At 47.2% G+C, this 72,089-nt stretch overlaps 1 pseudogene; it reads left to right on the forward strand.

The window, feature by feature from the left end:
* Window positions 1–44,126: 44,126 nt before the first annotated feature.
* LOC134937351 (5S ribosomal RNA) lies at window positions 44,127–44,245 on the forward strand (annotated as a pseudogene).
* Window positions 44,246–72,089: the final 27,844 nt, after the last annotated feature.

The following is a 72,089-nucleotide window of genomic DNA, read 5'->3' on the forward strand; positions in this document are numbered from 1 at the left end:
CCTGAAATTTTTCGGGTTTTGTGTTTTGGTTTTGGGTTCGGTTCCGCGGCCGTGTTTTGGGTTCGAACGCGTTTTGGCAAAACCTCACCGAATTATTTTTGTCGGATTCGGGTGTGTTTTGGATTCGGGTGTTTTTTTCCAAAAACACTAAAAAACAGCTTAAATCATAGAATTTGGGGGTCATTTTGATCCCAAAGTATTATTAACCTCAAAAACCATAATTTACACTCATTTTCAGTCTATTCTGAATACCTCACACCTCACAATATTATTTTTAGTCCTAAAATTTGCACCGAGGTCGCTGTGTGAGTAAGATAAGCGACCCTAGTGGCCGACACAAACACCGGGCCCATCTAGGAGTGGCACTGCAGTGTCACGCAGGATGTCCCTTCCAAAAAACCCTCCCCAAACAGCACATGACGCAAAGAAAAAAAGAGGCGCAATGAGGTAGCTGTGTGAGTAAGATTAGCGACCCTAGTGGCCGACACAAACACCGGGCCCATCTAGGAGTGGCATTTTTGTTCTCCATATTTTAATAGGCACAACTAAAAGGCACCTCAGGTAAACAATGGAGATGGATGGATTGGATACTAGTATACAATTATGGACGGGCTGCCGAGTGCCGACACAGAGGTAGCCACAGCCGTGAACTACCGCACTGTACTGTGTCTGCTGCTAATATATAGACTGGTTGATAAAGAAATAGTATACTCGTAACTAGTATGTATGTATAAAGAAAGAAAAAAAAACCACGGTTAGGTGGTATATACAATTATGGACGGGCTGCCGAGTGCCGACACAGAGGTAGCCACAGCCGTGAACTACCGCACTGTACTGTGTCTGCTGCTAATATATAGACTGGTTGATAAAGAGATAGTATACTCGTAACTAGTATGTATGTATAAAGAAAGAAAAAAAAACCACGGTTAGGTCACTGGTATATACAATTATGGACGGGCTGCCGAGTGCCGACACAGAGGTAGCCACAGCCGTGAACTACCGCACTGTACTGTGTCTGCTGCTAATATATAGACTGGTTGATAAAGAGATAGTATACTCGTAACTAGTATGTATGTATAAAGAAAGAAAAAAAAAACACGGTTAGGTCACTGGTATATACAATTATGGACGGGCTGCCGAGTGCCGACACAGAGGTAGCCACAGCCGTGAACTACCGCACTGTACTGTGTCTGCTGCTAATATATAGACTGGTTGATAAAGAGATAGTATACTCGTAACTAGTATGTATGTATAAAGAAAGAAAAAAAAACCACGGTTAGGTCACTGGTATATACAATTATGGACGGGCTGCCGAGTGCCGACACAGAGGTAGCCACAGCCGTGAACTACCGCACTGTACTGTGTCTGCTGCTAATATATAGACTGGTTGATAAAGAGATAGTATACTCGTAACTAGTATGTATGTATAAAGAAAGAAAAAAAAACCACGGTTAGGTCACTGGTATATACAATTATGGACGGGCTGCCGAGTGCCGACACAGAGGTAGCCACAGCCGTGAACTACCGCACTGTACTGTGTCTGCTGCTAATATATAGACTGGTTGATAAAGAGATAGTATACTCGTAACTAGTATGTATGTATAAAGAAAGAAAAAAAAACCACGGTTAGGTCACTGGTATATACAATTATGGACGGGCTGCGGAGTGCCGACACAGAGGTAGCCACAGCCGTGAACTACCGCACTGTACTGTGTCTGCTGCTAATATATAGACTGGTTGATAAAGAGATAGTATACTCGTAACTAGTATGTATGTATAAAGAAAGAAAAAAAAACCACGGTTAGGTGGTATATACAATTATGGACGGGCTGCCGAGTGCCGACACAGAGGTAGCCACAGCCGTGAACTACCGCACTGTACACTGGTTGATAAAGAGATAGTAGTATACTCGTAACAACTAGTATGACGACGGTATAAAGAATGAAAAAAAAACCACGGTTAGGTGGTATATAATACAATTATGGTTGGACGGACTGCCTGCCGAGTGCCGACACAGAGGTAGCCACAGCCGTGAACTACCGCACTGTACACTGGTTGATAAAGAGATAGTAGTATACTCGTAACAACTAGTATGACGACGGTATAAAGAATGAAAAAAAAACCACGGTTAGGTGGTATATAATACAATTATGGTTGGACGGACTGCCTGCCGAGTGCCGACACAGAGGTAGCCACAGCCGTGAACTACCGCACTGTACACTGGTTGATAAAGAGATAGTAGTATACTCGTAACAACTAGTATGACGACGGTATAAAGAACGAAAAAAAAACCACGGTTAGGTGGTATATATTATAATACAATTATGGATGGACGGACTGCCTGCCGAGTTCCGACACAGAGGTAGCCACAGCCGTGAACTACCGCACTGTACACTGGTTGATAAAGAGATAGTAGTATACTCGTAACAACTAGTATGACGACGGTATAAAGAACGAAAAAAAAACCACGGTTAGGTGGTATATATTATAATACAATTATGGATGGACGGACTGCCTGCCGAGTGCCGACACAGAGGTAGCCACAGCCGTGAACTACCGCACTGTACTGTGTCTGCTGCTAATATAGACTGGTTGATAAAGAGATAGTATACAATACTACTAATATACTGGTGGTCAGGCACTGGTCACCACTAGTCACACTGGCAGTGGCACTCCTGCAGCAAAAGTGTGCACTGTTTAATTTTAATATAATATTATTTATCATGTACTCCTGGCTCCTGCTATAACAACCTGCAGTGCTCCCCAGTCTCCCCCACAATTATAAGCTTTATATACAATACATTGATGTGCAGCACACTGGGCTGAGCAGTGCACACAGACTGAGTCACTGTGTGACTGTGTATCGTTTTTTTCAGGCAGAGAACGGATATATTAAATAAAACAAACAACTGCACTGTCTCTGGTGGTCACTGGTCACTGTGGTCGTCAGTCACTAAACTCTGTCTGCACTCTGCACTCTCTTCTAATCTACAGTATCACAGCAATCTCTCTCTCTCTCTCTCTTCTAAATCTAATCTAAATGGAGAGGACGCCAGCCACGTCCTCTCCCTATCAATCTCAATGCACGTGTGAAAATGGCGGCGACGCGCGGCTCCTTATATAGAATCCGAGTCTCGCGAGAATCCGACAGCGTCATGATGACGTTCGGGCGCGCTCGGGTTAACCGAGCAAGGCGGGAAGATCCGAGTCGCTCGGACCCGTGAAAAAAAAAGTGAAGTTCGTGCGGGTTCGGATTCAAAGAAACCGAACCCGCTCATCTCTACAGCTCGCTGCCCTATTTGGCAAGATGGCTGACATCACTGCCAGCCACTTAACAATCCACGTGGACTACGATTGGAACGGTAATTTGTGCCGAGTGAAGCGAGGCACCTTGCCCGAAGCATGGCAAGCGAAGCAAGCCATGCGAGTGGACACGGTGCATTAATTATGGTTTACCGTCACTTTACGGAGAAAACGACACTAAAAATAGTCAAAAACCTCATATCGACCTTTTGACCTGTTGACGTAGTACATGTCGACCTAATGCATGTCGACCTTCCATGGTCGACCTAATGACTGTCATCCTAAGTTGTGTCTATCCAACGACCCATACCCGTCTGAATACACCCCACCCAAATCTAACTGTCTCTGCACATGTTATATCTGCCCCACCTGCAGTGCACATGGTTTTGCCCAACTGCTAACAAATTTGCTGCTGCGATCAACTCTGAATTAGGCCCAGTATCAAGCACTCTCAGACATACTGTATGTATGAAAATTAATAAATAGTTTAATGCTTGAGTTTGTCACTTTATATATTTAGTTAGGATTTCAACCTGAACATGGTGTGGAATGCAATTTGCATAAATTGTGCTTCTATATGTAATATAACAAATTTTTCTGGTGATTACGTAAGACAAATGGTGCCAGCGCTATATTCCAGTGAAATGAGTGGAATGATTTTGTGGATAGCAGCTGGTTGGACAGGAGGTAAGTAACTGGAATTGCCGCCAGGTGTGCCCCCATGGATCTGTGTGCGCTATAGGTTTACCACTGGTGTCATTCTTTCACGGCATAGCCACATTTCTCTACTGTCCAGACTTAGACAGACTGGGCGGGATGTACAAATGTACATCTCCACCCAGCTCCCCGATGCTGATCGCATATGTACTTACCTTAGTGATGTGCACCGGACATTTTTCGGGTTTTGTGTTTTGGTTTTGGATTCGGTTCCGCGGCCGTGTTTTGGATTCGGACGCGTTTTGGCAAAACCTCCTTGAAAATTTTTTGTCGGATTCGGGTGTGTTTTGGATTCGGGTGTTTTTTACAAAAAACCCCCTCAAAAACAGCTTAAATCATAGAATTTGGGGGTCATTTTGATCCCATAGTATTATTAACCTCAATAACCATAATTTCCACTCATTTCCAGTCTATTCTGAACACCTCACACCTCACAATATTATTTTTAGTCCCAAAATTTGCACCGAGGTCGTTGGATGACTAAGCTAAGCGACCCAAGTGGCCGACACAAACACCTGGCCCATCTAGGAGTGGCACTGCAGTGTCAGACAGGATGGTCGATTTAAAAAATAGTCCCCAAACAGCACATGATGCAAAGAAAAAAAGAGGTGCACTGTGGTCGCTGGATGGCTAAGCTAAGCGACACAAGTGGCCGACACAAACACCTGGCCCATCTAGGAGTGGCACTGCAGTGTCAGGCAGGATGACACTTAAAAAAAATAGTCCCCAAACAGCACATGATGCAAAGAAAAATGAAAGAAAAAAGAGGTGCAAGATGGAATTGTCCTTGGGCCCTCCCACCCACCCTTATGTTGTATAAACAGGACATGCACACTTTAACAGAACCCATCATTTCAGCGACAGGGTCTGCCACACAACTGTGACTGAAATGACTGGTTGGTTTGGGCCCCCACCAAAAAAGAAGCAATCAATCTCTCCTTGCACAAACTGGCTCTACAGAGGCAAGATGTCCACCTCCTCCTCATCGTCCGATTCCTCACCCCTTTCACTGTGTACATCCCCCTCCTCACAGATTATTAATTCGTCCCCACTGGAATCCACCATCTCTGGTCCCTGTGTACTTTCTGAAGGCAATTGCTGCTGGTGAATGTCTCCACGGAGGAATTGATTATAATTAATTTTGATGAACATCATCTTCTCCACATTTTCTGGAAGTAACCTCGTACGCCGATTGCTGACAAGGTGAGCGGCTGCACTAAACACTCTTTCGGAGTACACACTGGAGGGGGGGCAACTTAGGTAAAATAAAGCCAGTTTCTGCAAGGGCCTCCAAATTGCCTCTTTTTCCTGCCAGTATACGTACGGACTGTCTGACGTGCCTACTTGGATGCGGTCACTCATATAATCCTCCACCATTCTTTCAATGGTGAGAGAATCATATGCAGTGACAGTTGACGACATGTCAGTAATCGTTGGCAGGTCCTTCAGTCCGGACCAGATGTCAGCACTCGCTCCAGACTGCCCTGCATCACCGCCAGCGGGTGGGCTCGGAATTCCTAGCCTTTTCCTCGCACCCCCAGTTGCGGGAGAATGTGAAGTGTCACGTTCCGCTTGACTTGACAATTTTCTCACCAGCAGGTCTTTGAACCTCTGCAGACTTGTGTCTGCCGGAAAGAGAGATACAACGTAGGTTTTAAATCTAGGATCGAGCACGGTGGTCAAAATGTAGTGCTCTGATTTCAACAGATTGACCACCCGTGAATCCTGGTTAAGCGAATTAAGGGCTCCATCCACAAGTCCCACATGCCTAGCGGAATCGATCTGTTTTAGCTCCTCCTTCGATGTCTCCAGCTTCTTCTGCAAAAGCCTGATGAGGGGAATGACCTGACTCTGGCTGGCAGTGTCTGAACTGACTTCACGTGTGGCAAGTTCAAAGGGTTGCAGAACCTTGCACAACGTTGAAATCATTCTCCACTGCGCTTGAGTCAGGTGCATTCCCCCTCCTTTGCCTATATCGTAGGCAGATGTATAGGCTTGAATGGCCTTTTGCTGCTCCTCCATCCTCTGAAGCATATAGAGGGTTGAATTCCACCTCGTTACCACCTCTTGCTTCAGATGATGACAGGGCAGGTTCAGGACTGTTTGCTGGTGCTCCAGTCTTCGGCACGCAGTGGCTGAATGCCGAAAGTGGCCAGCAATTCTTCGGGCCACCGACAGCATCTCTTCCACGCCCCTGTCGTTTTTTAAATAATTCTGCACCACCAAATTCAATGTATGTGCAAAACATGGGACGTGCTGGAATTTGCCCAGATGTAATGCACGCACAATATTGCTGGCGTTGTCCGATGTCACAAATCCCCAGGAGAGTCCATTTGGGGTAAGCCATTCTGCGATGATGTTCCTCAGTTTCTGTAAGAGGTTGTCAGCTGTGTGCCTCTTCTGGAAAGTGGTGATACAAAGCGTAGCCTGCCTAGGAACGAGTTGGCGTTTGCGAGATGCTGCTACTGGTGCCGCCGCTGCTGTTCTTGCTGCGGGAGGCAATACATCTACCCAGTGGGCTGTCACAGTCATATAGTCCTGAGTCTGCCCTGCTCCACTTGTCCACATGTCCGTGGTTAAGTGGACATTGGGTACAACTGCATTTTTTAGGACACTGGTGACTCTTTTTCTGAGGTCTGTGTACATTTTCGGTATCGCCTGCCTAGAGAAATGGAACCTAGATGGTATTTGGTACCGGGGACACAGTACCTCAATCAAGTCTGTAGTTGCCTGTGAATTAACGGTGGATAACGGAAACACGTTTCTCACCGCTCAGGCTGCCAAGGCCTGAGTTATCCGCTTTGCAGCAGGATGACTGCTGTGATATTTCATCTTCCTCGCAAAGGACTGTTGGACAATCAATTGCTTACTGGAAGTAGTACAAGTGGTCTTCCGACTTCCCCTCTGGGATGACGATCGACTCCCAGCAGCAACAACAGCAGCGCCAGCAGCAGTAGGCGTTATACTCAAGGATGCATCGGAGGAATCCCAGGCAGGAGAGGACTCGTCAGACTTGCCAGTGACATGGCCTGCAGGACTATTGGATTTCCTGTGTAAGGAGGAAATTGACACTAAGGGAGTTGGTGGTGTGGTTTGCAGGACCTTGGTTACAAGAGGAAGGGATTTAGTGGTCAGTGGACTGCTTCCGCTGTCATCCAAAGTTTTTGAACTTGTCACTGACTTATGATGAAGCGCTGCAGGTGACGTATAAGGGAGGATGTTCCGAGGTGGTTAACGTCCTTACCCCTACTTATTACAGCTTGACAAAGGCAACACACGGCTTGACACCTGTTGTCCGCATTTGTGTTTCAAATAATTCCACACCGAAGAGGTGATTTTTTTTGTAATTTGACCAGGCATGTCAATGGCCATATTCGTCCCATGGACAACAGATGTCTCCCCGGGTGCCTGGGTGCCTGACTTAAACAAATTACCTCACCATCAGAATCCTCCTTGTCAATTTCCTCCTCAGCGCCAGCAACACCCATATCCTCATCCTGGTGTACTTCAACAGTGACATCTTCAATTTGACTATCAGGAACTGGACTGCGGGTGCTCCTTCCAGCACTTGCAGGGGGCGTGCAAATGGTGGAAGGCGCCACCTCTTTCCGTCCAGTGTTGGGAAGGTCGGGCATCGCAGCCGACACAATTGGACTCTCCTTGGGGATTTGTGATTTAGAAGAACGCACAGTTTTTTGCTGTGCTTTTGCCAGCTTAAGTCTTTTCATTTTTCTAGCGAGAGGTTGAGTGCTTCCATCCTCATGTGAAGCTGAACCACTAGCCATGAACATAGGCCAGGGCCTCAGCCGTTCCTTGCCACTCCGTGTCGTAAATGGCATATTGGCAAGTTTACGCTTCTCCTCAGACGCTTTTAATTTAGATTTTTGGGTCATTTTACTGAACTTTTGTTTTTTGGATTTTACATGCTCTCTACTATGACATTGGGCATCGGCCTTGGCAGACGACGTTGATGGCATTTCATCGTCTCGGCCATGACTACTGGCAGCAGCTTCAGCACGAGGTGGAAGTGGATCTTGATCTTTCCCTATTTTACCCTCCACATTTTTGTTCTCCATTTTTTAATGTGTGGAATTATATGCCAGTATCAATAGCAATGGCCTACTACTATATATACTGCGCACAACTGAAATGCACCACAGGTATGGATGGATAGTATACTTGACGACACAGAGGTAGGTAGAGCAGTGGCCTACTGTACCGTACTGCTATATATTACATACTGGTGGTCAGCAAACTGTGCAAAACTGAAATGCACCATAGGTATGGATGGATAGTATACTTGACGACACAGAGGTAGGTAGAGCAGTGGCCTACTGTACCGTACTGCTATATATTATATACTGGTGGTCAGCAAACTGTGCAAAACTGAAATGCTAGAAACAGGTATGGATGGATAGTATACTTGACGACACAGAGGTAGGTAGAGCAGTGGCCTACTGTACCATACTGCTATATATTATATACTGGTGGTCAGCAAACTGTGCAAAACTGAAATGCACCACAGGTATGGATGGATAGTATACTTAACGACACAGAGGTAGGTAGAGCAGTGGCCTACTGTACCGTACTGCTATATATTATATACTGGTGGTCAGCAAACTGTGCAAAACTGAAATGCACCACAGGTATGGATGGATAGTATACTTGACGACACAGAGGTAGGTAGAGCAGTGGCCTTCTGTACCGTACTCCTATATATTATATACTGGTGGTCAGCAAAATTATGCACTGTACTCCTACTATATACTACAATGCAGCACAGATATGGAGCGTTTTTCAGGCAGAGAACGTATAATACTGGTGGTCATTGGTCAGCAAAACTCTGCACTGTACTCCTCCTATATAATACTGCTGGTCCCCAGTCCCCACAATAAAGCAGTGTGAGCACAGATATATGCAGCACACTGAGCACAGATATGGAGCGTTTTTCAGGCAGAGAACGTATAATACTGGTGGTCACTGGTCAGCAAAACTCTGCACTGTACTCCTCCTATATAATACTGCTGGTCCCCAGTCCCCACAATAAAGAAGTGTGAGCACAGTTATATGCAGCACACTGAGCACAGATATGGAGCGTTTTTCAGGCAGAGAACGTATAATACTGGTGGTCACTGGTCAGCAAAACTCTGCACTGTACTCCTCCTATATAATACTGCTGGTCCCTAGTCCCCACAATAAAGCAGTGTGAGCACAGATATATGCAGCACACTGAGCACAGATATGGAGCGTTTTTCAGGCAGAGAACGTATAATACTGGTGGTCACTGGTCAGCAAAACTCTGCACTGTACTCCTCCTATATAATACTGCTGGTCCCCAGTCCCCACAATAAAGCAGTGTGAGCACAGATATATGCAGCACACTGAGCACAGATATGGAGCGTTTTTCAGGCAGAGAACGTATAATACTGGTGGTCACTGGTCAGCAAAACTCTGCACTGTACTCCTCCTATAATACTGCTGGTCCCCAGAATAAAGATATTTGCAGCCCCCTGAAACAAAGTGAGAGGACGCCAGCTACGTCCTCTCACTATCATTTCCAATGCACGAGTGAAAAATGGCGGCGACACGCGGCTCCTTATATAGAATCCGAATCTCGCGAGAATCCGACAGCGGGATGATGAAGTTCGGGCGCGCTCGGGTTAACCGAGCCATGCGGGAGAATCCGAGTCTGCCTCGGTGTAAAATGGGTGAAGTTCGGGGGGGTTCGGATTCTGAGGAACCGAACCCGCTCATCACTAACTTACATATGCGATCAGCATTGCGGAGGACAGCTCTTCCAATAGGAGCTGTCCTCTGCGATACGCAGCGGCAGCCTGACTTACGGGATTCGGCCCCGGGTGTCAGTCTGCGCATAAGCAGGGTGACGGGGCCAGCCGCGGGGCATGCTGGGAGGGATCCGATAGGTTCCCTCACACAGCGCTGCGGAGACAAGCCCATAGGCTTCTAAAAAGCTGGCGAACCCCTCCGCAGCACTGTCCTGCTGGCCAGGGGATAGTACATTAGAAAAATGCGGAAATCAGGGGTTTTACCGCATTTTATGTTTAGTACATCCCACCCACTGTCTGTTATGACTGGGCCAGAAGCTGGAAGGTACATTTTGATCACTGTTGCTGCCATGTTGTCTGAAGCATTCTAATGATCTTTTAAGTAATTGGAATGAAATGGGGGATTATCCAGCACCAGGGCCGAATTAAAAGCCACATGGTCCTGAGGCTGAAAATGATTATGTGCCTACTGTAAGAAGCGGAGAAGGTGTGGTCAGTGCTGTGTGGGTGTGGCCGGTGCCTGGTTGCCAGCTGGACAATTGGTCATCAACATGATGATGGGCCTATTGTTATGTGGAGGCCTGGATCTGTAGTCTCATCTGCCCAGAGCCGGCCCTAGCCAATATGATGCCCTAGGCAAGATTTTGGCTGGTGCCCCCTAGCACCACCGCTGGTTCCGCCTCTGACCTTGCACCTCTTTCCTAGCACCGTCACCCCTCACCCATAGCAGTCATTATTTTGGTGTTTGTACCCCCTATATTTTAAATAGGAACAGTTCGCACATTTGGCGCACAGCCAAAAAAGGGGTGTGTTTTTGCTGGCAAGGGGCATGGCCACACAATAGTAACCCACTTCCAATTATGCCACACATTACTGCAACTTTATTCACATTTGATCATGCGATAGTGTTCATAATTCATATTACATCCCACAGTAGTATCACTTTTCCTTATAAACGTTACTCCTCACAGTAGAGCCCTTTATTCACATTACATCACACTGAATTGCTCCTTATTCACATTACACCACACCCTATTGCTCTTTATTCACACTAGCCGACACAGTAGTGCCCTTTCTATATGCAACGCCACATAGTAGAGCACCTTATATACATAATGCCACACATTAGTAATGCATGTATACACAATTGCACACAGTAATGCCCCTTACACTTATGAGACACATTATTAATATCCTTATAAGCATAATGCACCTTACACATTATGACAACCTTTATTAATGCCCTTTTACACATAATGTCCCTTACACATATGCCACACATTATTAATGCCCTTATACACATAATGACACACATAGTGACCCCTACATATTTGCTGCACATTATTAGTGCTCCTATACACATAATGACACACATACAGTAGTACCCTGTTACACATATGCCGCACATTATTAATGCCCTTATACACATAATGACACACATAGGGGTAAATTTACTAAGAATCGTATTTTCCCGTTTGAGGTCAAAGTTCAATCACGAATGACATCGAAAGTGTAAATATGCAACTTTTTGAATTGATTACGACTAATTTACTAAGCTGCCGTATTCTGCATTTTCGGTTTTTCCGATGTCGATGTCATTCGTTTTTTTAGGCAGTGTTTTACGTGAGTGACTTGTAAAACACTGCCGACTTTAATACAATGAATCTCGGCCGGATCTGAGAGATCCGTGCTGGGCTTCATTGTGCACCTTGTAAAAAAAAAAAAAATGTTTAAACTTAAAAAAGAAATTGCGTGGGGTCCCCCCTCCTAAGCCAAACCAGCCTTGGGCTCTTTGAGCCGGCCCTGGTTGCAAAAATATGGGAAAAAAATTGACAGGGGTTCCCCCATATTTAAACAACCAGCACCGGGCTCTGCACCTGGTCCTGGTTCCAAAAATACGGGGGACAAAAAGCGTAGGGGTCCCCCGTATTTTTGAAACCAGCACCGGGCTCCACTAGCTGGACAGATAATGCCACAGCCGGGGGTCACTTTTATACAGCGCCCTGCGGCCGTGGCATTAAATACCCAACTAGTCACCCCTGGCCGGGGTACCCTGGAGGAGTGGGAACCCCTTCAATCAAGGGGTCCCCCCCTCCAGCCACCCAAGGGCCAGGGGTGAAGCCCGAGGCTGTCCCCCCCATCCAATTGGCTGCGGATGGGAGGCTGATAGCCTTTGTTGACAGTTATGAATATTGTTTTTAGTAGCAGTACTACAAGTCCCAGCAAGCCTCCCCCGCAAGCTGGTACTTGGAGAACCACAAGTACCAGCATGCGGCGGAAAACCGGGCCCGCTGGTACCTGTAGTACTACTACTAAAAAAATACCCCAATAAAGACATTACACACACACCTTGAAAGTATAACTTTAATGCATACATACACACCACCATATACACATACTTACCTTATGTTCACACGAGGGTCGGTCCTCTTCTCCATGTAGAATCCATGGGGTACCTGTTTGGTGGGAACTTTGTGGTCAGCGGTTGACCGAAAGTGACCTCACCGCTGACCACAAAGTTCCCACCATTGGTTACAATGGAGCGCATAGGCGGGAGGGGGGGGGACCCCTTGATTGACCCCCGGCTGTGGCATTATCTGTCCAGCTAGTGGAGCCCGGTGCTGGTTTCAAAAATACGGGGGACCCCTACGCTTTTTGTCCCCCGTATTTTTGGAACCAGGACCAGGCGCAGAGCCCGGTGCTGGTTGCTTAAATATGGGGGAACCCCTGTCAATTTTTTCCCCATATTTTTGCAACCAGGACCGGCTCAAAGAGCTCGAGGCTGGTTTGGCTTAGGAGGGGGGACCCCACGCAATTTTTTTTCAAAAAATTAACACTTTCCCATCCCCTTCCCACTGATAAACATGCACGGATCTCATGGATCCCTGCATGCCTATCCAAACACGGGATAAAAAAGCAGGTCTGTTTTTTTTTAGCACTTTTTTACGATTTGTATTTCTGCACGGCAGTGTTTGGCTATTGTCGGCAGTGTTTGTGATTTGCACTTTTTAGTAAATTCACGATTTCTACCAAATTGCAGGCGTATTTGACCGATGGTGTATTGATTCGTGATTTTTTTCCTAGGACTTCTAAAATATTACGAATGCCCTCATCACTACCGTGATTTTTGCTTAGTAAATTACCGAGATGACACTTTGAAGAAAAAAATGCATCTCGGTCAAAATCGGGACCTTAGTAAATATACCCCATAGTGGCCCTTTACACATATGTTGCACATTATTAATGCATTTTTACATGATACACATAATGCTCCTTACACATATTCCGAACACTACTGCACAACCAACCCACTTACATGCACACAGCACTCACACTGCCACTAACACTGTAACCTCTGCCAATGTTGAATACAGATGTGTCCTCATAAATCTTGCCTCAATGCCAACGTCAGGCACCTTTTTTTATGAAAATGCATCTTATTTGCATTGCTATGTGGCTAGGATACACAAGCAGCTTCTGCTGATTAAACTGATATGCAGCATGCCTATATACTGTGTGAGACTGTGGCTGTATCTGCATATGAAATGCTACACACAGAATATAGGCATGCCGCATATAATTTTAATCAGCAGAAGCTGCTGATGCCCCTAGGCATATCAAATGCCCTAGGCAATTGCCTAGTTTGCCTATGCCTATGGCCGGCTCTGCATCTGCCCCATTGTTAATCTAGTCCTGTCCAGCACATGACCACTTCTCCTTCCCATGTGCTTGCAATTGTATGATTACTATTCTGCAGAAGTTGCGAGGTAAACAAGTCTCATACGCAGTTACTTCAGTTATTATTAAGCAATATTCAGCCTAGCGCTCTCAGACAGTCTACAGCAGCGGTGGCCAACCAGTGGCTCTCGAGCCGCATGAGGCTCTTTCTTTATTTAAATGTGGCTCCCAACACTCTAAATCATGTGACCACAAAAGATACAGAAACTGCTGCACTCCAGCCAGACATGCAGCAGCACTACAGGGACTGAAAATTGAAGGAGCCAGATTCTAGAGGTGAGACACCCACTGGCAAACAGAGGACACATTAGGGGTGGCAACAATGGCACAACTTGGTGGGGGAACTTTAGTGACACATGAGGGTGGGCTAGAGTGACACAAGGCAGAGCTGGCTGGAGTGACACAGAAGGGTCCTGGCAGGAGTGACACATGGAGGAGCTGACTGGAGTGATGAAGGAGGGTGCTGGAAGTAGTGACACATCGGAAAGCTGGCTGGAGTGACATAGGAGGATGGTAGCAGGAGTGACACATGGGAGAGCTGGCTGGAGTGACATAGGGGGTGCTGGCAGGAGTGACATAGGAGGGTGCTAGCAGGAGTGTCACATGGGAGAGCTGGCTGGAGTAACATGGGGGGTGCTGGCAGGAGTGACATAGGAGGGTGCTAGCAGGTGTGTCACATGGGGAGCTGGCTGGAGTGACATAGGAGGGTGCTAGCAGGAGTGTCACATGGGGAGCTGGCTGGAGTGACATAGGAGGGTGGTAGCAGGTGTGTCACATGGGGAGCTGGCTGGAGTGACATAGGAGGGTGCTAGCAGGAGTGTCACATGGGGAGCTGGCTGGAGTGACACAGGTCGATGCTAGCAGGAGTGTCACATGGGGAGCTGGCTGGAGTGACATAGGAGGGTGGTAGCAGGTGTGTCACATGGGGAGCTAGCTGGAGTGGCATAGGAGGGTGCTAGCAGGAGTGTCACATGGGGAGCTGGCTGGAGTGACACAGGTCGGTGCTAGCAGGAGTGTCACATGGGGAGCTGGCTGGAGTGACATAGGAGGGTGGTAGCAGGTGTGTCACATGGGGAGCTGGCTGGAGTGGCATAGGAGGGTGCTAGCAGGAGTGTCACATGGGGATCTGGCTGGAGTGACACATGGGGGAACTTAAGTTTATTATGTGAATCTGGCTTTTTCAATTATTTTATGTGAAAGTGGCTTTTTCAATGGATCTGACTTTAATTTTTTTTATTTTATGTCATTCTGGCCTTTTCAATGTATTTTATACCAGGGGCATGGTCTAGCAGGCACAAGGCCACATTCCATTTTTTGCGCCTTCGGCTCAGTGTCGGCTCTTTGACATACCTAACAAGATTTTTTGTCTCTTTGTCACTGACTGGTTGGCCACCCCTGGTCTACAGGGACCGGAGCCCGCAGTTAATTGCCAGGTTTCAGCCATGTTGTGTGACACTGACAATGGGCGGTAAGTCAGGGTCAGATTCACAAGATTCAGCCGTCTCCAGCATGCAGAATCAGCGTTCACTGGTGGATCCCATCTCGCAGTCCAGCAGCAGTGGTGGGTGCAGCGTTGCTTGCTGGAGCGCAGGCTGAGAAGTACCAGGCAGGAGCCGCCCTGTCCCCTATTGCAGATGTCAGCATGGCTCCTGGGACAGAGCCGATGAACTGCAGCAGCAGAGGTTGCACCGCAGAGATCCATTGGAAGAGCAGTGGTCACACTTGGATTTTGCTGTGAACCACACAGGTGCTGCTGTACATGCAGGTGCCCCTTCAGGGCTGGGAGCCCAGGCGTCTTCATTGCCTCTGTGAGTTCCGTCCATGTATTACACTGTAATTTGACAGAGATCAGTAATATCATTAAAGCACAAGGCAGAAAGTCACACATTCCAAAAAGACTTGGGTACCTGGATTTATTCCCATTGATATTAGGTAACACACGCATTGGCTGTCTTCACTGTCTTCACTAGGTGTGTCTTCACAACAGTATCTGTGTCTTTGTAGCGTGTCTTCATTATGTTAAAAGCACACAAAGTGGTTTATTTTGGAAAGTGTTCCTAGGTGCATATGTGCTGTAAACCATAACAACCAATCAGATTCTGCCACTTATATAAGTGAGTTTAGAAAATGTAAGCAAATGCCTGATTGGCAGGAATGGATCACATCACCAAGCACTATTTGAAATAATCCCATTAGTGGTTTAAGGACAATGCAGATGCCCCAGACCTAATTTTTTTGTAAATTCTGTATTGACATAGCAGTTCAAGTCAAGAGATAACGTGTCAACTTGTCACTAATATTAAACATCAGATTTAGTGGGAGTAATATTGGTTCTGAAAGGCAGATTAATGTTTATTGTCTAAGGGTATTATTGATGCTGGAGGCCAGATTGTTTGGAAACATTAGTTTGTAAGGGCATCATTGATGCTGGGGTTAAAATGCAGAGTTTGGGAGCAGTACTGCTACTGAAGGGCAGATTAATTCTGGTTGCTGCACCCTGCTCAGCCAGCTATGAAATACAAAAAGACAAGTCAGCTACCTTGCATGCTGGACTTGGCTGATGTATGCAACTTTTTCCCCCAGAACTTCCCTCCATATTGTTTTCCTTCACTCTTAAAAGTTTTGTTTTAATTTTGTATTCTTGATTTTCCAACTTTAAGATTTCATTTTGGGACAACACTCTAAGATCTGGGTTCAAATGTTTACCAGCAATGTTATTTTTTGGTTGAAATGATCAGTTTGGACAGCACTGTGGTATAGTGGTTAGCAGTGCTGCCTCCCAACAATGGGGTCATGGGTTCGATTTCAACCAGCACAATCTGTTTAGAGTTTATATGTTCTTCCCATGTTAGCTGGGTTACTCCTATTTCCTCCCACAAACTGACAGAAGAATGTACCCCGAAGATTATTTGTCCATATAGTAGGGAGTATTAATTGTAAGCTCCATTAGGGCAGAGACTGATGTGAGTGGCCAAATAGTCTCCGTCAATACATGACATTACTGGATCTGAGGAATGCAGCATACCAGAAAAAAAATGCAGTCACCCAGAGGCAAGATAGATGGTAGAGCCCCCGCTCCTCCCCCCGTCCCCATGCCCACTCTTCAACTCTGTAAAACAAATTTAAACCTGACATTTACACTATAGAAGATGAATTGTGTCATTTTGATATGGATTCATAATATATGTATATTTATTTTCTCCTATGAAACTTCATAAGCATGTCTATAGTGGGTACAGGGTGTGCGGTTCCGAACACAGACCACAAGAGTTCACACTGCAGAGATGGGCTACAGCACAGCAGGCTCTGGCGCAGTGCCATGGTCTGCAGACATGCGCCAAGGTAGGGGGGGTCTATACAGACTGCACATGGGTCCACGTTTTCTAGAACTGCCACTTTTACAACTGCTTATTCTGCTTTAGCCTTTAGGAAAATGCCACAGAGCATTATTTCTCCAAATTTGGACTATCTAGTCCCTTTGTTTAATGGGGGTAATTCAGAGTTGATCGCAGCAGGAATTTTGTTAGCAGTTGGGCAAAACCATGTGCACTGCAGGGGAGGCAGATATAACATGTGCAGAGAGAGTTAGATTTGGGTGGGGTGTGTTCAATCTGCAATCTAAATTGTGGTGTAAAAATAAAGCAGCCAGTATTTACCCTGCACAGAAACAAAATAACCCACCAAAATCTAACTCTCTCTGCACATGTTATATCTGCCCCCCCCCTGCAGTGCACATGGTTTTGCCCAACTGCTAACAAAGGCCCTCATTCCGAGTTGTTCGCTCGTTGCCGAGTTTCGCTATATTGCGATTAGTCGCTTACTGCGCATGCGCAAGGTTCGCAGAGCGCATGCGCTTAGTTATTTTACTCAAAAGTTAGGTATTTTACTCACGGCATAACGAGGTTTTTTCATCCTTCTGGTGATCGTAGTGTGGTTGACAGGAAGTGGGTGTTTCTGGGCGGAAACTGGCCGTTTTATGGGAGTGTGTGAAAAAACGCTACCGTTTCTGGGAAAAACGCGGGAGTGTCTGAAGAAACGGAGGAGTGTCTGGGCGAGCGCTGGGTGTGTTTGTGACGTCAAACCAGGAGCTAAACTGACTGAACTGATCGCACTGTAGGAGTAAGTCTGGAGCTACTCAGAAACTGCTAAGAAATTTCTATTCGCAATTCTGCTAATCTTTCGTTCGCAATTCTGCTAAGCTAAGATACACTCCCAGAGGGCGGCGGCTTAGCGTGTGCAATGCTGCTAAAAGCAGCTAGCGAGCGAACAACTCGGAATGAGGGCCAAAGTTCCTGCTGCGATCAACTCAGAATTACCCCCATTGGCTCACGTACCGGCATTGAATTAAAGGTAGACACCCGCAGGAGACTGAGGGGCAGGAGAGGCGCAGGCTGCGCTCTTCTCCCCTCACACACAGGATCAAGACAGAAGCAGCAGTGAGCAGCAGGGGAAGGGGGCTTGTGTACCTGGCACTGGGAGCATATCTGGTGGTGTGGGGGCATTTCTGTATCTGGCACTGGGGGCATATCTGGCACTGGGGGCATATCTGGCACTGGGGGCATATCTGGCACTGGGGGGACATGTGTGTCTGGCAATGGGGGCATATCTGACACTGGGGGCTTATCTGGAACTGTGGGAGCATTTCTGTATCTGGCACTGGGGGCATATCTGGCACTGGGGGCATATCTGGTACTGGAGGGACATGTGTATCTGGCACTGGGGGCATATCTGGCACTGGAAGCATATCTGGCACTGTGGGGGCATTTCTGTATCTGGCACTGGGGGCATATCTGGCACTGGGGGGGGACATGTATATCTGGCACTGGGGGCATATCTGGCACTGGGAGCATATCTGGCACTGTGGCGGCATTTCTGTATCTAGCACTGGGGGCATATCTGGCACTGTGGCGGCATTTCTGTACCTGGCACTGGGGGCATATCTGGCACTGGGGAGACATGTGTATCTGGTACTGGGAGCATATCTGGCACTGTGGGGGCATTTCTGTATCTGGCACTGGGGACATATCTGGCAATGTGGGGGCATTTCTGTATCTGGCACTGGGGGCATATCTAGCACTAGGGGGACATGTGTATATGGCACTGGGGGCATATCTGGCACTGGGAGCATATCTGGCACTGTGGGGGCATTTCTGTATCTGGCACTGGGGGCATATCTGGCACTGTGGAGCATATCTGGCACTGTGGGGGCATTTCTGTATCTGGCACTGGGGGCATATCTGGCACTGGGGGGACATGTGTGTCTGGCAATGGGGGCATATCTGGAACTGTTGGGGCATTTCTGTATCTGGCACTGGGGGCATATATGGCACTGGGGGCATATCTGGCACTGCGGGGACATGTGTATCTGGTACTGGGAGCATATCTGGCACTGTGGGGGCATTTCTGTATCTGGCACTGGGGACATATCTGGCAATGTGGGGGCATTTCTGTATCTGGCACTGGGGGCATATCTAGCACTAGGGGGACATGTGTATATGGCACTGGGGGCATATCTGGCACTGGGAGCATATCTGGCACTGTGGGGGCATTTCTGTATCTGGCACTGGGGGCATATCTGGCACTGTGGAGCATATCTGGCACTGTGGGGGCATTTCTGTATCTGGCACCGGGGGCATATCTGGCACTGGGGGGACATGTGTGTCTGGCAATGGGGGCATATCTGGAACTGTTGGGGCATTTCTGTATCTGGCACTGGGGGCATATATGGCACTGGGGGCATATCTGGCACTGGAGGGACATGTGTATCTGGCACCGGGGGCATATCTGGCACTGTGGGGGCATTTCTGTATCTGGCACTGGGGGCATATCTGGCACTGGGGGCATATCTGCACTGGGGGGACATGTGTATCTGGCACTGGGGGGCAATGTATATCTGACACAGTGGGGGCATTTGTGTATCTGGCACTGTGGGGCAATGTGTATCTGGCACTGTGAGGCAATGTATATCTGGCACTCTGGGGGCATTTGTGTATCTGGCACAGTGAGGCAATGTGTATCTGGCAGAGGCAATGTGTATCTGGCACTGTGGGGCAATGTGTATCTGGCACTGTGGGGCAATGTATATCTGGCACTGTGGGGCAATGTATATCTGGCACTGTGGGGCAACGTGTATCTGGCACTATCGGGGTCATATGTGTATCTGCCCCTCCCCCATATGTGTATCACGCCCCCATTTTCATTGGCCACACCCCATGTGGCATTTGGCCACACCCATTTTTGGCACGCGCGCCTAAGGCGCGCACACACAATACCTATAAGACATTTTTTCTACTTGCACCACTGGATACAGGTGTGTCCTCATACATCTTTCCTCAATACACCATACAGCAGGAGATACCTGGCAAAAAAAGGGGAGGTACACACGGAGAGATCAGTGCTTAAATTGTAAGCAATCTGACTAGATCCAGATCTCTCCGTGTGTATGCCCCCCAGCGATAGTGATGCGCGGCCCTGCGCGGCGCTATCACCGGTGCTAGATTGGCCTGCATGCAGGCACAATCTAGCACATCGCTCATTTCATCCGCTGGATGAAATGAGCGGTACCCCCGTCCGCCCCCCTCGCTCAGCACACATCGTGCTGTGCTGAAAGGGGGGAGAGATGTGTGCTGAGCGGTCTGTGATGGATGGGTCAGCATTAGGAGGGATTGCTGACTCCAGAGTGCCATAGGGGAAGGCAGGGTAACCCCAGGTAAGCTGGCTCTCAGATGCTGTAGGAGCCATTACCATGTGGCCTTACACTGGGAATTTAACCCAGACATATTTGTAATTATTTATGGGGTGGGTGTGGGGTGCGGTGGCCCCTGTGTCGGTATGGCTGGGCTGCTTCAGGTCGGCACACCCTAACACTTTATTAACACTTATGATTTTCCCTATCACTTTGTATATATTATTTTAATCACACCACTTACATAGCACTTCTGTGCTTCTTATTAACCCCTATTAATTCTCACCTGTGTGCTGACCTGGGGTGGCCGACCTGTGCCGACATCGTGGGGTCCTGCACCCGGACCCATACCTAGTATTAGGGACCCCCAGTGACGGAGAAGCCTTGTCGATCGGCCTGGGGCTTAACCCTATATCTGCAGATATACGCAACTAAGATCTCCGTATTATCTGACTATTATGTAGTAATATTTTTCACTCGGTGTGCATTAGGGAACACATAGTTTTTTCCTACACAGAATTACCCCTCCCTTTTAGCACCTGAGTGACATTACAATCTGATTGAGCAGCTTTCCATTTTGTGCATTGTATTTAGAGAGGCATGGATGGGTCAGCATTAGGAGGGATTGCTGACTCCAGAGTGCCATAGGGGAAGGCAGGGTAACCCCAGGTAAGCTGGCTCTCAGATGCTGTAGGAGCCATTACCATGTGGCCTTACACTGGGAATTCAACCCAGACATATTTGTAATTATTTATGGGGTGGGTGTGGGGTGCGGTGGCCCCTGTGTCGGTATGGCTGGGTTGCTTCAGGTCGGCACACCCTAACACTTTATTAACACTTATGATTTTCCCTATCACTTTGTATATATTATCTTAATCACACCACTTACATAGCACTTCTGTGCTTCTTATTAACCCCTATTAATTCTCACCTGTGTGCTGACCTGGGGTGGACGACCTGTGCCGACATCGTGGGGTCCTGCACCCCGGACCCATACCTAGTATTAGGGACCCCCAGTGACGGAGAAGCCTTGTCGATCGGCCTGGGGGCTTAACCCTATATCTGCAGATATACACAACTAAGATCTCCGTATTATCTGACTATTATGTAGTAATATTTTTCACTCTGTGTGCATTAGGGAACACATAGTTTTTTTCCTACACGGTCTGTGATCGCTCAGCACACATCTTTGCCAGTGTGTACTGGCCTAAACTCTCTCTGCACATGTTATATCTGCCCCCCTGCAGTGCAACATGGTTTTGCCCATTAGCTAACAAATTTGCTGCTGCGATCAGATCTGAATTACCCCCAATGTTCAGTATGGTAATTGAACCCTAAAACCACTGTTTATAACTGGTGGCATCCAACAGGGGCCAATAGCAAGCCCATCCTGTCACATTATAACTGGTGGCATCAGTGAAGAAAGGGCAATCCCATCTTGTCACGGCATCTTTTTTGGCTGCATTTTTGGCCAAAATTATATATTTTCGGAATGTTTTGTTTTATTACAGTGCTGGTTCCCAGTTATAAAGCACTGCTGAGTATATGGGTGCTATGCAAATACATCTAACTAAATAAATACATTTAAAAAAAATATATATATATAAAAAGGGAATAATATGACAGAGGCATTGACTATATTACTGTGTACTGTGTTAGACCTGTTACTTCATGGGTTATAGTGATCTGTTCCCAGATTCTCTTGTAATTAAAATTATTTTTGGATTAACACAATAATTAATGTTAAAAAAATGTTTCTCATATCAATTAAACAATTAAGATTAAGTTAATTTAATTGAAAGTTTTCAGGAGACAGCTGGGTAATTTTGGCAGGCATCTAACGGCATGGCACTGGTTTATAAAAGTATTTGTGTCAGTGTGTAGCTATGGAGATCATTTAGGAAGCGCATATCAGCCACTGTGCATTCAAAACTAACAGATTCATTTCAGAATGAATTGGTCAAAGTGAATTCCCCTGGATTTGCTACCCCTGAACCATCCCTGATACAGATCATCCAGGAGGCACAGGGGCTGAAGTGAATTCCCCTGGATTTGCTACCCCTGAACCATCCCTGATACAGATCATCCAGGAGGCACAGGGGCTGATTCTGAGATGGAAGCAAAGCAAAAAAGAGAAAGCAACTGTGCACCTGGGAAAAACCATGTTGTACTGCAGGTGGGGCAGATTTAATATGTGTGGAGACGTTTAGATGTGAAAGGGGCATGTCCAAACTTAAATCAACATTGCAGTGTAAAAATAAAGTTGTTCAGCATTTGTGCGTGTGGCACAGAGTCATATTAAGGTGGTGGTGGAGGGGGGGGGGGGGGGTGCACAGCTGACGAGTACCCCCATGCCTCGCTCTTTCAGGATGCCCCCAGACGGAGCTACTCTGCGCCAGATCTGCCACTCTCCCAGCAGCAGCGGCATGTTGGAGGCTGGAAATTAGCAGCATCTGTCTCTGCCTGAGAGGTAGGGACTGATCCAGGGGACGACACACAGCAGCCGCAAGAGGGGGTTGTGAGTGGCATAGCTCATCTTCCTGACACTCTAGGACAGAGATTTTCAACCTTTTACAACTCGCGGCACACTGAACAAGATTTAAATATTGCCAAGGCACACTCAAATATAATGGTGATGCATGGTGCAGTGTCCTAGGATGTCATGTCGCAGCTTCTCCATAGGTAATGCCTGAGCCACAGCTGAGAAAGCCAGAAGAGCCCAACACTGCCCAGGCCCAAAATTAGAACTGGCTCTGCAACCACTAAACCCACCAGTATTGATCGTTCCAGGTCCTCAGTAGCGGCAGCACACTGACGGGCTTGGCTCTGCTTCTATGGCGGCACACCTGGAGACTGCTCAGGGCACACTAGTGTGCCACGGCACAGTGGTTGAAAAACACTGCTCTAGGAGGTGGACCCTACAGTGGTTTTGATCCCTGCATGGGCTCTGGGGTACATGTCTGGCAAGGAGGAGTAGCAGGTGGCAGTTAGGATGCAAAAGGTCAGAATACCAACACCAGCATTTCTACTGTTTTGAAATCCCAACAGAGGTGCAGGAGGCAGCTAACCCTAATCCCCTCCCTCCCCGTAGCCTAAACCTAACCCTTCCTCTCCGCAGCCTTCCCCGGCCCAAAGGCTTAATCCAGCCCTGGAGTGGCAGGACGGAAATCTCCCACATTTGAAGAAAGGGTTATTCTTTTGTGGTACAGGAAAAAATCACATCCTTTCTTCACTTAAGAAGAGTTAAGGCATAGTATATAAACCTGCTTGTGTGGGTCATTCAGGGCGAGTGATAGGAGGGTGTGCACTCATGCCACCCCTCTATATACTGGATGTTCCATACCCTGAATTACCACCAGAGGTATAGCATGTAGCCATAGCACCCGGAGCAAGCTCATGCCAGGCCCCCCCATATATACATAAACACATCCCGATCACTTTCTTCAGCCACAGCCCCCTTCACCTTCCTCAGCACCCAGACCCATTACCATCCTCAGCTCCCAGCTCCTCATCTTCCTCAGCCACAGCCCAATCTTCAGCCTCTATCACCTTCATCAGCCCTTCACCTTCCTCAGCCTCCAGCTCCATAACCTTACTCAGCCCTAGCTCCATCCCTTTCCTCAGCTCCCAGTCCCCTCACCTTCCTCAGCCACGGCCCCCTAACATTCCCCAGCCACAGCCCAATCACCATTCCCAGCCCCATCACCGTGCTCAGCCCTCACCATCCCCAGACCCCATCTTCATCACCTTCCCTGCAGCAGCAACCTGAATTATGCCCTGGTGGAGCCCCTTACACACATTACATCTCAGTAGAGCCCCTTATACACATTAGGCCAGGTAGCCAATTATACACATTACATCAGGTAGCCCTATATACACATTATGGTAAGTAACCCTATATACACATTACACCAGGCAGTCCCATATACACATTACGCCAGGTAGCGCCAAATACACATTACGCCAGGTAGCTCGATATACACGTTACGCCAGGTAACCCTATATACACATAACGCCAGGTAGCCCCATATACACTAGCCAGGAGAGAGCGAGACTGTGTGTGGTTCACCCTCCCTGCAGCTCCAGGACCCGCCACTCCACTAATCACCATCCCTGCAGCTCCTGGACCCACCGGCGCCCTCTCGCGGTTTCTGCGCCTGGAGCTTGCGCTCTGCTGGAACTGCCCTCCCAACGCCTCTGCTTACCTATCACTGACCTGGTTTGGGAGTGTTGTGGACTCGGGGCTTCTTCCGATGACCGGGAAGAGGAACCGCCACTGGGTCGTAGTAGAGATGGCCGGATGTAGGTCTTCCTCATGCAGAACTAAGACGGCAGGCGGGAGGCCCAGAGGAATTCTTGTAGGTCTCCTGTAAGACAAGACTTATAGAAATAATGAAGGCTGGGGTACTGAGATATTGGAGACACTGTGGTATTGGAGGCACTGAGGTACTGGGAGTACAGGGAGTGCTGGGAGACCCTTGGAGGCACGGAGGTGTTTGGAGGCACGGAGGTGCTTGGAGGCACGGAGGTGTTTGGAGACACCGAGGTGTTTGGAGGGACGAGGTGCTTGGAGGCACGAGGTGCTTGGAGACACGGAGGTGCTTGGAGGCACGGAGGTGCTTGGAGGCACGAGGTGCTTGGAGACACGGAGGTAACTGGAGGCACGGAGGTGCTTTGAGGCGCGGAGGTGCTTGGAGGCACGAGGTGCTTGGAGGCACGAGGTGCTTGGAGGCACGGAGGTGCTTGGAGGCACGGAGGTGCTTGGAGGCACGGAGGTGCTTGGAGGCACGAGGTGCTTGGAGACACGGAGGTAACTGGAGGCACGGAGGTGCTTGGAGGCACGAGGTGCTTGGAGGCACGAGGTGCTTGGCGGCACGGAGGTGCTTGGAGGCACGGAGGTGCTTGGAGGCACGGAGGTGCTTGGAGGCACGAGGTGCTTGGAGACACGGAGGTAACTGGAGGCACGGAGGTGCTTGTAGGCACAGGATGCTTGGAAGCACAGGTTGCTTGTAGGCACAGGATGCTTGGAAACACAGGATGCTTGCAGGGGCAGGATGCTTGGAAGCACAGGATGCTTGCAGGGACGAGGGAGCTCTGGATCATAGCTTCCACAGGAGAAACGAAGATACTCAGGCATCGGATCTCTGCCTGGTATCTGATTTTAAATTCCCCGCCCTAGCCTGATTGGCGGAGCAGGCAGGTGACGTCAGACCTGCTCCGCCTCCTTGCCCTCGCTTGTGATGGCGGCGCCCTTGCTTCCGGGAAGCCGCCGGAGAGCAGCGCCGACCCGCCGCTGAAGCCGGAGACTGACAGGGGAAGAGAGGCACCGGGCAGACCAGGCCACCCGCAGGGACAAGCGCGGTCGCCGCTGCCCGAGGTTCGTGACAGTACCCTCTCCTCCAGGAGTGGCCCCTGGACACTTCCCGGGCTTAGTTGGATGTCTGGAGTGGAAGATCCGAATCAGACGAGGAGCCGTTACTTCAGTAGCCCCAATCCAACTTCTCTCCTCAGGTCCATAACCCTTCCAGTCCACCAAGTACTGTAATTTTTTATGAAGATAACGAGAGTCCAGAATAGCTTTGATTTCAAACTCCGCTCCAGCTTCTGCCACTACGGACGTTGGCCTTGGGAGTGCTGAGTGGAATCGATTCAGTATGAGGGGACGGAGTAGAGAAACATGGAAGGCGTTAGGTATGCGAAGATGGGCAGGCAAACCCAGTTTACAGACCACAGGATTTAAGACTTGTAGCACAGGGTAAGGACCGATGAACCTTGGAGCGAATTTCATGGTGGGCACCTTCAACCGGAGATTCCGTGTGGACAGCCATACCCTGTCCCCAACTTTATATTGAGGTGCGGCTTGCCGTTTCTTATCTGCAAAGAACTTGTACCGAACAGAAACCTGCTTAAGATTAGCATGAACCTTTCTCCAAATTTGTCCAAAGTGTCGTAGAGTGGACGCTACAGCAGGAACCTCTATTATCGGAAGGCTTGGAAATTCCGGAACACGGGGATGGAACCCGTAGTTGACGAAAAATGGTGATTCCCCAGTGGAAGAATGAAACAAATGGTTATGGGCAAACTCCGCCCAAGGCAACAACTCCACCCAGTTGTCCTGTGAAGGAGAGAGATACAACCGAAGAAAAGTCTCTAGATCTTGATTGACTCGTTCCGTTTGTCCATTTGTTTGGGGATGATAAGCCGACGAAAACTTAAGTTTAATGTGTAGAGTTGAACAAAGGGCTTTCCAAAACCTGGCGGTGAACTGTACTCCACGGTCAGAAACAATCTCTTGTGGCAACCCATGCAAACGAAAATGTTCTCGGATAAACAATAGAGCCAGTTTCGGTGCTGTCGGAAGACCAGTCAAGGGCACAAAGTGTGCCATCTTCGAAAAACGGTCAACGATAACCCAAACGGTGTTGCAACCCTTGGAACAGGGCAAGTCAGTGATGAAGTCCATGGAAATGTGAGTCCAGGGTCTCACAGGGATAGGCAGAGGACGAAGTAACCCTGCAGGAGGCAGACGAGGAGATTTATGTTGTGTACATTGGGGACACGAATTAACGCAATCTTGTACATCCTTCCTCATGGTGTTCCACCAGTAAGACCTTTGCAGAAACTTGTACATCTTCTGAGCGCCGGGATGACCGGAAAACTTGGAGTTATGGACCCACAGTAGTATTCCTGGGCGGAATCTAGCTGGTACGGACATTCTTCCAGGAGGAGGAGCTGGAGTAGTTAAAGCAGCAGAGACAGAAACTGGATTCAGAATTAAACCCCGCTCCGGAGGTTCATCCTCGTCTGTGGGAACCTGTGAACGGGAAAGCGCATCTGCTTTAATATTGAGAGTCCCGGCACGGTACTTGATAATGAACGAGAATCGGGAAAAGAAAAGTGCCCATCTCGCCTGGCGAGGATTCAAACATTGTGCGGATTTGATGTACAGTAAATTCTTGTGATCCGTGTAGATGGTAAACACATGTTTAGCCCCTTCTAGAAGATATCTCCATTCTTCCAAGGCAGATTTGATTGCCAAGAGTTCCTGGTCTCCAATAGAGTAATTTCGTTCGGCTGGAGAGAATTTACGAGAGTGGAAGCCACACGGATGTAATTTCTTATCAGAGGAATGCTGGGAGAGGACAGCCCCCACCCCGACTGAAGATGCATCAACTTCTAAGAAGAAGGGTTCCTCGAAATTTGGTTGTTGGAGAACTGGAGCCGTCGTGAAAGCTAACTTTAAGCGAGAAAAAGCTACAATGGCTTCCGGAGGCCACAAACTAGGATTAGAACCCTTTCTCGTCAGGGCAGTAATGGGTGCAACAATGGTGGAGAAACCTTTAATGAATTTCCTGTAGTAGTTCGCAAAGCCCAGGAACCTTTGTATTGCTTTCAGGGAAAGAGGCTGAGTCCAATCACGAATGGCCGACAACTTTTCCGGATCCATGCGAAGCTCCGTCCCCGAGATGACATAACCGAGGAACGGAATAGATGTTACTTCAAAGGTACATTTGGAAAGCTTGGCGTAGAGATGATTCTCTTGTAAACGGTGTAGCACCTCTTTGACTTGAGTCCTGTGTTCGACAAGATTCTTGGAAAAAATCAGTATGTCGTCCAGATATACCACAACGCTCTGATACAGCATATCACGAAAGATTTCGTTGACGAATCCCTGGAAAACCGCGGGAGCATTACTAAGACCAAACGGCATCACCAAGTATTCGTAATGCCCATCTCGGGTATTAAAGGCAGTCTTCCATTCATCCCCCTCTCGGATGCGTATAAGATTATAAGCTCCTCTCAAGTCGAGTTTTGAAAAAATGCGGGCACCACGAACCCTATCAAATAACTCTGTGATTAGTGGCAAGGGGTATTTATTCTTAATAGTAATGTCGTTTAGGCCGCGGTAGTCGATGCATGGTCTCAACCCCCCGTCCTTTTTCTTCACGAAAAAGAAGCCTGCACCAGCAGGGGAGGAAGAGGGGCGAATGAATCCCTTGAGCATATTGGACTTAATATACTCCGACATGGCTTGAGTCTCGGGAAGAGACAGAGGATATGTGCGACCACGAGGTGGCGTCTTCCCTGGGACAAGGTCAATAGGGCAGTCCCAAGGCCTGTGAGGTGGTAACAGGTCAGCAGCTTGTTCCGAAAATACGTCCTTGTACCCTTGATATGCCTCCGGAATGTGCTCTTCATCCGTTTTGGAGGTAACACGGAGCGGACAAACAGGAGTAAGACAATTAGTGTGACAAAAGGAACTCCAGGACAGAATTTGTGACGACTTCCAGTCGATGTGGGGGTTATGACTTTTCAGCCAAGGCATTCCAAGAACCAGATCATGGGGCATTTCTGGGATTACCAAGAGTTCCAAATCTTCCTGATGTAGAGCCCCGACCCGCAGCTTAACTGGCCCCGTGCGCCACATTATGAGACCTTTGGAAATTCTAGTCCCGTTGATAGCCGTCAGTGAAATTGGCCGCTCGATAGGCCGTAACTTTAAACCCAAACTTTGGGCACAGAAGGAAGAAACGAAGTTCCCTGCAGCTCCGGAATCCAATAGGGCTTCACAAGACCTGGAGACTGAATTGGAGACTAGAGTTACTGGAAGCAAGCAGTCCGAAGTTGGAGAAGCTTTTGTCGTAACTCCCAGCTTGACTCCTCCGGAACAAGCTAGGTCTGCCCGTTTCCCGGACGGACTTTACAAGATTTAAGAAAATGATCTGCGGCTCCACAGTAAAGGCAGAGTTTACCCTCACGACGACGCTGTCGTTCTTCCGGAGACAGTCGGGAGCGGTTAATTTGCATGGGCTCATCTGAGCTAGGTGAGGCCACCGGCCTAGGAGTAGGATTCCGGAACCTGGAACGATCCGAACGGTTACGTTCTCTTCCACGCTCCTGCATCCGAAGATCCACCTTGACGCAAAGGGAAATCAAATCTTCTAATGGATCCGGCAGATCTCTAGTAACCAGCTCATCTTTCAGCCGGTCGGAAAGACCGTTCCAGAAGGCAGCTCTCAGGGCATCATTATTCCAGCGTAGTTCGGAAGCAATGGTCTGGAAATGAACCACGTACTGGCCCACGGAACGGGCGCCCTGCCGAACACGGAGCAAATCGGAAGAAGCAGTGGTCATTCTGCCGGGCTCGTCGAAAATCCTTCGAAAGGACGAGATGAAGTTGGTGTAGTTGGAAACCATGGGATCAGATCGTTCCCATAATGGAGACACCCAATCCAAAGCAGAACCTTCCAACAGAGAAATAATATATGCTACCTTGGACCGGTCTGTAGGAAAGTTGTGTGCAAGTAGCTCGAAATGTACCTCGCACTGGTTCAAGAAACCACGACAATTTTTGGGATTCCCATTATAGCGGGACGGAGTAGGCAACTGAAGGCGTGGAGTGACACCGGCCGATGGTTGAACATTGCTGGCAACGGCAACTGGTGCGACTGCTGGAACAGGAGCCGGAATTACTGAGGCCAGAGACGCCTGAATCTGATCCAGACGCCCGGACAACTGCTGGAGGTACTGCATCACCTGACCTTGTGCTGCTTCCTGACTTTGCACTCGAGAAGCCAGGTTCTGGATGGCACTAGAGTCCGTGTTCCGATCCCCCGAGTCCATGAGGCCTGAGTATACTATCACTGACCTGGTTTGGGAGTGTTGTGGACTCGGGGCTTCTTCCGATGACCGGGAAGAGGAACCGCCACTGGGTCGTAGTAGAGATGGCCGGATGTAGGTCTTCCTCATGCAGAACTAAGACGGCAGGCGGGAGGCCCAGAGGAATTCTTGTAGGTCTCCTGTAAGACAAGACTTATAGAAATAATGAAGGCTGGGGTACTGAGATATTGGAGACACTGTGGTATTGGAGGCACTGAGGTACTGGGAGTACAGGGAGTGCTGGGAGACCCTTGGAGGCACGGAGGTGTTTGGAGGCACGGAGGTGCTTGGAGGCACGGAGGTGTTTGGAGACACCGAGGTGTTTGGAGGGACGAGGTGCTTGGAGGCACGAGGTGCTTGGAGACACGGAGGTGCTTGGAGGCACGGAGGTGCTTGGAGGCACGAGGTGCTTGGAGACACGGAGGTAACTGGAGGCACGGAGGTGCTTTGAGGCGCGGAGGTGCTTGGAGGCACGAGGTGCTTGGAGGCACGAGGTGCTTGGAGGCACGGAGGTGCTTGGAGGCACGGAGGTGCTTGGAGGCACGAGGTGCTTGGAGACACGGAGGTAACTGGAGGCACGGAGGTGCTTGGAGGCACGAGGTGCTTGGAGGCACGAGGTGCTTGGCGGCACGGAGGTGCTTGGAGGCACGGAGGTGCTTGGAGGCACGGAGGTGCTTGGAGGCACGAGGTGCTTGGAGACACGGAGGTAACTGGAGGCACGGAGGTGCTTGTAGGCACAGGATGCTTGGAAGCACAGGTTGCTTGTAGGCACAGGATGCTTGGAAACACAGGATGCTTGCAGGGGCAGGATGCTTGGAAGCACAGGATGCTTGCAGGGACGAGGGAGCTCTGGATCATAGCTTCCACAGGAGAAACGAAGATACTCAGGCATCGGATCTCTGCCTGGTATCTGATTTTAAATTCCCCGCCCTAGCCTGATTGGCGGAGCAGGCAGGTGACGTCAGACCTGCTCCGCCTCCTTGCCCTCGCTTGTGATGGCGGCGCCCTTGCTTCCGGGAAGCCGCCGGAGAGCAGCGCCGACCCGCCGCTGAAGCCGGAGACTGACAGGGGAAGAGAGGCGCCGGGCAGACCAGGCCACCCGCAGGGACAAGCGCGGTCGCCGCTGCCCGAGGTTCGTGACATTACCACATTGCTGTTCTGCTGTGAAGCTATATTGCTACAGTACGTTCCTGAGTTGCTGTTTGTACTCCTGTGTAAGAAGCTATTAGATTGGCTGTACCTTTTTCTGGATTAAAAGCCTATTTTATTTTAAAGCACTTCAGTCTCCAGTGTACATCTGAACCTACCCACTGCAAAAGAAGGCAGTATTTACCCTGCATGGAAAGAAAAATGAATATATTTGCACCGCTTGCATTGTAGCATGGTTTGTTCCAGATACAAAGTTACTTGCTTTTTTGCTTTGCTTTCACCTCCTAATTAGGGGGGTAATTCAGAGTTGATTGCAGCAGCAAATTTGTTAGCAGTTGGGCAAAACCATGGGGGTAATTCTGTGTTGATCGCAGCAGGAATTTTGTTAGCAGTTGGGCAAAACCATGTGCACTGCCGGTGTGGCAGATATAACATGTGCAGAGAGAGTTAGATTTGGGTGGGTTATATTGTTTCTGTGCAGGGTAAATACTGGCTGCTTTATTTTTACACTGCAATTTAGATTTTAGTTTGAACACACCCCAGCCAAATCTAACTCTCTCTGCACGTTATGTCTACCTTCCCTGCAGTGCACATGGGGGTCATCTCGAGTTGATCACTCGCTAGCTAGTTTTAGCAGCCGTGCAAACACTAATCCGCCGCCCACTGGGGAGTGTATTTTAGGTCAGCAAAAGTGCGAACGCATGTGCAGCCGAGCTCTGCAAAAACAGTTTGTGCAGTTTCTGAGTAGCTCTGGACCTACTCAGCGCTTGCGATCACTTCAGCCTATTCGTGTCCAGATTTGACGTCATACACCCGCCCAGCGAACGCCCAGCCACGGCTGCGTTTTTTCAGACACTCCTGAGTTTTTGCAAACCCTCCCTGAAAACAGTCAGTTGACACCCAGAAACGCCCCCTTTCTGTCAATCTTCTTGCGGCTGTCAGTGTGACTGAAAACTTTGCTAGAACCTGTGAACAACCACAACGGGCTTTGTACCCGTACGTCGCGCGGTTGCATTGCGGGGCATACACATGCACAGAAATGCCATTTTTTAGCCTGATCGCTGCGCTGCGAACATTGGCAGCCATCAATCAACTTGGAATGTCCCCCATGGTTTTGCCCATTAGCTAACAAATTTGCTGCTGCGATCAGATCTGAATTAGGCCTGGTGTTCAGCATATGTGCAAGGAGCATTATGTGTGTAATGTGTATAAATACATTACTAATGTGTGGCATATGTGTAAGGGGCATTATGTGTATAAGGACATTAATAATGTGTGCCATATGCGTAAGGGGCATTACTGTGTGGTATTATGTGTATAAAGGCATTACTAATGTGTGGCATTATGTCAGTGCCGTAACTAGACATGTTGGCGCTGTGTGCAAGAAATGGCATCTGCGCCCCCCTATAAGTAAAATAGGGGCAGTGTGCGCCGCAGGCGCACGTGAAAAATATAGAGACGTGGCTTCATGGAGAAGGGGTGTGGCCACAAAATAATACCAATTCATATTACGGTGCATAGTAGTCTCCATTATTCAAATTACGCCGCACAGTAGCGCCACTACACCAGGTAGAGCCCTTTTTACACATTACGGCAGATAGCGTCCCCTTTTTACACATTACGGCAGACAGCGCCCCCTTTTATAAAGCAATAATTCCTCATAGAACAGTTCTCTCCCCCAAACTCAAAGCGCAGCACCTCTCTCCCCTCACCTCATGGCGCAGCACCTCTCTCCCCTCACCTCATAGCGCAGCACCTCTCTCCCCTCACCTCACAGCACCTCTCTCACCTCACAGCACAGTAGCTCTCTTCCCCGAAGTCACCAATAGATCAAGCAGGATAAAAGTTGATACGCCTTAGTGTTTCACTTATCTGTTCTATATTGGCATAATTAATCACCAATTCATATATTCAGTAAAGTACTTAAACATATATTAATGGCTGTACTCCTTCATAGCAAAACCAAGAGTAATCTTAAATTCTGTGTGTAGGCTTCGGGCAGCATATATCTAAAAAGGCACCCTGTGCTGCCTGGAATGAATCACAGCACTGCCCTCTCCCGCCCGCATCTCAGTTACCCCCCATCCATGTCTGAGAAGCCGGCCACACTTGTCTGTGCAATGTGTATGGCGGCTACAGGCGGCTCTGATAGAATAGGCACAGCGCTCACCTCATAGCCGAGTCCAGCTGCCGAATCCAGGTCGGTGTCCGAGCTCTGCAGGAAAGTCAGGGGGGGAGGAGACTGGGCACAGAGGAAGAGACTGAGCAACATTACAGCCATGGAGACGTCATGGTAGGAGACACTAGAGGGGGCATGGCTCGGGGAGAGACTCAGTTGTGAGCCGTAGACCATGGGACACCTGCATCTGATTGGCTGCGGCAGGCGCCACATTTGAAAGTCCGCTGGCGCTGTTGTCTCCGTGACTACCTGACGCCCTCCTAACTGTGGCGCCTTACTCAGCCAAGTAGTTGGCATATGGGGCGGGCCTGCACAGGGGGAATATGCACTCTAACTAGGTGTGCGCTGTGGGCAATGCCCCTTCTGCACACACCTAGTTACGGCGCTGCATTATGTGTATAAGGTGCTCTACTGTGTGGCGTAACTTATAGAAAGGGCACTACTGTGTGGTCTAATGTGAATAAAGAGCAATTCAGTGTAATGTAATGTGAATAAGGGGCACTACTCTGGGGCGTAACATATATAAGATAAAGTGGTACTACTGTCTGATGTAACGTGAATAAGGGACACTACCGCATGATATAATGGGAATAAAGTTGCAGTACTGTGTGGCATAAATTGAATTGGGGGTACTATTGTATGGCCATGTCCCTTCCCAGCAAGAACACGCCCCTTTTTGGTCTGTGCGCCGAATGTGTGCAGTGTTCCTATTTAAAATATAGGGGGTAGGAGCACCAAAATGAGGACTGCTATGACTGAGGGGTGATGGTGCTGGGAAAGGGGTGCAGGGACAGAGGTGGAACTAGCGGCGGTGCTAGGGAGCACCAGCCAAAATCTTGCCTAGTGCATCATATTGATTTGGGCCGGCTCTGGTGGCAGATATAACATGTGCAGAGAGAGTTAGCTTTGGGTGGGGTGTGTTCAAACTGAAATCTAAATTCGGTGTAAAAAAAAAAAGCAGCCAGTATTTACCCTGCACAGAAACAATATAACCCACCCAAATCTAACTCTCTCTGCACATGTTATATCTGCCTCCCCTGCAGTGCACATGGTTTTGCCCAACTGCTAACAAAGTTCCTGCTCCGATCAACTCAGAATTACCCCCTAGGTTTTGCCCAACTGCTAACAAATTTGCTGCTGCTATCAACTCTGAATTAGGTCCTAGGTCTACGTTTCACCTAGGCCCACAGGCTAAGGTGAAACGTATGCAGGGAAAACCGGACATAGGGGGTCGACCTTTTCGCACGCTGACGTTTTTCGCAGCGCAGCAATCAGGTCACTACTGCACATGCGTATGCACCGCAATGCGCAGGCGCGTCGTACGGGCACAAAGCAGATCGTTGCTGAGTGATGGATTTAACAAAGAATCCATTCGCACGGCCAATCGCAAGGAGATTGACAGGAAGAAGGCGCTCATGGGTGTCAACTGGCCATTTTTTGGGAGTGTTTGGAAAAACACAGGCGTGTCCAAGTGTTTGCAGGGCGGGTGTCTGACGTCAATTCCGGGACCAGACAGGCTGAAGTGGTCGCAAGGACTAAGTTCAGACCTACTCAGAAACTGCACAAAATGTTTTTGCAGAGCTCGGCTGCACAGGCGTTCGCACACTTGCAAAGCGAAAATACACTCCCCTATAGGCAGCGACTATCTGATCGCAGCGCTGCAAAAAGTAGCTAGCGAGCGATCAACTCGGAATGACCCCCTAATTACAGTTTTTGGGGGTCATTCCGAGTTGATCGCTCGCTAGCTACTTTTTGCAGCACTAAGTTAGGCCAATCGCCGCCGTGCCGCCCCCTCCCGCCCAGCGAGCGTCACTGCCTGTCAATCAGTCAGAGGAGATCGCTGGGCTACGGCAGCCGTCGGCTGTCTGGCATGCGCCGGCGCACTGGCGCATGCACAGTTCCGACCTGATCGGCTGCTGTGCGAAAACGCACAGCACCGATCAGGTCGGAATGACCCCCTGTGACTAGAGTTTTATCTGTGGTGGGCCACATTGCAGAATTTCTGAGTTCCACTCATTGGAATGCCATGTCCAGATACCATCAGTTTTGTCTTCATCTCAATATTTAGATGAAGAAGGATCTGGTACATCTGGTGCTTCCTGATGACCTAGAGGGATTAATTACCCTGCATGCCACCATTAACGCTGCCTTAACGACAGCAGGAAAACTGTCACCTCTTCCTCTTATCTGTTACCTCATGTCACCCCTTGGCCTGCCAGCACCAAGGAGGAGCATATGGAGACTGGTGGGGTCCGCAGTGGAATAATAAATGATAAAAAATCTCTGAGTGTACCTTACCAGTGCTGAACGCTCTCCTAAGGATGCTGTTAGTGTTGCAAATCCAGATGAGTGTCTGGAAATGCCCTGCTCAAAGCACCACAAAGGGACATTTGCTAGATTCTGCTGATCCTTACTCTTTCACCATTACTACTTACCTTCCAGTTGCCCAGCCGAGATGCTACTGTATGTCTCCCTGTCCCTTCAAGTTCATAATATGGATAAGACAAAGGGCCTACTGTAATTCAGCATGAGCTGTAGTTTTGTGAGAAATCGCAAAACTACAACTAATTTCTCTAGCATGCAGAGGGTCACCCAACACAGAGCAAGGCCGCCCGTCATGCCGGGTCCTGCACCCCCGCTAAAATGCGAGTATGTTTAGGGTAGCCCTCTGCCTCCGCAGCCTAGCTGCGAAGGCAGTCGCTGGGCCGCCATGTGTTTGGTTGCTTTCCGTTGTCCAGACCGTGCCCCCCCAATGCCACGTTAAGGGGGCATGTGGCGTTATTTTCCGTTGTCCAGACCGTGCCCCCCAATGCCACATCGACGTCCATAAAATGCTGTGAACATGCCTTGTCGCCGCCCCCTCACATGTGCGCAGCGGCATGAGTGCATTCGCAGAAGTGCGGAAAACGACAAATAGCAATTTCCACACTTCAGTGTTCTATGCTGAATCGGCCCCTAAGTGCTGGACGTTACACTTGTAAAAGTGATTTTCTATAGCTCTCTGTATCCCCTGTAGGGGTCCGTTTTAGATAAGAGCAGGCTTAAAACCTGGTCTGGATCACGTAGAATACTTTGTTTCGCACAAGATATGACCATTATGAGTACTGTGTGCTTCATGGTCTTTGTTTTTGTTTTTTTAAATAGTTTTTCTTAAATTTAGTAGTACATGTAACAGAAGAAGAAAGCAATCATTCTGTTTCTAGAAGACATAACATACGTTAAACATTTGTTGCCAAAATACAGAATAAAAACGTGAACGAAAAAGTACAAGACGTAAAAAACACTATTGTATAAAAAGTGACTTTAAAGTCTATTAGAACAATAACATCTGAAACATAGCACACAGCGACTCCTGTCACTCCTTGAAACGTTTTGTGTTCTGAGTAATATGTGTGAATTCTCTTTATAATATAACAGGGAAGGAAAGGAGGGGGATGGTGGATGAATAGGGAGATGAACATGCGTAATTTACCATATCTGCATAAAAACATTAGTATTTGTTGTTGAATACAACTAAGTAATATTTCTCAAGTAGGACCAGGTGGTATTTTCAAACACTTATGGGTGGACATTTCAACAGGTAAATAAGATATTTCTCTTACGTCATAGAGGATGCTGGGGACTCCGTAAGGTCCATGGGGTATAGACGGGCTCCGCAGGAGACATGGGCACTCTAAAGACTTTAGAATGGGTGTGCACTGGCTCCTCCCTCTATGCCCCTCCTCCAGACCTCAGTTAGATCCTGTGCCCAGAGGAGACTGGATGCACTGCAGGGGAGCTCTCCTGAGTTTCTCTGAAAAATACTTTTTGTTAGGTTTTTTATTTTCAGGGAGCATTGCTGGCGACAGGCTACCTGCATCGTGGGACTGAGGAGAGAGAAGCAGACCTACTTGAATGATAGGCTCTGCTTCTTAGGCTACTGGACACCATTAGCTCCAGAGTGTCGGAACGCAAGTCTCACCCTCGCCGTTCGTCCCGGAGCCGCGCCGCCGTCCTCCTCACAGAGCCGGAAGATAGAAGCCGGGTGAGTATTAAGAAGAAAAGAAGACTTCACAGGTGGCAGAAGACTTCAGATCTTCACTGAGGTAACGCGCAGAGGTAACGCTGCGCGCCATTGCTCCCACACAGACACACACAGCGGGCACTGTAAGGGTGCAGGGCGCAGGGGGGGGCGCCCTGGGCAGCAATAAAAACATCTAGGGACACTGGCATATAAAGTAGATACTGCGGAGGTAGTATATAATAAACCCCTGCCAGTATAAATAATTTGAGCGGGACCGAAGCCCGCCGGTGAGGGGGCGGGGCTTGGTCCTCCAGCACTAACCAGCGCCATTTTCTCCACAGCGCGCTGCAGAGAAGCTGGCTCCCCGGACTCTCCCCTGCTGAACAAGGTTACAGAGGGTAAAAAAGAGGGGGGGGGGAGGCACATTTCATTGGCGCAGTGAGTGTATTTATATATTTATATAAAAGCGCTGTACTAACTGGGATTTTATTCCAGTGTCCGGTGGCGCTGGGTGTGTGCTGGCATACTCTCTCTCTGTCCCTCCAAAGGGCCTTATTGGGTGACTGTCTCCATATAGATATATCCCTGAGTGTGTGGGAGTGTCGGTACGTGTGTGTCGACATGTCTGAAGCGGAAGGCTCATCTAAGGAGGAGGTGGAGCAGATGATTGTGGTGTCTCCGTCGGCAACGCTGACACCTGATTGGTTAGATATGTGGAATGTTTTAAATGCAAATGTGGCTTTATTACATAAGAGATTGGACAAAGCAGAGTCCAGGGATAAAACAGGGAGTCAATCAATGGCTTTGACTGTGTCACAGGGCCCTTCAGGGTCTCAAAAACGTACCCTGTCCCAAATAGCAGACACTGATACCGACACGGATTCTGACTCCAGTGTCGACTACGATGATGCGAGGTTACACCCAAGGGTGGCCAAAAGTATTCATTATATGATTATTGCAATAAAATGTTTTACATATCACAGATGACCCCTCTGTCCCTAACACGAGGGTATGCATGTTTAAGGAAAAGAAACCTGAGGTAACATTTCCCCCATCTCATGAGCGGAACGCATTATTTGAAAAAGCTTGGGAAACTCCAGACAAAAAACTGCAGATTCCCAAGAGGATTCTTATGGCGTATCCTTTCCCTGCACAGGACAGGGTACGGTGGGAATCCTCGCCCAGGGTGGACAAGGCTTTAACGCGCTTGTCCAAGAAGGTGGCGCTACCATCTCCAGACACGGCGGCCCTCAAGGATCCTGCTGATCGCAGACAGGAAACTACCTTAAAATCAATTTATTCACATACGGGTGCTTTGCTCAGATCGGCAATAGCATCGTCTTGGGTTTGTAGTGCGGTAGCAGCTTGGACAGATACCTTGTCAGCTGACATTGATACCCTAGATAGGGATACCATTTTATTGACCTTAGGTCACATTAAAGACGCAGTCTTATATATGATAGACGCTCAGAGAGACGTTGGGCTACTAGGTTCAAGAGCCAACGCCATGGCGATTTCTGCTAGGCGAGCCCTGTGGACCCGCCAATGGACGGGTGATGCCGACTCCAAGAGGCATATGGAAGTTTTGCCTTATAAGGGTGAGGTGTTATTTGGGGAAGGTCTTGCGGACCTGGTTTCCACAGCTACCGCTGGTAAATCTACTTTTTTGCCTTATGTTTCCCCACAGCAAAAGAAAACACCACAATATCAGATGCAGTCCTTTCGGTCGCATAAATCCAGAAGAGGTCGGGGCTCTTCCTTCCTTGCCAGAGGTAAGGGTAAAGGGAAAAGAATGCCTGCCACGGCTAGTTCCCAGGAGCAGAAGTCCTCCCCGGCTTCTACTAAATCCACCGCATGACGCTGGGGTTCCACTGAGGGAGTCCGCGCCGGTGGGGGCACGTCTTCGACTCTTCAGCCACGTCTGGGTTCAGTCAGACGTGGATCCTTGGGCGATGGAAATTGTATCCCAGGGCTACAAGCTGGAATTCGAAGAGGTGCCTCCGCGCCGATTTTTCAAATCGTCTTTACCAGCTTCTCCCCCAGAAAGGGAGATAGTTTTAGCTGCAATTCAAAAGCTGTGTCAACAGCAAGTGATTGTCAAGGTTCCCCTAGTTCAACAGGGGAAGGGGTACTATTCAACCCTGTTTGTGGTTCCTAAACCGGATGGCTCGGTCAGACCCATTCTAAATCTAAAATCCCTAAACCTGTACTTGAAAAAGTTCAATTTCAAGATGGAATCGCTCCGGGCAGTTATCTCCAGCCTGGAAGAGGGGGATTTTATGGTGTCACTGGACATAAAGGATGCATACCTTCATGTCCCCATATATCCCCCTCATCAGGCGTACCTGAGATTCGCTGTACAGGGCTGTCATTACCAGTTTCAGACGTTGCCGTTTGGGCTTTCCACGGCCCCGAGGATTTTCACCAAGGTAATGGCGGAAATGATGGTGCTCCTGCGCAGGCAGGGAGTCACAATTATCCCATACATGGACGTTCTCCTGATAAAAGCGAGATCGAGAGATCAGTTGCTGAAAAGCGTGTCGCTCTCCCTGAGAGTGCTCCAGCAGCATGACTGGATTCTAAATCTACCAAAGTCACAGTTGGTTCCAACGACTCGGCTATCGTTCTTAGGCATGATTCTGGACACAGAACAAAAGAGGGTTTTTCTCCCGATGGAAAAAGCCCAGGAACTCCAGAACATGGTCAGAGACCTGTTAAAACCGAACAGAGTGTCAGTTCATCAATGCACTCGAGTAATGGGAAAAATGGTGGTGACCTACGAGGCGATCCCCTTCGGCAGGTTTCATGTGAGGACGTTTCAGTGGGACCTTCTGGACAAGTGGTCCGGGTCCCATCTTCAAATTCATCAGAAAATAAGCCTGTCCCCCAGGGCCAGGGTGTCTCTCCTGTGGTGGCTGCAGAGTGCTCACCTTCTAGAGGGTCGCAGGTTCGGCATTCAGGACTGGGTTCTGGTGACCACGGACGCGAGCCTCCGAGGATGGGGAGCAGTCACACAAGGAAAAAAATTTCAGGGACTATGGTCGAGCCAGGAGGCTTGTCTACACATCAACATTCTAGAATTAAGGGCCATATACAACGGCCTACGACAAGCGGAGAGTCTTCTTCGCGACCTACCGGTTCTGATTCAATCATGTACCGTCAAGGTGGGACAAGGAGCAGAGTGGCAATGGCGGAAGCCACCAGGATTCTTCGCTGGGCGGAAAATCACGTAAGCGCTCTGTCAGCAGTCTTCATTCCGGGACTGGACAACTGGGAAGCAGATTTCCTCAGCAGACACGATCTCCATCCAGGAGAGTGGGGACTTCATCAAGAAGTTTTTGCAGAGATAACAAGTCTTTGGGGACTTCCTCAAATAGATATGATGGCGTCACGCCTCAACAAGAAGATTCAGAGGTATTGTGCCAGGTCAAGGGACCTTCAGGCAGTAGCGGTAGACGCCCTGGTGACACCGTGGGTGTTTCAGTCGGTCTATGTGTTCCCTCCTCTTCCTCTCATCTTAAAAATATTGAGAATCATAAGACGAAAAAGAGTTCAGACAATACTCATTGTTCCAGATTGGCCTCGAAGGGCCTGGTATTCAGATCTTCAGGAGATGCTCACAGAAGATCCATAGCCTCTTCCTCTCAGGGAGGACCTGTTGCAGCAGGGGCCCTGTGTATTCCAAGACTTACCGCGGTTACGTTTGACGGCATGACGGTTGAACACCGAATCCTAGCTGGGAAAGGTATTCCGGAGGAAGTCATCCCTACTCTGATAAAGGCTAGGAAGGAGGTGACGGCGAAACATTATCACCGTATCTGGAGGAAGTATGTCTCTTGATGTGAAGCCAAGAATGCTCCTACGGAAGATTTCCACTTGGGCCGTTTTCTCCACTTTCTACAGACAGGAGTGGATATGGGCCTGAAGTTAAGCTCCATTAAGGTACAGATTTCGGCCCTATCTATATTCTTTCAGAATGAATTGGCTTCTCTCCCAGAAGTCCAGACTGTTGTAAAGGGAGTGCTGCACATCCAGCCTCCTTTTGTGCCCCCAGTGGTACTTTGGGACCTTAACGTGGTGTTACAGTTCCTAAAATCTCACTGGTTTGAGCCTCTTCAAACAGTTGAATTTAAATTTTTCACTTGGAAGGTGGTCATGTTGTTGGCCTTGGCATCTGCAAGGCGGGTGTCCGAATTGGCGGCTTTGTCTCACAAAAGTACCTATCTGATTTTCCATGTGGATAGAGCAGAGTGGAGGACGCATCCTCAATTTTTGCCTAAGGTGGTTTCATCGTTTCATATGAACCAAACTATTGTGGTGCCGGTGGCTACGGGAGACTTGGACTATTCTAAGTCCCTGGATGTAGTCAGGGCCTTAAAAATTTACGTAGCCAGGACGGCTCGGATTTGGAAAACAGAGGCACTGTTTGTCCTTTATGCTGCCAACAAGGTTGGCGCTCCTGCTTCTATGCAGACTATTGCTCGCTGGATCTGTGACACGATTCAGCAGGCTCATTCTACGGCTGGATTGCCGTTACCAAATTCGGTAAAAGCCCATTCCACTAGGAAGGCGGGCTCTTCTTGGGCGGCTGCCCGAGGCGTCTCGGCATTACAGCTTTGCCGAGCAGCTTCTTGGTTGGGTTCAAACACCTTTGCAAAATTCTACAAGTTTGATACCCTGGCTGATGAGGACCTCATGTTTGCTCAATCGGTGCTGCAGAGTCATCCGCACTCTCCCGCCTGGTTTGGAGCTTTGGTATAATCCCCATGGTCCTTACGGAGTCCCCAGCATCCTCTAGGACGTAAGAGAAAATAAGATTTTAAACCTACCGGTAAATCTTTTTCTCCTATCCGTAGAGGATGCTGGGCGCCCGTCCCAGTGCGGACATATTTCTGCAAGGCTTGTATATAGTTGTTGCTTACATAAGGGTTATGTTACAGTTAAGATCAGTCTTTGGCTGATGCTGTTTTGTTCATACTGTTAACTGGTTGCGTATATTCCAGGTTATACGGTGTGGATGGTGTGGGCTGGTATGAATCTTGCCCTTAGATTAACAAAAATCCTTTCCTCGTACTGTCCATCTCCTCTGGGCACAGTTTCTCTAACTGAGGTCTGGAGGAGGGGCATAGAGGGAGGAGCCAGTGCACACCCATTCTAAAGTCTTTAGAGTGCCCATGTCTCCTGCGGAGCCCGTCTATACCCCATGGTCCTTACGGAGTCCCCAGCATCCTCTACGGACTAGGAGAAAAAGATTTACCGGTAGGTTTAAAATCTTATTATTTCCCATTTAGTATGGAATTTACGAACTCCCCTTTCAAAGTCAAATAATGTAGTGCGCCAACCATAGCAAAGTATATTAAGCAATTTCAACACAATGATGGGGTCACTTTATATATCCACTTATGCAAAAAGTTTTCTAGCCAGAGTGGTTAACACTGCCAAAAGGAATGGTTCCCAAGAGAATGGCAGTCTTTTTCCAACAATCTGCTGTATAAAATTGGGCACACTCTAAATACTAAACACTGTTAATCAGAATAATTATAATGAACTCTGCAACTGAACACAGAGTAAATTTAGTTTAGCACAATTTTGGCCAAAATTATGGGCCGACCAACTGCATCCAGGTGACCTCATCTAGTGCAGGGCTGTATTATCCATTAGGCTGACTAGGTTGAAGCTTAGTGGCCCCACAGGGACTAGGGGCCCATCAATTTTTTGCTGAGGCATTGTTACCTGCGCCCCAGGGCTCCAATGGTTAAAAGCACTTTGCACTGTGGCAAGGCACACTCGTAGTCAGATAAGGTTTGTTTTGAGATAATGGGAGGGGAAGGGGGGGCAATAGCGCACCTACCCTGTTTCAAAAGAGAAAAGAAAAGGAAGAATGATTGCGCTGTGAAAAAAGAGGTCAGCAGACTTTATTTCAACTGGGTATCTGTGTCCGTGTGAATACTAAAAGTGTTAATGATATTATAAGCTTTGCTACTCAAACGTCAGCTGTAGTGCGGTGGGCTGTAGTGTGGTGAAAGACTGAATTGTCGGAAGGCGTCCCAAAATGCCTGCAAGCCTAAGGGCCCGGCCATGGGTTAATACAGTAGGCGAAGAGGGTTTTGGTAAGTCTGCACAGGATCAAATTTGAGCTAGGTCAATCTATTTCTAACATTTATAAGAAACCCAACATACGGCTATACTTGTCAACACAAATCTTGTCTGGCACTAGGTTGGTGGTGCTCCCAGAAAATAGTTCAATAAACTACCTGAAAAGAAAGCTGATTCTTGTATAGGCACAGGAACCAAGAGAAAAAAGAAAGACTATATGTCTATTCTGGGGCACACTTAGTTGATTCATACAAAACAGTAAGTCTGTTAAAATATACATTTTATTATTATCACTTTAAAAAGCGGATGGAGGACAACAATATATAGGAATATACATAAAAATAAGAGTTATGGTGCTGTGGCTCAATGAGCATAATGCATTGCAGAGCCCAGTAGTTGCACAACAGGATGAGAGAGAGTTCCAGGGACACCATAATGACGGGAGCCTTAGGAGGAAAGCTCTCATCCTGTTGAGCAACTACTGGGCTCTGCAATGCATTATGTAAACAAGGCACAAGTCTGCTATACAACGGGACAGCAGAAGTGTTCCCCTTTCTTCCTACAGAATTGGTATCCTTTTCCTACCACTCTCTCATTTTCTCATTCGATGTCTTGGCAGATGACAAAAAAGCAGAAGTGGTTGGAATCATAGACCTGACTCTCTATCAACAATCAAAGTATTAGCACCACTTCACTGTCAGAGACACACAAAATTGCTGTAATGAGCATTTGCATTGTTTTGGGACTTTTTTAGTTGGATTTCTTGTTGGAGTTCTTTGGGCTCCCAGTGCCACTAGGTATGATACATTCACCTGCGGTCAAACCACACTGAGTATGCCCAATCTCGTCTGATCTTGGAAGCTAAGCACTGTGGGGCCTGGTCAGTACCTGGGCGGGAGACCACCGGAAAATACCGGGTACTGCATTTATTTTTATCAAAACCTGTGACACAGGACTTGGAACTCCTTGAAACATTAACATCTCTAACATACACGTAACAGCAGTGGTTCCCTATATTAAACACACAAGCCACATCTAGAAGACTGAGACCCACATCTTGCACTCTAAGGTGTCTCAGTCTGTGGCCATGTTACGCAGCACCCTCTGGGCCACTGCTGTGACCAGCACATATTCAGGTTGAGTAGAAGCCTGCAAGGAAACTTGGCCATGCTTACCATACACAGCACCTCCCACACAGAGACCCCAAATCCGCTCAGTGTGACTGGCTCTCTACAGCCACTACCTCAGCCCCACTCCTAATATGCCAGGCTGCCTCCATAGTGGTTCACAGGCCTGCTCATCATGCTGGGTCTCTGCTGGTCCTGATTAGCAGAGTGGAGTGGCAGTTCTCTCACTTCTCTGCACTGACTGGTCAGTGGTGGGTGACATAGGCTGGTGAGGGTGGGAGAACGGGAAGTGTGACCATCTTATACTTGATCGTGGGTTCCTGTTGTGAACGGGTCTTGATTAGGTCACTGACTCACCTATAACCGGGACCTGGTTGGGTCCTTCTAGCAAGCCAGGGTAAACAGTATTTACCCCCCTCCCCTGTCTGCTCCATTGCACTGTATGATTACGTAGTGGCCAGTGAGCATGCAGTATGGGCAGCACAGGGGGTCACTAGTACTCCTTAATCACAGTGCACGTTCTCACACGTTTCCCCAGCATAACAGGGTATTTTATTTATTTATTACCAATTATTTATATAGGGCACACATATTCCGCAGCGCTTTACAGATAATATTTGCCCATTCACATCAGTCCCTGCCCCAGTGGAGCTTACAATCTATATTCCCTATCACCGACACATTCACGCTAGGGTTAATTTTTGTTGGGAGCCAATTAACCTACCAGTATATTTTTGTATTGTGGGAGGAAACTGGAGTACCCGGAGGAAACCCACGCAAGTACGGGGAGAATATACAAATTCTGCATAGTTAGGGTCATAGTGGGAATCGAACCCAGTGTGAAGCAGTAATGCTAACCATTACACCATCCGTACTGCCCAAACAATTTCTGAGTTCCTCCAATAGTTAATGCTTTCACTGCTCAACCACTGCCGGTCACTAACCCCTTCACTGTAGCTAATGTGCTGTCGTCCTGGTGGGTGCTTTTGCATTGTTATTAGTGACTCAGGAAACTCCTGTAGCCAGATCGGGTGGTTCGGGTTCTATAGTACAGCTTCAAGTGCAATTGGTTCCGTCTTTGGGACAGTGGTTTCAAGCTTTAGGCCTTGGCGCAACTTCCACCTCCCTCTCTTGCCTATTAAGCATGCTGTCACAATCCAGGTGACAGAACACATGTGCTTGCCTCTCAGGTGTCTCTCCAGACTGTCCCTGCGTTCCAGGTCTGGCTATCGTTTTCGCTGTTTGCGCGCGATGCGCAGCACAGCATCCCCACAGTCACCCAGTACTGCTGAGGCTGCGGCCGTGCAGCATGTCCCTCCTGTCCGGGGTGGATGTTGCTCTCAGCTCGCTGCGGCCTCCGCTGCCGCTCCCATTACTGTAGGTCACAAGCATGCTGTTCTCAAACAGACATTCCCTCCAATATCCAAACATGGGTGCAGCCATGTTTGGTCAGATCACATGAGTCTCTACATCCAATCCTCTACAGTCTGCTTTCTAGCTGATTGCTCAGCCCATCACCCCTTCCCAGTGGGTAGAAGTTTCCTGTGAAAGCACTTCCTGGTTGTCAGTGCTACGGTTGTCTTACCCAGTGTTGGATGTCTCTGCTGTCTGTGGTTGTTCTCTCTGCTCTGCAGTTCCAGGTTACCAGCTACTGTGATTCCATCCACTTAAAGAGACCTGCACCAATTTCCATCCAGCGGTGACGCCTGACTCCATCGGTGTTCCAGCATCGTTCCCGATACCATCGGTGACCCATCATCAATTCTGGTTGCTTTCAGTGTTCCATCATTGATTCCTGTCACCATCGGTGTTCCATCATCGACTCCTGTTACCATCGGTGTGCCATCATCAATTCCTGTTACCATCAGTGTGCCATCATAGATTCCTGTTGCCATCTGTGCTCCATCATCGATTCAGCATCATCGGTAATTCACCATCAACCCTTCACCACCAGTATCATCTCTCTGGTCAGTGTCGGCTCATTACCTCCATATCAGTTGTTAGCTGTCTGCATCTATGGACTTCCATTACCAGCAACGCATCTTCTGTGATTGCCGCCATATTGATGCCTAATATTACCAACAGCATTTATCTGACTTCTGTGCATTGCGGACTATTACTGACTTTGTGACACCTATCTGTGTGCTTCCTTTGGGGGTTAATCGATTGCTGATATTTGAGTCTACTACTGTCTGCCGTTGTGATTGCTTTACCTGCATGCTTAATAATAGACTTACCTTTTTTTACAATCCTCTGTTATTCTGGTCATGCCTTCATGCGCATGCTCCAAGGGTATCTTACATGTCTAGGAACCCTATCCAGCCATCCAGGTTCAACTACACATCTGCCCCTACGCCTGAGGCTTCCTCAGGTCAGCCTCTGACCTCAGGCGTGACACACACTGCACAACCAGTGTTTTTTAACCCTACCCCGAGAAGTTGTGGGGGCAGTTTTCCCTTCTTTGTCTGTAGCTGCAGGTGGATCAGGACCGGTTGCACTTGTCGGTGGTCTGGACTTAGTCTACTTTTACCCGAAGATGATGTTCTCCCTGGTCCCTCTGGTGAATTGGAGATAACATCTTTTGAAGACAATCCAGCAAATTGCCTTGTGAGATTGACGCTTTACCAGTTTCTTTTGGTGAGTCTGTGTCCCTGACCGACAGTGATAGCGTAATCACTGATTGGTCAGTATTACTGTTGAGTTCTGACTCAGCAGAGTCATAGGGGCTGGCAGCTGAACAACTTACAGTAAGCGCACTTGCCAACAGCTTAAACATATAGGATGAAGGTCGCATTATATTCCAGCATGAGTAGTTTTGAGTCTTTTTTCCACTGAAAAGGAGTGTTGTATTTCGTGACAAAGCTGCTATATTACAAGGTCTGTTAGATCACATTAAAAATGGCAACTCTGTTGATGTGTTTACACTTGCATCGAAATCAATAGCAGAGTGGAAGATGCTTTTAGAGGAGAGCTATCTGTCTTCTAATGAATGGTAGACGAGAACGTATGTGTCTTCTTAATACTTGGAACATCCCAAAGTGCTTTCTCATGGTTCAGTCCTTTGGGATTGGTGCATTGTTGGGGAAGGTCGACTTTTAGTCTTACCCCTGCACCTGGATTTGTTCGGGTATATGAGCTATCGATTGAAGGATGGTTATACATCAACATGTGTTTTGCCCACAGGGTGTTCAATATCCTGTGCATTCATAAGGTTTCGCTCCTTATAAGGTTTTAAAGCTCAGGGATTAGCGTTGGTAAAGTCACCTTTCGCCAAGCTCAGCCTCAGTTGAGTTTGCTGAACCTTACATGCAAGATTATTTTGCTGGAAGCTGGATAGAGCTACTGAGAGGGTCCGCTGGCCACACCATTTTATTTGCTTGTCTTCAGAAATCAAGAGGCACCTCTTGGCTTGGGAGGCTTTTTCTATCATTTCAACAAAAATCTTTCTTGGATTCCTCCAGCAGTGCCCAATGTTCGGCTGCAGCTCTATACAAACACAACTGGGTCAACGGGTTTTGGTGCATACATATATGGGAGCTGGTGCTTTGCCCTGCTGCCTGCTGATTGGTTATGGAATGGTATAGCCAGGAATTTCCTTCCCTATCATATTAGCGTTAAGGATCTGTGGTAATCGTCTGAGTTAACCTTCTGGATGTGCGATTAATCTCCAGCAATCTGTTTCACAGCTGGTCATTTGGTGGCTCATATTTATCTGCACTGTTTGACCTGCAGCATCCTGTTCTAGACTTAACATGTTCCAGGGGTTAGTAATTATTCTATTCTGGAAGCATTCTCTAGATTTAATTAAACTCATTTTTGGCAATTAGCTCCACGTGCTTCTATACTTAGTGAAGTTTGACTAGTGGTTTTGCTGGAACGGAGAACATAGGGCTTAACTCAGTATGACTTGTAAATGTATTAAGATCGCAAACGCCAACTTTTGGACATCTGCGCATGCTCTATGGCCACACAGCGTGTGCACGGGCACTCACAATGCAATCGCATCCCTGAAGGATGAGAACCCACAATGACTGACAGGCGGTGGGCGTTTAGGGGTGGCGATGTGGCATTGGGGGGACGGCAGCAGGAAGCGCAGGCGTGTCATGGCCATTTTCGGTGGGCGCCCGATGCCGTCACCTGCATATGTAGGAGGCTTCCACTATCTGCCAATTTCTGCAATGCGATTTCAAATAGATTGCAATCGCATCGCTGGTCGACCCACATGCTGAGCGTCCTTGCCCTGTGGTGGGTGGCCCCCAGCACGCAATTGTATGCAGCAGTAGTTTTGCAATTTTAGCAAAACTGCTAGTGAAGCTGCATGAGAGCCAAAGTTTGTTGGGCTTCCACCTCGGGCATTAGAGGTGAGGTTTTTTTATCTTTAGGGTCCATTGCTCAAAATGGGTCAGTATTTTGTGTCCTGAACCTGAATGCGTATAGTTAAGGAGATTTTTTTCTGTTGTCTGATTTTGTTTGTGGTTCATTCATTTGTTGATGTTTTTTTGGGTCTTGAGTCTATCGTTGTTTTCATTTTTGCCATTATGTCGCTATAATCGTGATAGTGGCATAGTTTATTCCATTGCCGATTTTTGGTTTCCCCTCATCATGTATCTTCTGATTTTTGTAACAAGGCTCCATTGGTTTCTCAAACAAGTTGGGAGCTGAGTGGGTACTACATCACCCTCTCTTCCTCCTTCACTCTATAATGTTTTTCCCTTTGTTAATTTTCTTTACTGGCGACGATTGCTACTTTCAAAGGTGTATGGTCATTAGAACCTCATTTGTTGGCTGCACCTTGGACTGTTGGCATAGCTTTTAATTTACGCGCCTCGGAAGTGACACGCTCTCTTTGAAGGCTTTGCCATGTCCATATTGGTAGCGGGATATCATTGTTACTTTGTTTCGTCTGATCATTTTGTATTTTCACTTGCTTTTTTTATATTTAAACTTTATCTGGTTTAACAGACTGTGACTTGCTACACAGTATAATTTGGGGTTGCGGATGCTCATCATCTTTCAGGTGGAGGCTTCAAGGGATTTTGCCCTCTTTCCCTTAACCGGCACTAAGTGGCCTGGTGTTTGGACAGTTTTTTTGTTTTTCACGTCAGGCCAAGTCGTCTTCGATAAATAGTTACTTACAATAAATAGTTACTTAGTTTCTTAATAGATTGGCTTTAAATAAGACAAATTGCAAATAGTCAGAGATCTAAATAGGTCCAAGTTGTTATATGGTTAATATTGTTAGCATTTTTGTTAGTTATAGGTCTCATCTCTTTGTAGCTTTAGATAGGATTGTGTAGTCTTGGAGGACAGTATTTATTGTATTGCGGTTAGGTTCTCTACTGGGAGCCTATGTGACAGGAAAGAAAGGCTGTCAGTAATATGGCCGCCTTGCTCAATTGCACCTTGGGGACCAGGGGCGGAACTACCATTGGTGCAACAGGTGCGTTGCACCAGGGCAGGGCCATTTCTTGAAAATCTGGCTCCCAGTGCAAACAGTAAAAAATGTGCCCACCGTCCCATAGACATTCAAAATGCTCCCCCCATAGACATAAAAAAAACCTATTTTGCGCATGCTCCTGGTGGCGGGAGGGGGGGGGGTCTCACTAAAATGGGTGTGGCTTCACTTAAAAATGGATGTGGCCTCACAGGGAAAGAATACCTTACACCAGAGATTTTCAACCTTTTACAACTCCCGGCACACTGAACAAGATTTAAATATTGCCAAGGCACATTCAAATATAATGGTGATGCATGGTGCAGCTGCATGTCCTAGGATGTCATGTCGCAGCTTCTCCATAGGTAACGCCTGAGCCACATCTGAGAAGATCAGAAGAGCCCAACACTGCCTGGGCCCAAAATTAGAACTGGCTCTGCAACCACTAAACCCAACAGTATTGATTGTTCCAGGGCCTCAGTAGCGGCAAAACACTGACGGGGCCTGGCTGTGCTTCTATGGCGGCACACCTGGAGACTGCTCAGGGCACACTAGTGTGCCACGGCACAGTGGTTGAAAAACACTGCCTTACACCCCAGTTTTTGACCCTGCACAACAGTCCTCAGCCACCACAGGAGAAAAAATTCCTCCATATTAAGCTCTACACAGTGATGCCCCCTGCACCATATTATGCCACACGCCGCAATGCCTGTGACACATTATGACCTATAGTAAAGTTTCTAATTACTTTTAAATTACCTGCTCGTTGACAGGGGTTTCATGTGCTGGGTGTCACGCTCGTTGCCAGGAGTTTCACAAATGAGTGTCATGGTCGTTGCCAGGGGTTTCATGCGCTGGGTGTCATGCTCATTGTCAGGGGTTTCACGTGCTGGGTGTCATGCTCGTTGCCAGGGTTTTTTTGTGCTCGGTGTCATGCTCATTGTCAGGGGTTTCACGTGCTGGGTGTCATGCTCGTTGCCAGGGGTTTTTTGTGCTCGGTGTCATGCTCGTTGCCAGGGGTTTCATGCCAGCACTGATATCACACTCCCCCTCCTCCCTCTTCCCTAGTACTCCGGTCAGGGGGGCAGTGTTTTGCAAAACGACACGACACAACCGTGTCAATCCACAAAGCTCTGCCCCCTCCCCCCCGAGTGCAGTACTAGGGAAGAGGGGGGAGGAGGGGGAGCAGAATGGGCACAAAGTGCCGCAGCGCACACGTAATGAGACCAGCAATGAGTTATCTCCTGCCCCAAAGACAATTTAGAGCAGGGGCAGCCAACCCTGTTCCTCGAGAGCTATCAACAGTTCAAATTTTCCAGGTCTCCTCACAGAATCACAAGTGAAGTAATTAGCTCCAACTGTGGATCTTTTAAAATGTGTCAGTCAGTAATGACTGCACCTGTGCACCTGCTAGGTGAGCTGGAAAATGTGAACTGTTGGTAGCTCTCGAGGACCAGGGTTGGCTACCACTGATTTAGAGCAATGTCAGGTGAATGGCCCAGTGCAGAGAGCAGGGTGGGCCCCATTGCCTGAGGTAACTGCCTTAGGTAGGCAGAGCTGACCTTGTGTGTGCCAGACTGAGCCACCTATCAGCACTGATGATTGCAGCCACATACTGCCTCTAATTAACAGACAGCTGTACATTTTGTCTGATTCACTGCTGTCTGTGAATTAAAGGCAGTTCACAACCAGTGTAACACAGGGTGGGATGCATCAAGCATCGCATTTTGCATGCGTTGCATCCCGCTACTCACCGCATGCAAAGCGGCGTTTAACGCCATATCCATGAAGAAAATCACAAAGGACAGCTCTTGCGGTAAGAGCTGTCCTTTGCAATGATGGGTCTACTGGGTTTAGGACCCGGAGTTGAGGCGAGTGACGCATGCACCAGTGGGGCAGTGCCATAGAAGCCCATAGGCTTCTATTTTGCAACACCACTTAAAGATGGCGTTGCCCACCGCATCCATCCCCCGGTATCTATTTTTACATTTCCTGCATCCTGCCCACAGACAGAACAGAGGCCGCTGTGTTCCTGACCCTAGCAAGGTACATGCCCCCTGTTCTCTGCACAGCGCAGGACATTGTGCTTGTACAGTACTCCTGTTACCTGCTGTCTCTCCCTGTCACCCTCACCCTGTCACCCATTACCTCCCGTCACCCTCTGCCTCTCCCTGTCACCCACTGCCTCCCCCTGTCAAACACTACCTCCGTGTGCCTTCAACTGTCACCCTCTACTTCCTCTTGCTTTCTGTTGTCACCCTCTGCCCCACTATGTCAACTGTCGGGAGAGGGCAGCCAGCTCTGCACAGCAGGTGGTGGGGAGGGCAGGCGTGACCTGGAATAGGGGTGGGGCAGGGCCACGTAGAGGGGGCGGTGCAGGGGGCGTGGTAGCTGCAGTCATGTCACCGTGGCCCCGCCCCGCTATACAATGCCTATATTCCAGGCATTGTACAGCGGAGGTGGGGCCATGGTGGAGCGATTCAGCACGAATCACATCATCGAGTACCCTCAGATCGCCCACTTGTGCTCTGTAAGTGGGCAGCCAAAGGGGGTGCAGGTGATCTGCAGCGTTGTGGGACACTTGACTACCTTTACAGGAGGCTGGGACTGGCACCCGATTTTCAGGAGCCTAGCGGCCATTCCAGGAGGGTAGGCAAGTGTAATTAAACTGCCCCTACTTATTCTGTTAATGATTTTATGATATAGGAAAAAAGTGACTTCCCCCCCATGCATTCCTACTATCAGTCATGACATCTATATCACAAGCGTGTGTAACTCTACAACAACAATGCAGGGCCGCAACCCCAGTTTTCTGAATGCAGGCAGCAAATGACTGTTTCATAGGAATTCCTGATACATGAAAATGTCTGACACTTCCAGAGACTCCAGCCCACAGAACGTTGCAATGTGAATGACCTGGATTTCCGTGGATTAAGAGACTGTGTTCAATTATAATTAAACAAATATAATTTTTATGAAGGAAGAGATAACGGAGTTATCCCTTTATATTGTTAGATGATGTGCCTGGCACTAACACTAGATGTAATGTCTGTCTTCATTGCTCTTGCTGTAATAAAGCATCATACCAGTCCCATCCTATCGATAAGCTACCCCAGCCCCATGCAGGAACCCGTCAGCACAGATTCCATGTCATGACATATTTGGGCGTTCTGCTGTGCGTAGTCAGCGGCAGGTTCGCTTGTTTCTATGGAGACTGGCTGTGTCACGTCTTTCTATTTTTTGTCTTTGCAGTGTTTCTATGGTAACTTATATTGACTATTACAGAAAGGCTATTTTCATAATTTCCTGGTTGTTGGAGTGATATATATGTTTATATCTATCAGGGTGTTTGTGTTTATCCCATTGCTTTTGTGTATGTTGTGTGTATCTGAACAGGCTTTCTGTATATTTGTGACAGTTTGTGCTTATTCAGCATGTGAGTGTCATATCTGTCTGACTGCCTGTAAAATGTGTACCAGTGTACATTTGTCTAATATGAATACACACAAATACCATAGTGTATGGCAAATGTTATGGATTTGGAATTAGAGAAATGCTATTATTGAAAGGTATCTACTTCACTGAAATTCATGCAACTTTTCTGAGGGGAATGTTCACTTTTTAAAATAATGATACTAAATTATTTTCAAATATTTTATCATTATTTCCTGGACCACTTGGCTGCTGAGCATATAGGCATACCATGCACAGGAGTGAAGAGACAGACCTTGGGGCACTACTAGTGGGGTATCTATAATGACTGCACATAGAGGGTAATTCAGAGTTGATCGCAGCAGCAAATTTGTTAGCAGTTGGGCAAAACCATGGGGGTCATTCCGAGTTGATCGCTCGCTAGCAGTTTTTCGCTGCCGTGCAAACGCTAAGCCGCCGCCCTCTGGGAGTGTATATTAGCTTTGCAATAGTGCGATCGCTTCCATCGCAGAACGGCTACAAATAAAAATTGTGCAGTTTTAGAGTAGCTCCAGACCTACTCAGCGCTTGCGATCACTTCAGACCATTTAGTTCCGGATTTGACGTCATAAACACGCCCTGCGTTCACCCAGCCATGCCTGCGTTTTTCCTGGCATGCCTGCGTTTTTCCGAACACTCCCTGAAAACGGTCAATTGATACCCAGAAATGCCCACTTCATGTCAATCACTCTGGCCATTGCCGACAGAAGAAAAAGGTTTTGATGGCGCTGAGCAGAACTGTGTGTGTTTACACCCTGGGATTAGCTGCCACCTGGTGAGGAGGTAGCCAGCCTCCTCAAACAACAAAACAAATGCAGAAAATTACCAGGTCAGCGCTTAATGCCAATGATGTACACAAAATTAATAAAACAGTTTATTAGACAAACTAAAAACATATAACAATTTAAAATTGGTAAGACCACAACATAGTAATCATATGAAACTGAGGTATCTGAAACCTCTAAAATAAGCAATAATATACACTAATTGTAAGCACTAGAAGGCAGTCGCAAAACCTTGAATGGGAATGACTCTCTGTTTGATTTTATCTCTGTTTAAATAATTGCCCACGATATAAGCACAAATAATCTTACACGGCCGTGCATATAAGTGTCCTCAATTATACGGGTTCAATCACAGCTGGAAAAAGTTCATCAACTTAGAGGTCCACTGGATGTATAAACGGTGCAGAAATATGAAGTTGTATGATAACTGCTACTCACAGTATATATAGAAGTGTCCTTGCTGCACCTCATGTGTTGTATGGAGCCGCTCTATATCACCCTGTGCACGGGTGAGACATCCGTCAGCGGCAAAATTCCGTCAGTGGCACAGCCCGTCAGCGGCGCAATCGAGCAGGGAGCCGCTCTCCACCGTCCGGCACAATGTAGATGCACCAGTTCGCCGTTCTGCACCCCCAGCACAAACGGAGTAGTGCTCGGCAGGGCAGGGTATAAGGCGTTCCCAATGTAATGGAGGAAAGTGAGTGGTGCAGTCTCATTAGAGATGAGCAATTGCCGGCAAATGCTGTAGTCAGCTGCTGTGAGGACAAAGTCTTGTTCTTGTGGGCAATAGAGGTATTGGTGACCCCTTCTCTCTTGTCAAAGTCGAAAAATATCATGAATCACATGCCTTGTACTAACCCCATGCACATGCCCGCTGCGCGTGCACACGCCCTGCCGAGCGTGCGCATATTCGCACATTGCGTAAAAGAGCTTCTACGGCCGTGCGCTTTGGCGCGTGGTATGTGCATTTACGGTAGGGTTTGTGAGCGTGTGGCGGGCGACTCGATCATAGCATATTTAACCCATATAGTGTGCTTTATAGATAATATTCCCCTTAACAATGTCAGCAAGTATGTTTAGTTTAAACGGTTCTTGGACAGAGAGATTCCTCTTTGCATGATAGGAAGGGTCAGATAAAGGTTGAACGGTGGTGTCTAGTATCCAGCTGTAGAGTATTTTAATAGTAACATTTCAGTGTTGGTTAGGAAGAGATTGATCGCTCCTGCGTATAGTTATGTACAAAAGTAGTTTATAGACATTTACTGTATTTGCTGTTCATTATCCATGCGGCGGGAATCCTGAGGATACCTCCCACCTGAGCAGTTGGAGAAAGACACAGCCCACCTGTTCGAACCCACCTATGACCTTTTGTTATAATGCAGAGACACATTCCTGTGTCCAATGAACCATGAGATTATAGGGACCATTGTATTGTTACTGTATGCTGTGTATATAAAGACCACCAGTAACTCACTCTCTCTGCAAGGTTTTCACATTGAAGGCTGAGGGCTGGATCCAGGATGCGCTTGTGAATCATTCCCACGTGTGTAAGTTCTCTGTAGTCATTTTGTTATCCTCTGTGTTTGCCATTTGTTCTCATTGTGTACTCATTCTGTTTGCTTGTGTTTGCGATCGTTCGCTATTGTTCATATTATTACTTGTTATTCTGTTTAGATTTTGATGTTAGGTTTGTAGTGTATAAGCTGTACTGTTTTTCCCCTTTTTTTACTCTAAAGCAATCCACAAAGGTGTTAGAGCCGGAGTGGTTTTCATATCCAAACCAGGTCTTGTGTTTTCACTAGTTACTGTAAAGGGTTTTCTTAGCGTCTCAATCGCTCAAACAGCTTTCATATTATCAAGGTTAATAAGCATTACATCATTATAGTAGTACATTACCAAGGTTTAGAGTGTAAGCATACCCTTACGGTGTGTTGTTACTAAGGGTTACTGTGTATCATTCCGTGAGCGCACATGTCACTCGTGCGTCGCGCCCACGGCCTAGCGTCTGCTACGCTGAGTGCAAACCCTTATGGTACTCAGTGCGCCAATAGCGTACTTAGTCTGTAATAGAATATAGCTTAATGTTTAAAGGTAATATTTGACATTGTCAATTGGGGGCATCGTCCGGGCCTCCTCATATCCGCAACCAAGCGGAACCAGGCAGACTTTATCCATCAGCAAAGGGCGGGAAGGTAGTATACCCTGTTAGCCGTTTGGTGGTTGGGGATACAGTAGTGCTGATCAGATAAGCGTCTGCTCCGCTTGGTTTGTAGGGATGCTGGTGGGATCCGGAACCGAAAGGTAAGAATGTTAAGCTATTGTCTTTTAAATCTGTTTTAATTTCTGTATTGGTGCAAATTGCGCACGCAACACACGCACGCACCTGTATTTTCATTTGCGTATTTTCACATATCTACCTTTCTGTTTGCCATTAGCATTGATCACGTGCTGAGAAAATTTGTTGCTATTTAGTTAAAAGTAAGATTAATACTTAAGGGAGTAATTGTAAAACACGCACGCAGCCTGACCCAGTTCTAAAGGTTATACAGGAGATACTGTGTGGTGCTTGGTAAACGATTATAGTTAAATATCGTTTGCATTTATAGAAGCGTGTTATTTGTGTTACTGCGGGAGTATCCGGCCTGTGTACACGTGTCTCTGACCGCGTGCGAGACAGCGTACGCAACGCAAAGGCCTACACACGTGGCGTATATCACGCAACGTGCGTACAGATACGCCCACTAAATACAAATCACACGATAGCATTGTTTTAGTAGGCGATACGGAAGCCACAAGATAATAGCACAAATTTGTTCAGTTTCCAAAATTCTAGTTTAAAAAAAAAGATCCTCCTCTCGTTGCATTACCTCTGGGATTAGCCTGTGTTACCTGAATGAAAGAAATTTTCTGTACAGAAAAATCAAAGTATATATGAAGTGAAAGAGCGTGTGTATGCACGTAAAGTTTTATTTGGTGTGAACCCCGGAATTCGAGATCTTCGTAGAAGGACACCCGTGAAGTGAACACGTGGTGGCGTGGGAGAAGGCCATCTCACGTTAACAGTGAATAAGATAAAAGGAGCAATTAGTGTTACAGCAGACCAAAAGGTCCGCGAAAGTCAGAAATCCGTTAAAAGTACCTATACGAAGTTCTGAAGACCCTGACTTAAGAAAGGTTAGAGGTAGTGAGCGCAGCCCTGGGGGTTGGCGCAGTACCCATATAGGCCCGTTTTGAGAATACGCTCCGGCTGAAGGTTTCGCAGCCTAAACAACCGATTCCGCTGGTCGTTCAGCGGATAAGTAATAGTTACTTATACGCAGTGCGACTGTACCGCATGTAATTGTGTGCATTAGTTGGTTACCTTGATACTCATTACGCAATTTGCGTACGCTTTGCGGGATCATAAACGCTATTTGTACACTTTGACGTGATTTGTGTAGGTTTTTTTTTATTTTAAGGGAGGTTCGCTGATCACTCAGGAATTCTCCAGCAACTGATACTTACTGGGGAGGGTAGCATACTCCCACACGCCCCAGTAACCAGAGGTTATATAGGGGCCCTGGGTTGAGTACGCCAGCGCTGAAGCAGTGTGTGGGCATATTGGTCGACGTGGGCGAGAGTGGGTGAAGGCACTCGTTGGACTTTCACCGTTGCCTTACCTCTGAGAACGTGGTTTTTGAAGGAATTCGCTGAGAAGGCAATACCTGCAAAGAATGGGGGCCAGTTGCTCAAGTAAGGGACGATCAACCAAGGTTCAGGTTGATATAATTCCGCGGCCAGTAGGGTCGGCGAGGTATATAATGTGTGAAAAATATGGATCACACGCCGAGGTTTTATGCAATGAGTGGGAACGTATGACTGTGAATGATGGGGAGAAGTTCCCTAGGGTAGGCAGTTTTAATCCTGAGGTTTTGCAAAATTTAAGGAGAAGGATATGTCTGATAAAATCCGGGAAGCAACGGATTAGACATTATGATTATTTACATTTATGGCAACAGGAAGGGGAGATACAAAGGGGATTAGCTCAAGCAGCTGGTTCCCATTTTAGCAGGAAACTGATGGCAACTGGAGAAACAATGGCTACAGAGAATGGCATACTGGGATATGATGATAATAATGCACTTAATAAATGTATTAATGATGATAATAGTAAGCGTAATAAATGTAATAATGATAGAAGTAAAACTGATAAATGTACAAATTCTAACCCGTGCAAGTTGCACCCCATGTTAAACTTCCCTCAGGATTTCAAGCAAGAAAGTGAGCCCAGCACGATGTCGGCACTTTTTCCAGCAGCCATCATACGAGACACCCAGGTGGGCACGGCCCAATCGGTAAAGGCAGTAGTCAAGCCCCCTTACGGAGGGTCAGGTGAGGTCGTGTCCACAGGTAAGTACGGTATTGTATGTTATGCACAGACAATTGCACCTCACATTGTAGAGTATAGAGAGGTAGCGGTTTCTGTATTAATGGATGGTTTAAAGGAAGTGTTGAGAACAAGGGTACAGACCACTCAACCTAATTGGAAAGGTATGTCGGTGGCTGCTTTGAGAGAGACCGCTATTGAACATGATCGGAACATCATAAGACACAGGGAGTCACAGGGCGGTAAGCAAATGACAATAAGTAGACAGGCCCTGACAACGAAGCCACATCAGCTTAAGCCCCAGACCCCTGTGGGTAAGTCGAATGTGATAAAATATTATAACTGCCAGAGGGAAGGGCATTATGCACGGAATTGTATGTTTAGAGACCCACATAAGGTATATAAATCCCCTAGACAACGACATAACGCACGTAATTGTAATCAGGGATCATATAGGAAAAATTTTGGGCCGCACCTGTAATTTGCAGCCAGTGAAGTTGATTATTAGCCTTGATAGTAAGCCGGAGGTTACAGTCGATGTAATTGGTAGGTCATTCCTTGTAGACCCAAGGGCGGCCAGGTAAACTCTGTGATTTATCTTTAAATATTTCCTTTTCATCTCTGACGTTCACCAGCAGAACTACAGCTCAAACGTCACATGTCGACTTGGTCTTTTCAGAGGTCTACCCAACCCCAGTATATCTTACCAGCATCGTTGTGTCTGGCCAAACACAAAGGGTGGAGAGTGGAAATATTGGTGGGGGAGACTGTGCAGAGATACCGATGGACATGTTGGTGTGACAGCCTGATGGTGAACGGAAATCTGACAATGTTTCTTTTCTATTGTTCTCTCTCTTTGTTCTTTCATGTTTTACGGATGGTATGTCACACAACAGTTAGACAAATGGTAATGCAAGATTTATGCTCCTTACAGAAAGATCGCTGAGTCGGAAAGAATATCGTATCACTGGAGTGTTCGTTTTGGGAAGACTGAGAGACAGCACTGTTGAGACGACATCTGAGCAAGAAGAACAACAAGACTATAGGACAATTATCGTAACATTTTTCTTTCCCTTCAATTATTTTCGGTACCCCCGTTACAACTTTCTCTTTCTCCTCCTGCAAGATGGACTCGCCCCAAGAGACTGCAGTCCGTGTTTTCCTGTTGACCCTGTTGTTGACCAGAGCAGTCTGTTTCGGTGAGAGTACCAGTGAGGTCGAGAAAGGATCTGGAATGGGTTCTGATGACCAGGATGGATTCGTAGAATTCCAAGAGCAACACAATCACCGAGCAAAGGCGAGTATCAGAAAACGATCTGGTAGCCATGACACTAACAGACATTGTGAAGGATTGTTAGCTGAAGAGAATTGTATATGTAGGAATTGTGACAACATAGTTGAGGACAGGTGCATCCAGAGATGTCAGTCCAGCATTAATATCAATATGGACTGTCATCCATTGAATGACTATCACTCATTAGTGAGTAAGGATTTAAACCAAACGGAATGCTGGGTGTGCTCACAAGTACCTCAAGGTCATAGAAAGTCAGGACTAGTGCCATACTCTTTAACGATAGATGAGGTACTTGAATTAAGGGGTGGGAGACCGGTGGACAAGAAATTTAATATTTCTAGGCCTCCTAGTTTGAAGCTCCACAAATACCATGTGGATAGGTCCCTAATATGTTTTAACATTTCCAATCCCCGAAAGCCGGGAAATTGGGAGATGACATGGAACAACCAAACCATGACATTCTCACACAGAGCCGATAGAATGCCCATTGACTCAGAGCTTGTACGCCAAATAGCCAACAGTGGGAGATATTTCCAGTATAGGTACACTCTAGGAAGTAGGCCCATGCGAGTTGGAGAAGTATCACCAGGATACTGTGCGCATATCATACAACCTGATACGTGTACTAGACAGATGAGAGAGTTAGGGATAGGATTTTTCACTTGGAAGGTTTGTAATATGGTGATGTCATTTTCTGTCCCATATGTCCTCCCCGATGATGCATATTTCATATGTGGGAGGAAGGCGTATAAGTGGCTTGCCCCAAACTCAGAGGGATTGTGTTACATTGGAAGAGTGTTACCGGAAGTAATGACCATTACCCATGATAGAATGAAAGACGTTCACCGCAATGCTCAAGCTCCTTACACTCACACCCATTACGAACACATTGTAAAGAGACACCTTATAGATAGGACAGAGCATGCAGTCTCTGATTTGATCCACGAATCCACCGGGATTCAACTCCTGCTCGCGCTAGATATCACCCGTACCGCCAGAGGAGTTATAAATTTTAGGTATATTACCGCGCTAGCGAACCGGATAGACAATATCACCGAGATGTATGATGACACCTTCAGGTATACTGGGAGAGAATTGCAAGCTTACAAAACGGAACTGATCCAGCACAGGATGGTTCTCAATTACATCACAGCATGACAGGAGGGTATTGTTTCACCCTAGCAACTCAGTATGGTGTGAAGTGTTGTACGTATATCACAAACAGCACTGAGGACCCAACCGAGGTCATAGATCAAAAGATGGACGATATCTTGCAATTGAAGTGGGAGTTCCGAAGGAGACACAACCTTACCCTTGCTTCTGTGGGTAATGAACTGACCGGCTGGGTTTCATGGTTGAACCCACGAAATTGGTTCTCAGGTTTAGGGGAATGGGCTCAAAATGTTATCGTTACTGTAGGGAAATTCCTCTTATGTATCCTAGGAGTTGTCATAATGATTGGTCTGATATTCAGATGTGTTCGGATTTTAATGAATTGCAAGCGCAGTACCAAATTGATGGAGCGAGGGCATTGTAACAACAACTGGTTTAATTTATGACCCATCAATCGAGACAATGTTGTGATAAGACGTGATCCCACGGTCCGTTTCTTTCACCCGTTTCTCCTTTGTTTTCCTCCAATGTAAAAAGACATCCACTCGGAAGAAGAATTTGATGACCCATTATACAGACCATTGATGAACTGTTTCACCGACAATTGATGAACCCTTAGAAACTTTAATTTTTATGGACACTTGAAGAGCTTTGCTTGCCACTTACAGCAAAGATACAAGACATCGACAAGACACCAACAAGACACCCAAGGACAAGCACATACAATAATCATAAGAATGCATTTATAACGCATGTTTCTTATCTTCATCTCTACTATCTTCAGGTAGTGACACACATAGTCGACAGGTGATATAGGCACATATATTAGCACTCACATTTTCTCTCCTTCATGTATCATCAACTAATGTGCACCCCATTTGTTGGAACTAAAAAGCCGAAAAGAGCTCGGTAGAGTTTGTTAGCCCACTTACAGACCCTTAATACGGGATAAGAAGGATTCAATGTATACTTCGCAATACCTCGAAGCTTATTTTTAGAACATGTACGGCACGATGATACATGACCCCTCAGACATGGATTTCATACATACATGCTTTTTACTATCTCACTAGGTCATACATTTCCCACCTTCTCCTCTCCTCCCTACTCCCAATCATAATAAGGTATTTCATGGTAATATATATATTTTTATGCTTAAATTGTTTAAATAGTGGCAGTTATTGTTGACTGCTAAAGGGTGGACTGTCAAAGTCGAAAAATATCATGAATCACATGCCTTGTACTAACCCCATGCACATGCCCGCTGCGCATGCACACGCCCTGCCGTGCGTGCGCATATTCGCACATTGCGTAAAAGAGCTTCTACGGCCGTGCGCTTTGGCGCGTGGTATGCGCATTTACGGTAGGGTTTGTGAGCGTGTAGTGGGCGACTCGATCATAGCATATTTAACCCATATAGTGTGTTTTATAGATAATATTCCCCTTAATAATGTCAGCAAGTATGTTTAGTTTAAACGGTTCTTGGACAGAGAGATTCCTCTTTGCATGATAGGAAGGGTCAGATAAAGGTTGAACGGTGGTGTCTAGTATCCAGCTGTAGAGTATTTTAATAGTAACATTTCAGTGTTGGTTAGGAAGAGATTGCTCGCTCCTGCGTATAGTTATGTACAAAAGTAGTTTATAGACATTTACTGTATTTGCTGTTCATTATCCATGAGGGAGGAATCCTGAGGATACCTCCCACCTGAGCAGTTGGAGAAAGACACAGCCCACCTGTTCGAACCCACCTATGACCTTTTGTTATAATGCAGAGACACATTCCTGTGTCCAATGAACCATGAGATTATAGGGACCATTGTATTGTTACTGTATGCTGTGTATATAAAGACCACCATTGCCTGTCCAGTCACTCACTCTCTCTGCAAGGTTTTCACATTGAAGGCTGAGGGCTGGATCCAGGACGCGCTTGCGAATCATTCCCACGTGTGTAAGTTCTCTGTAGCCATTTCGTTATCCTCTGTGTTTGCCATTTGTTCTCATTGTGTACTCATTCTGTTTGCTTGTGTTTGCGATCGTTCGCTATTGTTCATATTATTACTTGTTATTCTGTTTAGATTTTGATGTTAGGTTTGTAGTGTATAAGCTGTACTGTTTTTCCCCTTTTTTTACTCTAAAGCAATCCACGAAGGTGTTAGAGCCGGAGTGGTTTTTAAATCCAAACCAGGTCTTGTGTTTTCACTAGTTACTGTAAAGGGTTTTCTTAGCGTCTCAATCGCTCAAACAGCTTTCATATTATCAAGGTTAATAAGCATTACATCTTTATAGTAGTACATTACCAAGGTTTAGAGTGTAAGCATACCCTTACGGTGTGTTGTTACTAAGGATTACTGTGTATCATTCCGTGAGCGCACGTGTCACTCGTGCGTCGCACCCACGGTACTCAGTGCGCCAATAGCGTACTTAGTCTGTAATAGAATATAGCTTAATGTTTAAAGGTAATATTTGACATTGTCACTCTGTACCCTCAACGCGTTTCTCCGCACCCCAGGCGGGCCCCCTCCGCAGTGCACATGGTTTTGCCCAACTGCTAACAAATTTCCTGCTGCAATCAGGTCTGAATTACCCCTATAGGTCCTTGATACATGGAATACTCCCAAAATGAGAGCAGGTGACAGTGCAAGCCTTTTGTGCTTGTCTATTATAGAATTGGAGACTCCCTCTTGGCAACCTAACCCTACCCAACCTTAGTTTGCAGCAATAGCTATTGTTATAGTGGTAGTGAGCGGTGCATAACCACCTACCTATGGGGCACAGTTGAAAAGTCAGCAAGTATGGAATATAGGGACTAATTCAGCATGGATCTCTAAATGGCAAAAAACGAAAATCGTCTGATTATCGGCAGACTGCGCATGCGCTGCGAACACATTGCACATGCGCAAAGACCAAAGACCAATCATAGGCCCAGTGAAATGCAATCGCAAAGTGATTGACAGGAAGTGACTGTTTGTGGGAGGCAATAATGTGTTTGTGGGGAGTGATTGGGAAAACTCAGGTGCGTCATGGCCGTTTTCGAGATGTGTATCTGGCGTCAGCTGCGATCGCTGCAATGAAAAACATGACAGCATTGCGACTGCAATTGCATTATTTTGAGCAGGCATGGGTATATCGCAACTGTTAATGGTACTTGGTTTCTGTGTATGGATCGCAATTCTGCTAATGCATGCGCATCGTGGGCATCTTTTTCTATTTATGGGCGGCTCTTCACATGCGATTTTTAGCAGTAGCAGTTTTCAGAAAATTGAAATTTTTGTCTCAATAGCAATCCAAGCTGGATTAGGCGCATAGTCTTCATTATCATTCTAAAACAATTTAACATCAGTTAAGACAACTACAATGTCACCTTTCAGGTTCTATATGATATACATTTTCCTGACTCCATCAGTCATAAGATGATTCTTATGTACTGGCTGGTTTCACACATCAAGTAGGGACGCCCATGTTTCGTTCACGGCCTTGGACGAAACGGAATACATATGATATCCCATCAGATGGGATGTCGGCTGTCATGATACCGACAGCGACATCCTGTCTGTCGGCATCCCGGCAGCGAGTACCCTCACAGGCATGCTGTGCTCGCTACACTTTGGGCCCAGTGGCAGGTCCACGCCACCAACCGAATGAAAATAACCCGCGTTTGTCGGGATTCCAGACATCAGCATTTCACCGGCTGTCAGGATTCCGGCGTCGGTCTCCTGAACGATGGGATGCCGACAGCCGGTATAGCAACTGCATCCCGACAAAACATATAATCAGCCTATCTGGGCGTGACTACACAAACTAATAGGAAGCTGCTGGTACACACACAAACGTTTCCCCACTCTCAACCAATGTATAATCTTCAGAGCCGGCTTATCCCTTTCACTAAAAGCAAGCTTCTTGGCTGGCCGCGTAAGCCCAATTTTGACCGTTTTAGGTGGAATTATCATTTACTGTATCTCTTTTATGACCGGTGCATGTTATATTTTTTTGTAGGAAAAGCTTATTTTATGCTATGTAAATTGGTGTAATTCCCACTTTGTATCAGATTGCATAGGTTTATATGACTAAACAAAGGAGGGACTGAGCACAGTTCCTGTGATGCCCCAAATATTAGTGGAAGAGGAGGAGAAGGGCGCCCTGCAGCACACAAATACTACTATAATGAAACAAATATTTGTATATTTCATTAAATGTAGCTTCTCTCCAAGATACCCAGACAGCTTGCGTAGGAAGTATAAACACAGCAGCCAAGGATAAATAACTTGTAGAATGTTCCCAATATCTGTCAACAATTCCACAACACTCATCCACCCAGCACTGAGTACCCCTCTACATACACACTGTATTGCATGACTGAGAGTATATGGCACGCCTTAAGGTGTGTACACACGGTGAGATTCGGACTTAACCGATTCTCACTGTGCGGCGGGGGGCCGGGTCGGCACTTAGCCAGTATCGCAAGCACATAATGAGTGTGCTTGCGATCCTGGTACTGTGCGATTTTGGCTAAGTGTCAATCTTGACTATCTCTTCTATAGAGATAGTCAAGATTGACTTGCCTGCACAGTCTATTTTTTCTGCCGATGCCGACCGCGCGGGGCCGCGCATCGGCATCGGATCGGTATCGCAAGGTGACTGTCACCTTGCGATCTGCACTATCTTTTCTTCCGATTCTGACTATATAGTCAGAATCGGAAGAAAAGATCTCACAGTGTGTACACACCTTTAGTTCATTTCATTTGCTCAGTATCAGAATATACTGCATTCTTGTATTTAGTAAAAATGTCAGCAATTCATAAGGGTCTACAGTCATCATTGCTAGCCCATGCACAAGCGTTTGGAATCCCTATACCCATCCACAGGGCCGGCAATGGGGAAGGTCAAAGGGGGCAGCTGTACCGGGCCCCAAGGATTAGAGGGGCCCCAAGGATATGCCATTTAGTGCCCGTCCAAATAGGGCAATGAGCTATAGGCGGTGTGGGCACAGCCTCAGAGTGACAGGAGCCTCTCACACACAGTGACTGTGTAGCGCAAGTGTGCACCAGCTCTTCCGGGTCCAGCTCTGTTGCAGGCAGTAATGGGACATGTCAGCAGCTCCACTGGCCAGGATTCTCGTGCCCTGCGCCAACCTCTTCTGGTGGGGTGTGAGGGCCACATGGCACCTGCTGTGCTGTGTGAGTGTCTGGATGCCGGGGAGTGCATCACAGATAATAAGTCTCTCCCTGGGGTAACAGAGGATTGGTGTGGGATAGGGTGGGGGGAGCTGGGAATGCTGCATGGTGTCATTGGGGAGAGACAGTGGGGTGTGTGGGAGGAAGAAGAGAGGAAGACAGACTGTGGTGTGTGGGGGAGGAAGGAGAGATATACATATTTACAGTATATATGTATAGATAAATATATATATACAGTATATTTATTTATAGGCAGTTTCTTATTGTCACAACTGAGGGTTTAGGCTGACAGGAGGAAGCCTCAGTTGTAGGGGCTGGAATGAAATTAAACCTAGAAGGTTTAATCAGACCCCTGGACATGTAAGTGTAGAAGGATTACCCGAAGGTGTGACCATGACAACCAGGTTAATAGTCAATAAAAGGTTTTATTAACAGACTCCGTGTATAAACAACAGTATTCACAGTTGATAAAAGCAAATGGCAAATAATACAGTTCCTGGATCACTATAACCATGAGAGGTATCACAGAGCACTGGTAGGTCAAGGAATGGATGTTAAAGTCCTTTGATGGAATAACCTTACCAGGCCTGGCTGTAGTAGTGAAGATAGCCGAGGAACACGCCAGTAGAAGTGTAGATGTAGTTGGTAACTTGAACAGACTGTTGTAGATACTGGATGGAACCAGCCAGGTGGTAGAGACACGGAGTGGATGCTGAATGGAATCAGCCAGGTGATGAAATCACGGAGTGGATGCTGGATGGAACCAGACAGGTGATGAAGACACGGAGTGGATGCTGGATGGAACCAGACAGGTGATGAAGACACGGAGTAGATACTGTAAGATGCTAGGGAGCGTGGAAACAGAAGAGTTGAGAAGAGGTTACCGGTGGTAGTGGATACTGCTGGTGAGTGGGGATCCGCTGGAATAACACCAGTACTTTAAAGAAACTGGATACTGCTGGAAGCTGACCGCTGGAAGCAGATGGATTAATAGCTGGAAGCTGGAATAGCCACGGAGGGCTGCAGAGTCAGGCTGCACCGTAGGATGGAAGGCAGGTGCGGGTCTCGTAGTGGATGCTGGAGACAGGAGCTGGAACCTGGAGAAACAACCACAGGAGAGAGACACTGGAGCAAGGTTTGACATTCAAAGCACTGACCATTTCCTGGTTCAGGCACAGGATACTTATACCTGCTGCAGGGCAGGCATTGGCTGGCCAATCATGCAGATTCACAGTGCAGCAGATTGGTGGAGACTGAACATGTGACTGGAACAAACATGGCTGCGCCCATGTTAGTACTTGGAGGGAAAGCTGATTTGGAAAACCATGTGGAAATATAGCAGCAATGGCGGCGCCGGCCGCGGAGGACAGGAGACGCCAAACTGACAACTGCACACTGAGACACATGCATGACAGCGGAGGCCGCGGCAGGCATGGGGCACCACTCTGACAACCTGCATACTGGAACACAGGAGCGGTGGCGGAGGCCGCGGAGGACGGAAGACGCCATGCTAGCTTCAAACATGGCGCCGCTGTAACAGCGTCTCAGAGTGACAGGAGGGATATGCAGAATGTGGACATCAGTAACACAGATGAGATCCGGCCCTGGAACGCTGAGCCAGCCTCAGAAGGCATCTAAAAGGCAAGTAATGGCGTCCAGATACCCGGATCGTGACACTTATATAGCACAGCAATGCACTTTATTATATAAATCTAAATATAATCTGAGTGGGGTCCAGAGATATCACTGTACAGGGCCCCAAGATTTCTGTTGCCGGCCCTGCCCATCAGTGACGTAAAGGGCACGGAGGCATGACTATCTTGACATTCTGGATTGAAGATAAATGGAAGGAAAATAAATGGTAGCAATTTAAGTTCCATTGTTTCCGTGTATGGTGTCAGGCCCGCATGTAACCATAAACAAGGGATTCCGAGCAACATCATCTGTCAATTCCTCCTTATGTGAGCGAAGAATAGTCAAAAAGGAGTTAATATAAAAAACCATCTTATGCAACCAGCCCCTGATGTATCTCAGAATTCCAGCATCGCTTTATAACTTTAGATTAGGCAAAATGACCCCTCCATTCCCCCCAGATTGTTGGAGTTTTAATAAACCAATCTGAGGATGTTTAGACTTCCATATGGAATCCCTGAAAGTTTTATATATGAACTTTTCTACAGCTGCTGTCAACAAAATAGGCAACATTTGTAAAGGGTATAGAAACTGGAATAGAAACCATCTTCAACAGATAAATCCTACCAAGATAAGATAGCATTCAACAGATAAATCCTACCAAGATAAGATAGCATTCAACAGATAAATCCTACCAAGATAAGATAGCATTAAATGCCGCCACCGGGGACAATTCTCCAACCACCTAACAGTGTGGTTGAACAGTGTGTGATAGGTTAATAAATGTGTTTGGAATAGAAAATAGACATATAACTGCAATAGTATTCTGTCATTAATTACTGATGTAAGTGTGTAGGAAAGCTGTATTATTTGTTGTGGTGAAATGTATGATCAGGAAGTAAAGGTGTTAAATGACCCGGGAACCCCAACAGGATGGTCCACCCTAACCTCTAGGTTCCAGACTGTGCACTTGAATTATAAATTGATGAACATGGGTGCTTGATTCACTTATATCAAAACTAAACCAAGATCTACTACCCTCCTACTAATCAAGGTGGGCAGTCCCCTTCTCTTGTTAGCTGTGTGCTATAGCATTAGGAACACAGGCCCTGATTTAAACGAGGTCGCTTATGCAACCACTCCCCGGTACCTCCCACAAAATGGTCCAAGTCTGTCAATCACTTAAGAATAAATCCTCACTGCAAGCGTAGTCGCATGGCCTCAGTAAAGGGTGTGTGGCTTCACGGTAATGCCGCTATCGCAAGCCACGCTCCCATTTTCCATCACTGTGGGGGCATGCCCAGCGCTCTATGAGCTGATGGCCATGCCCCCAGTCCCTCTTGTCTCCGTGAACAGACGTTGTGCGCATGCGCACAGCATCTATTCACTGCTGCTCTGCTAAACAGAGCAGTGAGTAACACGAGCATCTCAACTGCCCTCCCGACCCGCCCCACCGCGGGACTGTGCGGCCCACGGGTGGGACAGTGTGACAGTCACAAAATAACGGGACTGTCCCGTGAAAATCGTGACAGTTGGGAGGTATGCAATTAGGTGGTGCAGAAAAAGTTGCCTGCGTTGAAAATAGGATTTCCCTTTCCTAAAAGAGGAATGATTATATAGTATTAATGGTATGGATTTCTTCTTACAAAATGTATTGTTCTACCACAGCTTTGCAGTAAGGAAATTGAGAGAAGTATTTATAATTATACATAAATACTTCTTTTTGATATTAAGTGATTATGGGGCCTATTCATGAAGCAGTGAAAACTGTGGAGAAGTGAGCCAGTGGAGAAGTTGTCCATGGCAACCAATCAGCTGCTCTGTATAATTTTGTAGTATGCAAATTATAAATGTTACGTCAATGCTGATTGGTTGCCATGGGCAACTTCTCCACTGGCTCACTTCTCCACACTTTTCACTGCTATTCAAGCACTAGTATATGAAGTACCCAGTTTTATTTGGTAATTGTATTCCCACAAAGTATGCAGAAGTGCATATTTGTATCTATGTTTAATGTCTTTATTACCTGAGCGTTAGCAGAAATAATTCCATATGTCTCTGTTTCCACTCCTTTGTGTTTGTGAAGTGTCTGCGCTGGAGCTGTAACGAGAAGTGTTTTTTGCTTTCTATTGCTGCATACAGAGCCGACCCTAACCAATATGATGCCCTAGGCAAGATTTTGACTAGTGCCCCCAGCACCACCGCTAGTTCCGCCTCTGACCCTGCACCCCTTTCCCAGCACCATCACTCCCCACCCATAGCAGTCCTTTTTTGTTTTCCTACCCCCTGTAATTTAAATAAGAACAGTGTGCACATTCGGCACACAGCCCAAAAAGGTATGTGTTTTTGCTGGCAAGGGGCATGGCCACACAATAGTACCCCCAATTCAAATTATGCCTCACAGTAGTGCAACTTTATTCACAATTTATCATATGATAGTGTCCCTTATTCACATTACATCACACAGTAGTACCAATTTACCTTATATACGTTACTTCTCACAGTAGTGCCCCTCATTCACATAACATCATACTGAATTGCTCCTTATTAACATTACACCACACCATATTGCTCTTTATTCTCATTACACCACACCATATTGCTCCTTATTCACATTACACCACACCATATTGCTCTTTATTCATATTAGACCACATAGTAGTGCCCTTTCTATACGTTACGCCACACAGTAGAACACCTTATACACATAATGCCACACATTGGTGATGCATTTATACACATAATACCACACAGTAATGCCCCTTACACATATGACACACATTATTAATGTCCTTATAAACATACAGTAGTGCGCCTTACCCATTATGCCAACCCTTATTAATGCCCTTATACACATAATTTCCCTTACACATATGCCGCACATTGTTAATGCCCTTATACACATAATGACATACATAATGTCCCTTACACATACTGTATGCCGCACATTATTAGTGCCCTTATACACATAATGACACACATAGTGCCCTTACACATATGTTACACATTATTAATGCCCTTATACAAATAATGACACATATAGTTTTTGGCGTGAGTCAACTGGCAGCTCTGCTAACGTTGGGTGCCTATTTTTTATGAAAATGCATCTTATTTGCATTGCTATGTGGCTAGGATGCACAAGCAGCTTCTGTTGATTAAAATGATAATGCCTATATATTGTGTGCGACTGTGGCAGTATCTGCACACAGAATATAGGCATGCAGCATATCATTTTAATCAGCAGAAGCTGCTTGTGCCCCTAGGCATACCAGATGCCCTAGGCAATTGCCTAGTTTGCCTATGCCTAAGGCCGGCTCTGGCTGCATATGAAAAAGATCCAATGAAACCATCTACGGAAAAGTAGCTCAGTAATCCTCTGCGCATTTTACCTCAGCATGTGTAGTAAGTCAGTAAGATTTATGCAGACGTTAGAGTAGTTACCTCTTACAATGAAGATAATCAATAATTACTGTAGATAATGGAATGGATTACAGAATTTCAGGATAGTAAATGGATCCTATGGCTAGCATAAGAAATAGGTGGAAGGCAAGATGATATCATTCTAAGGGGACTATTAATTATACTGCAAGGAGGCACAATGGCTGCTCCAAGACTTTTAGCTATTTATGAAAGGGTTATTTACTGGCATTTTCCAGGTAAATCATCAGGTCATTTATCATTTTTGTGTCAGGATGACGTTAACTGTGCTTGTCAGCAGGGTCGGACTGGCCCACAGGGGCACAGGGGAAACCCCCGGTGGGCCCAACTACCCACCTCCTCCTCTATGGAAGAGGTTCCAGACTGTGCTCTTGAATTATACATTATGCATATGTTCCATTATAATGCACAGGACTATGGTGTATTTCTATCATGCATTGCTGTTATTAATCTGCTACATTTTCATGCATGCTTTTGTGAAATGTCAAGGCACAGAATTATTTATTTATTACCAGTTTCTTATGTAGCGCAGCATATTCCGTTGCGCTTTACAATTAGAATAACAGTGGGCAAACTGGGCAAAAACAGACAGACATAGAGGCAGGAAGGCCCTGCTCGCAAGCTTACAATCTAGAGGGAAATAGGCATTGATATTGATACATAAGGATAGATGCTACTTGTTGCATAATGGTCCACCAGATTGCTAGGTTCGCATGGGCGTAGCTACCATAGGTGCAGGGAGTGCAGCTGCAATGGGGCCCTGGCTGCCTCCGGGGCCCTGCACTCCCCCTGCACCTATTTGTGCTGCTTTTTATTTAACTTCTCTCCTGGCCGCTCCGCCTCTCCTCACAGTCAGATGCTGGGAGGAAGCGCGGCTGTGTTTGCAGGGACATCCCCGGACCACAGCCCTGCCTCTTCCCTGTTTAAGTCAGTGAGGAGAGA

Source organism: Pseudophryne corroboree, chromosome 6 (genome assembly GCF_028390025.1).
Source record: "Pseudophryne corroboree isolate aPseCor3 chromosome 6, aPseCor3.hap2, whole genome shotgun sequence".
NCBI classification, from domain to species: domain Eukaryota; kingdom Metazoa; phylum Chordata; class Amphibia; order Anura; family Myobatrachidae; genus Pseudophryne; species Pseudophryne corroboree.